Source organism: Vitis vinifera, chromosome 14 (assembly GCF_030704535.1).
Source record: "Vitis vinifera cultivar Pinot Noir 40024 chromosome 14, ASM3070453v1".
NCBI classification, from domain to species: domain Eukaryota; kingdom Viridiplantae; phylum Streptophyta; class Magnoliopsida; order Vitales; family Vitaceae; genus Vitis; species Vitis vinifera.
Window position 1 is genome coordinate 12288629 of NC_081818.1, and position 72089 is coordinate 12360717.

At 33.3% G+C, this 72089-nt stretch overlaps 3 protein-coding genes and 1 long non-coding RNA gene across 9 annotated transcripts; 3 read left to right on the forward strand and 1 right to left on the reverse strand.

Moving 5' to 3' along the window:
- The first annotated feature begins 21844 nt into the window (after positions 1–21844).
- LOC109123846 (probable disease resistance protein At1g51480) lies at positions 21845–22489 on the forward strand. Its single transcript, XM_019224837.1, has one exon. It carries the CDS (start codon positions 21845–21847, stop codon positions 22487–22489), a length of 645 nt encoding a protein of 214 aa, XP_019080382.1.
- A 60-nt stretch (positions 22490–22549) lies between these two features.
- Positions 22550–23962, forward strand: LOC104881513 (probable disease resistance protein At4g27220). Its single transcript, XM_010661945.1, has one exon. It carries the CDS (start codon positions 22550–22552, stop codon positions 23960–23962), a length of 1413 nt encoding a protein of 470 aa, XP_010660247.1.
- A 235-nt stretch (positions 23963–24197) lies between these two features.
- LOC100240893 (probable disease resistance protein At4g27220) lies at positions 24198–42964 on the forward strand. Of its 6 annotated transcripts, XM_010661888.3 has the most exons (10): positions 24198–24443; positions 25752–26228; positions 28939–29367; positions 30360–30608; positions 32912–35021; positions 35166–35341; positions 35970–36406; positions 42226–42285; positions 42374–42482; positions 42596–42964. In XM_010661888.3, exons 1-7 carry the CDS (start codon positions 24201–24203, stop codon positions 36378–36380), a joined length of 4095 nt encoding a protein of 1364 aa, XP_010660190.1. In that variant the 5' UTR covers positions 24198–24200; the 3' UTR covers positions 36381–36406; positions 42226–42285; positions 42374–42482; positions 42596–42964. The 6 variants fall into 6 exon arrangements, with proteins under 6 accessions (XP_010660190.1, XP_010660188.1, XP_010660189.1 ...); XM_010661886.3 differs by having other exon boundaries at positions 32912–35341; XM_010661887.3 differs by having other exon boundaries at positions 32912–35341; positions 42374–42455.
- Positions 42965–52383: 9419 nt separating this feature from the next.
- LOC100245987 (uncharacterized) lies at positions 52384–57125 on the reverse strand. Its single transcript, XR_787506.3, has 5 exons — positions 57034–57125; positions 56914–56945; positions 56718–56793; positions 55001–55045; positions 52384–52840 (listed from the first exon to the last, which is right to left on the reverse strand). It is a non-coding gene; the product is annotated as an uncharacterized LOC100245987 (long non-coding RNA).
- Between the last annotated feature and the right edge of the window lie 14964 nt (positions 57126–72089).

The window sequence follows — 72089 nt, forward strand, 5'->3', positions numbered from 1 at the left end:
ATGCTGTTCTTGGATGTTTATTTTTTCAATTTGAGGTATGAGTAGGAGATGGTCATATGCTGTTTATTAATGTTTGAGACATTTGCAAGTTGGTTGCCATTTTTTCCAACTACCGTTTCTTTGTTTATACTGGATAAATAATACAGATTTGGTCTAATTTTGTTGTGTGATGCTTAAAGATCATCTTTTTATTATTATCATTTTTTTTCTTAGAATTTATGGTCTCTCTCACCTGGCCTGTAAGCTCATTGATATTCCATGAGATGAATCTTCATTTAATGGCTTAATGATTTGTGTTTATAATCTGTTTCTTTTGTTGCTATATTAGTGTTGTTTTCCTTTATTTTTGGTGTCCATCCCGTAGTGTGCATCAGGTGGTTTACCACCATGCATTTCTTCTGGGTAGAATGCCTTGGTTATGAGTGTGTTCGGATGATTTTGGTGGAGATACTTTCTGTTAATGAAGAAATGAATTTTTGGAGAGTTGCAACCGTGTGTTCTCATGGTTGAATTGGACAGGGAAATTAGATGATTCAACCGGGATTTACTAGAGATCATGCGTGTAGTTTATTTTATTTTTTATTTTTTATGGCTGAAAATGGTGGCACATTGAGTAAATATTTAATGGAAGATGCAATTGTTTTCATGTGGAGATCTAAGAATACAACCACTTTCATGTGAAGCCACTTGTTGTGTTAATGGAGAAAAGAAATACAAGTGAAACTGGTCGTTATGTGGTTGAAATTCATGTCGCTTTGGTGTTTGAGTGGATATCATGCTAGTGGCTTCGATGTTTATTGATTCTTTAAAATAAATAATAAAAAAAATGAAAGTGTGAATGTTGTGTGGAAGAATATGTAGAGAATTTAATGAAGATTCATAAGACAATGACATGGTGGATGGAATTAAAAATAAAATGAATGGTGGAATTTATATGCAGCAGCCATGGAGATCATGCTAGTGGCTTTGATGTTTAATGCATTTTAAAAATGAAACAATGGGGATGTTGTGGCCGTGTATGGAGTGCTCCTCTCATGACTGATTTATAGAACATTGTGGCTATTAGTTTTGTGGCCATGAATGGAGTATTTTTATGAGAATCCATAAAAAAATCATGAATGTGTAGTGGCTTTGGTTATTAATTTTTTTATTGGTGAATTCATGAAGGATTCAAGGATGCGTAGTGACTTTGTATGTTAAATCTCCATGGCTGAATTTTTGTGGAGAATCATACATATAATGGTCATGTGTTAGTGCATAAATTCTGTGGAGAAACAAGTTGTAGACGTGCTGCACCATTTTGCCACATTGGTGTTGTGTTGATGCTTGAATTTTGGAGGAATTTCAGCCACTTTAGTGCATGTTTTCATGACTGTGAGGAGAAAAGCAATAAGCACATGATCACACCATCAGATTTTAAGACCACCAAGCTTCCACTATGAACACACACATCAGCCACACTCCCACTCTCATCACACACAACTCAGCATGCTTCACTCACATTCGGTACACACTACTTTGTTTCCTTAGGATTTTTTTTTTTGTTTTTGTTTTGGTTGTGTGATTTTATGTGATTATTTGTGTTTGTTAGTGATTTCAAAATTCTTATCAATCTACCTTTCTAAAAATTAATTCTCAAATTTTCAAATTCATCTTGGACATTGTTATGTTATGAAAATTCATGCAACCAATTTTATTCGGTATGCATGTTTAAAAAAGAAGTTTTAAAATGAATTTTGGTTTTGAATATACATGAATTAAATTTCATAACTCCAATCAATGGAGTCTTGATGGATAAATTCATGAAAATTAAAATGGGATTTAATAGATCCCTACATACAAAGTTTTTCTAAAGCAATGTTTTTCATTGAAATTATGGATAGTTCACTGAACTTCTGTATTTGTAAATTGGAATCTGATAACTAAAAGGCCTTTTAAAATTTTTCTAACTCTCCCATGGCATTCTAGACTCTTGAACTTCATTTCAAAACTTGCTTGGGTCAAATATGTTTTTCCAATTAAGAGATATAAATCAATCTTTCAGAAGGTTCAGTTTTCACTCTATTTTTGACACTTAGTTTTGTTTTTCAAAATTAAATTAATAAATGAACTCTTTAATTTCTTTGGACATTTTTTATATTAATATATACTTCTTAAAGTTAGTTTTTGATACATAAAACATTAATAAATAATTTTTTAAATAAGAGATATAATTTTTTTTCTTGCACCCATTGCACGAGTGCTTTTCTAGAGCTAAGATATTTTTTTTTATTCTTAAATATGTTATGAATGTACTATTGCCTATGATAATTTTTAATATAAAATAGACACATTAAGATACATGTATGAATTTTTGTATGATAATAGGACATCTATAAGTCAATTGTAAAAATAAATTGTTTAATACCTTAAAAAGATACCTTGTTCTAGACCTATTATCATCATTATGAAATCTGGTACTAAATGAGGGCTAGTTAATTAATTTGGTCACTTAGATGATAAATTAGACATACAAGAGATGTTCTCTGAAAATTTTCATGATAAAATTAACTTCTGGATATTTGTTTTTGATTTATTTTGTACAGTCTTCTGTTATGATCATTTGCTGACCTTTTTTCCTTTTTTTTTTTTTTTGTAGTATTCCATTTTTGAATAAATTTGTTATTAATTGGAATCACCTAATTTTATTTTGGTGAGATAACCTTTCTTGATATTTATTTGGAGTTTCTTTTGTGAACCAATATTCTACTCTTTTAATGATATTTCATTGTCTTTTGATTAGTTAGTCACTTTTGAACATACTTGTGAATTTTCCTTGACTTGAGACATGCTAAGTGTATATATATAGGTTTAGTTATTTTTTATTTTTTATTCTTTAATCTTATTATTATTATTTGTGAATTAACCTCATTTTTATAGAAGCACTGATGCTTGCTGCACAAGTACACTCTCTATCTTCCCATTTCAAAGTTCCATGAATATGTATGTAATTAAGAACTATATCCTTGTTTGATATTGACTTTGGGTGTCTTGATGTTCATTTGATTTCTTTTGATAAAATGCATGTTGAGTAATATAATACCTGAACTAACTTTGGTGTTTTGTGATAACATTTAAGTTATGGATCTAGGTATGCATATTATCCTTTATTTATCATAGTGGTTTGAATCCTTGTTTGGCATGTTAGAATTAGTATTGTAACAACTCGCTCCCAATCATATAGATATTGTCCGTTTTAGACTCAAAGGGGCCCTCATGGCTTTAAAATGCGTCTACAGGGCTATGAGGAGTCCATACTTATATGGCGCCAGGAACTATCTCTCCTATCAGATGTGAGATGTCACAAACACCCTCCCATGTAGACACAACGTTCTCATTGTGTCCCACAGGATTGTGGGGCTAAACAGACAAACACCCTTATGGGGCCAAACAACCCCAACACTGAGATCAGGGATCAGCTCTGATACCATTTGTAACAACTCGCTCCCAACCGTGTAGATATTGTCCGCTTTGGACCCAAAGGGACATTGAGTTTTTGAAATCACCTTAACCTATCTAGGTATTCATAATCAATTGATTAATTATCATATTTCCCTCAATTAGGCTATAGTAGAGACCTTATTAGGGCTTAAGGGGGTGCTACTTCTTTGGAGGTACCTTCCTGATAGGTACCATGATCCCCGGACCCAAACTAGGGTTTTTTGCAGGCAGCTTTTCAAAAAAAATCAAGAGTCCTTTTAGGGGTTTTATTCTTACTTGTTTTCCCATTTAAAAATAAATAAAAGTAATTGGTGACTCAAACTTTTTCTAAAAATCAGTTTTTCACTTTAATCAAAAGCGAGTCTCGCCAATCGAGTGGGAATCCATTGTGAAAAATGTGAGTCAACAGCAACAATACCATAACGCAGCAAAATCCAAGGCTCTCGAGTTGTGATTAGCAGAGACGACTACAAGCACAAAGTGAAAATGAGCTTGGGTACCCCAAAAGTTTCCTCATAAAAGAGAGAGGGGAGGTTTTGCCTAAGCATTTAATGCAGTGCGCCAATCAAGTTGGGTGCTTGCCTTCATGGCGCCACTTCCCAAGTGTTGCATTCTTCAGGCGACGCATGTTTGGCTTATGAACCCCTACGCATAGTCAGTGAAGAAGTTTTGCACCCAAAAGTCACCCCGTTAACACATTTCCCGGTTCTCTTGATCTCAAAAGGGGGGCATTGGAGATACCGGGCTTAAATGAAGGTCTGCTCATTAGAGGTACCTAGCTTAATTGGTGTCCAACCCATGGGTTCACCCACCCGTGGGTACGCTCACCCGTTTGAGTGGCCGACACCCCTCCGTAGAATCGAAGCCTTCACTGAAAGGGTAACTAGAATCACACAAACTGGGTTGGTCTCCTTGGACACGATGGTTCTCGAAGTAAAAATAGTAAGCTGCTAACCAAAGGAGAATGACACCACCTCACTCGGGTCAAATCTTCTCAATATAATAGAGCTTACCTTGGAAGAAAGCCATTAGGGCAGTGTGCCCAAAAAATCCAAGCATGGATCCCCTAGGAGCCCTCCTAGTCGATCTTGGAGAGTTGAACATGTCTGGGAGCACAATACTGACTTGCACACTGACATGTGGCATAGACACCATAAGCTAAGACAAGATTAGTACAAGGAACGAGGGGCTATGACAAGACTGGTGTGAGGACCAAAAGGGCGGTGACAAGACTGGTAAAAGAAACAAGAGGTTGTGACGAGATTGATACAAAAAGCAAGTCCTAAAGCAAAGCTCTAACCGGTCTTATTACCAACAAGTACCAGAGGGGTTAGCCAAGTGCCACCTAACACGAGTTTCATCTACCCAACCATGGATGCCACACAACCTTTGACGTCCACCCTCCTGACACACCACTCTCTTAGGAGAAAGTTGACATACTTAACTAGTCAGGTGATGGCTTGGAAGCCTTATAAAAAGAGAAGAAGAAGAGAGGAAAATGAGAGTTTTTTCTTGGTTTAAGACAGAGAGAGACTAAGGGACATATCATAAGAGAATGTGGCACTTGAGGCAATCTAGGGGCCCGAATAGTCATCGGATCCTCGCACCTCAAATAGTCATTGGATCCTCGGATTCGGAAAAGTTGTGCACTAAGACTAACCATAAACACCCGTTCCCACTAAAAAATCAAAGAGAGAAAAGAAAAGAACAAAAAGAAAAGAAAAACATAAATGTCAACCAAGCAATGAACTTTTTTTCTTTATTTTTTTCAGTTTGATTTTGAAGGCAGACAAATGTCAGGTATCCCAATGATGAGTTAATTTGCTGAACAACTAGCACTAAGTAGGGCATGTCGATGAATAGCCAATGCAGTAAGTGAGCCCTTGTGAGCATCTATTGGGATGTAGACACAATTGTCATTTCTCACATCAAGGAACTAAATCTCACCAACTTGAGATACACTCACAATCTGGAGAAAGACAGTCAAACAACCAAGCAAGACAAGGTAAGACTCGTGGGACTATCCAATAACCATTTGATTCAAGATGAAACTATTTTTCATAATCTCACACCCAAATGTTCGCTATAAGAATGATTTTTCAAGGGAAATGAGGACTATCAAATAACCGCATTTGATAGGCTGCAAAAAACCCAAATTTTCACCCAGAAAAAAGGCATGTAACCATCATGGTGCTCCATTTACATGATGAAATTTTAAATGACATAGGATCACATGTAGACATTAAAGCATGCATTAAATGACAATAAATGAAATGTTTACCTTTATTAATGCCATGGAAAGCCATTTTCATGCTCCACTGGTGTCCAAGAATATGCTTAGTCCGTGATGGTATGAAAATTCGGGTTCAATGAGTTATTCCCTTTCTACACCCAAGATTCAGTCCGTGAGTGCTCTCAAGACGAGTGTGCAGTGCATGCCTTTTTTTCAACCCAAGAAGAAGAAGCCTTACTTTGCACTTATATATATTCATATATACACACATTATTTGGACCACTTAACTTAATGGGCCAGTCAAGTGAATTAGGGTGAGCCCATAAAAAATCAAGCAACAATATGTGTCCAACCCCATTATAGACCAGAATGCAAAACTAAAATAATATTGATTTATGGCGTTATCACATTGATTATGTAAGTCCACACATAAAAAAATCCAATAATTCTCCTACTTGGACTACATAATCAAACATCACAATATATACATAATCATAAATCAATGTCCCATAGAATTTCATCAAAACAAATAATCAAAAGCAATTATACATGCTTCATTGCTTGATTCACAGGGAAATATACAATAATAGCAATCCTTCCAACCATAACATAATATTAAAATACCAAAAATGGCTTCTACTAACTTAATACAACCTAGGCTCCCAACAACCCCATTTGAGATACATGTTCATGAAACACAACTATGGGTAAGCCTTTTGTTAGTGGATCCGCCAACATACCTTTTGTTGACATGTGTTTAATATCAATAAGAGACTCTGCCACTTTCTCTTTAACAAAATAGAATTTTACATCAATATGCTTGGAGCGAGAAGTATTCCCAGTGTTCTTAGAGAAAGCAACAGCTGCGGAATTATAACAAAATAATTTCAGCGGTCTAGAAATGGAGTTAACAACTCCCAAAGCTAAAATAAAATTTTGCCTCCATATAGCATGACAACAAGCCTCATAACATGCCACATACTATGCCTCCATAGTTGATGATGTTGTAAGTGTCTGCTTGATACTTTTCCAAGATATAGCTCCCCCTGCCATCACAAAAGTATAACCCGTAGTGGATTTCTTATCATCTATGCAGCCAACAAAATCAGCATCACAAAACCCAACTACATCAAGTATGTTGGTGCACTGATATGTCAATATTAAGTCCTTAGTTCCTTGCAAATACCTAAGGATCTTCTTAGCAGCTTTCCAATGTTGATTCCTAGGATTGCTCAAGTACCTTCCCAACATGCCCACAACAAAAGCAATGTCAGGGCGTGTACATAAGGCTGCCAACCAAAGATGAATAAGGAATGGTTCTCATTTCCTCTCTCTCATCATCATTTTGAGGACATTGAGCCTTTGAAAACTTATCACCCTTCACAATTGGCACTCTAGTAGAACTACTATTGTGCATATTGAACCTCTCATCATCATTTTGAGGACATTGAGCCTTTGAAAACTTATCACCTTTCACAATTGGCCCTCTAGTAGAACTACAGTTGTGCATATTGAACCTCTTCAATATCTTCTTAACATAGGTTCTTTGAGATAATTTAAGCACCCCGTTAGCCCTATCACAAAGAATCTTTATGCTCAAAACATAAGAAGCCTCACCAAGATCCTTTATGTCAAAATGGGTTGACAACATGTGCTTTGTCTCAATCAACAAGTCAGAATCATTTGATGCGAGTAGTATATCATCAACATATAAAACAAGAAATATGTAACTACTCCCACTGACCCTCAAATATATGCATCTGTCAACTATATTCTCTTTAAAACCATTTTGGGTGATAATCCTATCAAACTTTAGATACCACTGTCGAAGCCTATTTAAGACCATAAATTGACTTATTGAGCTAGTAAACTAAATCTTCCTTTCCAACTTCTACAAAACCAGTAGGTTGCTTCATATACACGTCCTCATCTAGATCACCATTCAAGAAAGCTGTCTTGACATCCATCTGATGTAGCTCCAAATCAAAATGAGCTACTATGGCCATAATCACTCTAAAAGAGTTTTTGGTCGACACAGGTGAGAAGGTTTCTTTAAAATCAATTTCTTATCTCTGACTATAACCTTTAACCACAAGTCTAGCTTTATATCTCTCTATTTGCCAACTAGAATCACGTTTGGTCTTAAAGACCCACTTGCATCCAACTGGTTTACAACCATGTGGAAATTCGACCAAATTCCAAACACCATTCATATGCATAGAGTTCATTTCATCGTCCATGGTTTCTTTCCAAGAAGTGAATTGAGGACAATGAATTGCTTCTTGATAAGTGACTGGATCATAAACATCATAACCATCATACTCATGCTCTTTCAATAAATCATGTAATCATTTGAAATAGCCGGCCTACGAACCGTCTGTGATATTCTCAAAGGAATCCCATCAACAACAGTACCATCAACAGGAATGCTAGGTTCCACTTGATCACCATGCTCTCCTTGATTAGTGGCCGATTGTTGGACAATAGGAACATCCACATCTGGAACATGAGATGTAGGAAAAGGAATTATAACATGCTCTTGATTCGTCCCTAGCAGCGGAAGTGGCAATGGCACCATCTGATTCGGGGTTCGATCCCCGGCAACGGCGCCATTTGATTCGTGCCCAATTGGTGTCTCAACTGATTCGTGTCCAGCTGGTGCTCCTTGATTGAGGGAGTAATCAACAAAATTTATAACCTATTACACCATATACTAGGGTAGCAAAGACAAAGCTACTATAGCATAGTGGCTCTAGGATTGTTCACTGGGATGGGTTTTCACTTCACAATTGATATTAATTCAAAGTTGAATTGGTGCCTTTTCCTTTCAAGGTTAGCTTTAAAAGAAAACATAAAGATGTTTGAATGAAAAAGGTTTGGTTTTAAATTAACCAAAAATAGTAACTGATTTTACTTACAAAGAAAAGTGTTTCTTGAAGTTCAGATCACTAGGCTCAGGTTCCTCATACAAAAAGGAGAGTTCCGGTCACTTGTTTCTTTTCCTCGCATTAGAGAATTAACATATAGTTCCTTCTCCAACCGGTGTTGTACAGATGCTTCCCATTAATGGGTTCAAACATTAAATCCCTCTCACTGATGCACCTTGCAATGGCTCGTACCTCTCACCTAGCACTTGCCATTCAAGGTGATCTTTAACCTTGGATTACCCGTCAAAAGCTCGCAAGAGATAACTAATGGATGTCTCCTTGGAGTCCAAAAGCTTACCAAGTGTTGGCTATTCTAGAAAATCCTACCTTCAAACCACCTCCCAAAGGCTCGCAAGGGGTAAACTAGTGCATCTCCATGGACGGAGATCACTTGCCTTACCAAGTGTTGGCCTAGGTGATTTAAAGGCGTTTTAAGTTAACTAAAAAAATAAAAACCATTAACGGGTCACACTTTCTCTTCATTAAAAACTAAAACAACAAAACTTCCAATTTATGCATGTGGAAACTTACCCGGCTTTCCTCACTCCAAGAGACAAAAAGCTTAGCCTCTCATCCTCTGAGGAAAAATCCTCAAAGTTTGGTTGGCTAGAAATAAAAAGAAATGAAAAATGAAAGAGAAGGAAAAACAGAGCAAGGCTCTGTATATTCTATATATTGATCGATATATTACATGATTCTCTTACAGTGGATGCAAGGGAATATATATATAGAGACGTTTTTCCAACCTTCCTAACGAAGAAATCTTATGGTTGGTGGATTACAAGGAGAAGAATGGAAATTCGTACAAAAATATCTGAAGAAAAATATCCCAAAGTGTCGGTCACAAATATCGGGAAGCACTAAGGACCATTTCGCAGGTGAAAACGAGGTCTGCGAGATTTCGCAGACATCTAAAAAGGGCTGCGAAATTACTTCGCAGCAAAAGGTTTTTCTCGCAGGGCTGCGAAGTTGGCTTTCATCTTGTGGTGTTTGGCTTCCATCGCGGCGTGAAACTTCAAGGGAAATCCAAAGCACTGTGCAAAAAGGCTGCGAAATCATCTCGCAACAAAAGGGTGATTTCGCAACACTTTGCTGAATCCTTCCTTCAGCTTGGAGCAGTCATCTTCCAAAGGCTGTAACTTCCTCATTTCAGCTCCAAATCGTATACGGTTTGAATCATTGGATTCTTGACTTCCTGAGATTTGAAATGGTATATAGAATGTAGAAAATGGACTTCGGGAAGTACTCCAAAAGTGCGAAAGAAGACTGCAGCTGCTGTCTCTGTTTTCTTCACTCTGTTTTTCCTCTCTCCTTGCTTCTCTCCTTGCATACTTTGAACGACTTTGGCAAAGGGATATGGGGCTCCAAAGCTTGGTTTCTTCATGAATTTGAGCTTCCAAAAGCTTTTCCATGAACTATATACAGCTCTCCCTCATTCTTGGATTGCTTTGGTGATCAAAAAACTATCAAAACACCAAAACTTAACACAATTTGATTAGAATTGATTGCAAGGGTCCTTAACATGTTAATTGGGTTAAAATGCAATAAATACTACTCAAAAGTGTTTAAAAGAGTTAATTACAAGCTATCAAATAGCACTTTTTGAGTAGTAATCACCTCTTCTCCAAAAGGTATCTCACGAGGTATAAAATTGGGATCAACATTAACTTCATCTTCAAAGTATACAACCCTGTTTGACTGAATGATCCTGGTGGTATGAGATGGACAATAAAATCTGGAAACCCTTGATCCAATGCAATAACCAATGAAGAAACCACTAATGGTTTTAGGATCAAGCTTCTTTGACTATGGGTTATATGGCCTAACCTCAGCCTTACCTCCCCAAACATGAAAATGGTGAAGGCTCGGTTTCTTCCCTAACCATAACTCACAAGGTGTCTTAGGCATAGACTTACTAGGCACTTGATTCAAAATATATGTCGCAGTTCTTAAGGCTACACCCCACAGAAATTCTAGTAAGGAGGAATTAGACAACATGCACCTTACCATATCCAACAATGTGCGATTCCTCCTTTCTGCAACCCCATTCTGTTGAGGAGTGTCTGGCATTGTATATCTAGCATCAATGCTGCATTCCAACAGAAACTTAGCAAATGGTCTAGGATTCTATCCAATCTCATCATATCTCCCATAATACTCACCACCTCTATCAAACTTCACAACTTTAATGGGCTTTCCCAACTGCAACTCCACCTTAGCCTTAAAGGCCTTAAACACATTTAAGGAGTCAGATTTCTACTGGATTAGTTCAACATAACCATATCTAGAGAAATCATCAATAAAAGTGATAAAATATTTATAACCCCCTAAAGCAGGTGGTGTCAAAGGACCACATATATCTGTGTGGATTAAGTCTAAAGTACTTCCACACCTATCAATCTTCTCCTTTAAGCAAACAACATAAGTCTCGAAGTCTAAGAAATCAAGATTAGAAAGCACACCATCTCTAACCAATCTCTCTAATCTTTGCCTAGAAATATGACCTAGGCATTTGTGCCACAACATGGAAGAACTCAAATTCATTCTAGCACGCTTGCAACCAACTACAGAATTAACAAAAGATGAATCACACAAAGGACCATGACGTAAACTGAGACTATAAAGATTGCCAAACAAAACAACATTGCCAATTAGAACTGAGTTGCTAAATATATCCACTTTTCCTCCTCTAAAGTAGAAAGTGTAACCTTGTCTATCTAAAATAGATACATAAATCAGATTCCTCCTAAGTAAGGGTATGTAAGCAACATTGTGTAACAACAAAAAACTTTCTATGGTCAATCTTAGCTTTATCATGCCAAAAAATTCTACTTTCACTTTGCTTCCATCACCCATATACACACATTCTTCATGCTTTGATGACCTCCTTTTGTTTGTCATCTCCTGCAAAGAATTAGTGACATAAATAGTGGCACCAGTATCTAACCACCAAGAATTAGCATGAACATCAACAATATTAGTCTCGATCATGTTTGCATTCAAATTAACCACAACCACAATTTCACTTTTCTTCTTCTTCTCTAGCCAATTTTTAAACTTGAAGCAATCATCTTGCTTGTGGCTAATTTTATGGCAAAAGTTGCACTTCCCCTTGAATCTCTCATTCTTTGTAGCATTAGAAGAAGCAGAGGCATTAGAGATTCCTTGACTCGAATTCCCTTTCCTCTTGAATTGCTTAGAGCCTCCAAAATTCTTATGTGAAGGTTTTTTCTTCATATTGCTCACTTGGTCAGTAACAAGAGCAAGGGAGTGAGTCTCATTTTTCTTTAGTGAGACTTCATGTTGCACCTCAATGGACATGAACTCCTCCAAAGTCCATTCTTCCTTCAAGGCATTATAAGTCAACTTCACCGCATCAAAGGAAGCAGGAAGAGACTCAAGTATCAACCATTTCAAGAATTTCTCACTCAACTCCACTTTCATCTCATTTGCCTTGTTGAAGTAGTGCTTTAGCTTGATGATGTGATCTCTAACCCCACTTACTCCATCATACACAGTGGTCGTGAGAAGCTTCAAATAAGTTGTCATTTCTGCCTTATCAATCTTGGTATAATTGGCTTTTACATATTCTAAAAAGTCTTTTACCCTTTCCTTCTTTGGCACACATTCTTTAATATATTTATCCATAGTATACTTCACCACCATCAAACAACTCCTATTGAAGTGCTCCCATCTCTCATAAAAGGATCCTTTATCAGTAGAGCTCACATCAGTGGGCTTACTTGGCTCATCAACTCTTAAAGCCAAGTCCAAATTGTGCAGAGTCATATGCACATTAAAAGACTCATACCATTCCTCAAAGTTATTTCTAGTAAGAGGCTTGATGGCAGATAATTGCAGAGTAATTCCAGGATTGCTAGTAGCTGGAAAATAGCAAAATTAAACAAAATGCATGTTACTACAATATCATGCTATTTGCTAGTTTCTAGAATTTCTCAATTTAGCAATAGCTTGAAATCTTGAAATTCCACAGCAGCAAGGACAACTAATTAAATATCACAACCAAGATGCACTAATTTTATTAATGAAAGGCAAAAGAAAATTAGTACGGTTCATAATATATAATTAATTTCCTTCACCAATCTAAGCATCCTACCAAGTATTATAATCATCGATAGGACAATTACAATACCCATATGGACCTTAGTAATCACAATAATAAAGCAACCAAAAGTGGGAGATAAAATATCTCAACAAAGACAATTTGACACATATAGGATCACAATAAGCAACCACATTTATGTTCACTATTGTCATGATAAACTCAAATATTTAATTTGCACAACTTGACACACTTGGAATTGCGATAGGCAATCACACAAGTGTTCTTTATTGCCATAATAAATTTAAATATTTAAAAGAAAAGGTTATTTTTTGCTGTGAATTTTTTTATGGCAAAAAAATGGTCTTTTACCATGATTATTTCTATGAGAACAATATAGTCACAAATTTTATTTTACGATAAAAAATGACATGTTGCTACAAATTTATTTTATGATAAAAAGTGATCATATGTTGCTGCAAAATTGTTTTGTGGTAAAAAATAATATGTTATAAATTTTATTTTGTGGAAAAATTATTTATTTTGTTTTAAATTAAATGTAGTGGTTAAAAATAATTGTTCACGGATTTATAACAACAAACTTGCCATAAATAATTTTTTGTAGTAAAAAATTCTTTTACTATGAAATACTCTTTTTTAACCATAAATTAATTTATGGTAAAAACTCGTAATTGTTGTAGTGATTTAACTCATAGGGGTATGAGCTATGCATGAGTACGTACGAAAGCATGAAATACCTAGTGCAATTCCATATTGTTAACCACATGGTACACTAGTTTGGCTATGTTACATGTACAAAAAAAGTTATGTAGAAAATCCAAAATGGTTCGATAGTCAAGTATCCCATCCATGTGGGTGTAAGAAGTTCAATCTATCTCATTCTTGGATTTCGAATATATAAGAAACATGGTACAATCTCCTAGCTTTTCAGGATAAAACTATCTTCAATTTTGAAATCAACCTTTTGTAATATCAATTTTTTATTTGTTCTATTTTTACTACTTTAGTTGCCATAGGATTGGTGACTAATGAGTATTTGAGGATTATGATTTTTAGGCTTGTCTGTGCACCACGACCACACACTCAAAGAGTAGAAGGGGAGGTGGGAATTGGCTTTCGGCTTGGACTAGATCCTATGAAGGTAATGTTGGAATTTTTTATGTGTGGACTTACATAATCAATGTGATAATGCCATAAATCAATGTTATTTTATTTTTGCATTGTGGTCCATAATAGGGTTGGACACATATTGTTGCTTGATTTTTATGGGCTCACCCTAATTTACTTGACTGGCCCATTAAGTCAAGTGGTCCAAATAATGTGTATAATGTGTGATATATATATATATATATATAAGTGCAAAAGAATGTTTCTTCTTCTTGGGCTGAAAAAAAGGGCACACACTACACACTCGTCTTGAGAGCACACACAGACTGAATCTTGGGTGTAGAAAGGGAAGAGCTCATTAAACCCGGATTTTCATACCATCACGGACTAAGCATATTCTTGGATATCAGTGGAGCACGAAAATGGCTTTCCATGACATTAATCAAGGTAATCATTTCATTTATTATCATTTAATGCATGCTTTAATGTCTACATGTGATCCTATGTCATTTAAAATTTCATCAGTTGGTATCAGAGCTCATACATAGATGACATTTGAGTTGCATATTTGGGTTATTTTGGGTTTCCCGTTTTTTGGTTTGGAAGCCATTTTTTGGAGCTTTTTTTTTTTTTTTTCATTTGGTGTTGATTCTTGGTTTTCAAGCCTGATTGATGTTGGAGACTTGTAGAAAATATTGTTTGGAGCAAAACATTTTTTTATTTTATTTTATGGTTTTTGGAGCTCATTTGATGGGATTTCGAAAATTAGAGCTTATTTTGGTTCTTCCTTTTATGCATTTTTTGTGTAATATTTTGGGTTTAGATTGAAGGATTGATGTTTGAGGATGGAAACCTAAGTGTTTTCGTCGAAAAATGCACTTTTGGCCGAATTTTTTTTTTTCTCTAGATGAACCAGGTCGTGATCAGCCTAGTGGAGAAGATGAACTGTGCATGATGACATCATCATGACATCATAAAAAACTCTTTTTTTTTTGTTGTCTTGGTATTCTTGGAATTATTATGCATTTGTTAAATTTGATTTTATTGGGACAATTATTATTATTATTATTATTATTGTTCTTTATGGTATAATTTTTTATCTTATACCAATAATGTTGTTTACTAAAAAAAAAAAATTATTCTTATGCAACTAACATGTTTGACCTTTAATTCATTTCCCCTATTTCAACTGTTTAGAACCTCATATTTGTTTCAATTTTGATTCATCTCCCCATTTCAACTTTTTAGAATCTCATATTTTTTCCAGATCAAAATAAAGTTGAAGGTCTCTTTTTTATTAACAGTGAGTCCACATGGTAAGCATAGATTTATTTTTGGTAATTACGCTTGATATTACAATAATAATAAAATAATAATAATAATAATAATAATAATAATAATAATAATAATCAAAAGCATCATTACATGGGAAGAGTGGTTGCATTGACCACTGTGGGGCTTCTGACATCGTGTTTATCTGAGCATATGAGCCTCCAAAAAGACTCACCTCCCTCATCATCTCTCTTTGCCTCCAATGCCGCCTTCAACGTTTTCTCTTTTATTACTCTTTTCAAAATTAAAGCGTATTGGGTTCCACCTTCACCAATATTCCACATGGCACCTCCGTTTGCATTGTGGATGTAGCTGGTTCCAACATTCTTCAGGGTCCCACTCATTGTTACCTTGCCTGAGAGACAGGGACAGTAATGGAGGGGTAGTTTGAATCCATATAAATTTATTTATTTGGTACTATAATTTGTAACCCACCTTGCGGATTTCTGGAGTGATTGGATTAGGGGCCCCGGGACAAAAAAAGAAGGCATGATCGGTGCTGCTGCTGTACCCACTTCAGTTGCACCACTTATGTAAAGCCACAGGGTACCTGAAAGTGAAAAGACAAAAAACTAAGATAAAAATTCCTTAAATACTAAGATGGGTCATCTCAGAAAATGGATTTTACATGGTATCAGGACGCTAACGGCCCGGAATTAAGCATTTAGGGACAAGAAAGAACATTACTTGGTAGTGTGAATGTATAACAAAATGGAAAGACCATCAAATGCAGAGACATGTGATGTAAGAACGAAGTGTGTCTCAGGGAACAACGTATCTGTGGACAGACAGTCAGCAAGAATCATCACGATGCCACCTGCCTCAGCAACCACCCAGCTCTTTTCAACATTGTCATTGACTCCAACCAGGCAGTATACTATCTTCCTTTTGACCTTCTCTAGGTCCAGGGATCCAACAGAGCAAAGTTGTCTACAACACCGAGAGAAAGCAAATGTTACCAGTCATGCCTATAGAATGAGACCTAGTTGGTGTAGAAGCATCTCTTGCAGAAGCATTAGCAGCTCTAGCATCTACAGAATGTACCAGGGGATAAAACTTCTCAGCTGGTAAACCATTGGTGTAGAAGCTCCGGCCCTGATTAAAAACAAATCACAAGAGTTCAATACAGAAGAATAACAGACCATGAAAAACTTTAAATGAGAATCTTATATCTATTGCATTCAGAAAACTTATTTCCAAAAATATGATTTCCACTCCTGAATTCAAAGTCAAAAAACTTACCACACCTTAAGAATTTTTTAAAAGAGACTGATGGTATTTCTAGATAGAGAATAACCATTAACAAAACAAGAAGAAATTCAAAATTTATTTATTTATCTATTTTATATCTTTATTTAACAATTCAATTCAATTTTACACATCAATTATTGATATCTTCAGTTTGATATAATGCTCATTTGATAGTTGTGTTTCTAACAATAAATTGAATGGACTGTAGTTTTCTGTCGGTCACTAGTTACATTTCTATACAACAAAACAGAACAAGAAATATTTAAAAGAGGGATTCAAGTGGCTAGGCATATCAAGGGAAAGGCTGGCCTCATGCATTGGACGGTTTTGATTACTAGTTCAAGTCTTGGGCTCAAAATGAGGCAAGTCTGTCAGGTGATTGCCCATTTTCCATTGGAAGGTTAAAGAAGGGAGTTATGGCTCAATTCTACCACTACATACTTATCTTATCTCCATCTCCACAGCTCTCTGCTCTCTGCTCTCTGCTAGGTCTTTCTTTTGAGGGAAATTTCATGTTACCAATTCCCGACTATACCCAAACTACCCAACTTTGAACCTGAGCATTCCGGTGATATGACTAAAAAGACATAAATTTGAAACTTCCAGAGAAAACTTCACCTGCTCAAGCAGTTAAATTACAGGATTAGACTATTGTTAATTCTAACAGCATAGCCAAAGCTACAAAATCTTAGGAACACAAGGCTAATAAATCAAAACCACTAAAATGACATGAAAGAATAGGATTCATGACCTAAGTATAAGAAGACTAGAATATAAATTGCTAGACCAACCAATTAAATAAAAATCTTGAAGTGGATAATATTTTACTCAAAAGTTTTGAAAGAAACATGCGAGCTTAACCTAGGCAATGTTTGCAATAATATGTAATCAAAATCCTCAAATATAAAGAAAAACATGAGTCTTCAGTAACCTAAGGCAAGATACATCATGCACATTCTAATGAAAGTTAGAAGAAAATGGACAGGAATAAGATAATGGGTACCCATGTGTTTTTTTTTTTTTTTTTGTTTTTTTTGGGGTGGAGGGGGGTTGGCGTGGGGAATTAGAGCAATAATAAGATTATCACACAGTGCGTAAGCCAAATGGTCAGCATCGGACACAGTCCCCAGCGTGTGGAGCAGGTATAAATGATACCTTGTCACTAAATTTAAATTTATAAAACATACTAACTTCAGCACTAAAAACAGACCTGTATAATCACATCTGCAGTAAAAAATACAAAATTCTCATAAGATGAAATAAAAAAATAAATACACTGAATGATGGCTGTGCTGCACTACTAAGAAGTAAGGCGCCATGCTGTTTGACCTTGGCTCAGCTTATGTGGACGTGTTCTACCTCATCAGATAAGTTTAAAACAAGCATGGAGACTTTCAATTGAGATGAGTGAGTCACACGACCAGTTTAATTTGAACATTGGAGATTGAGAGGTTAACTTTTATTAAATACCTTTCTGATTTCACTACCGAAAAGATTGGTTGTCCCCAGGGATTGAAAAATCGGGAAATATCATCGATATTTCGGAGAAATATCGCCGATATTTTGGAGAAATATCGGATATCGGTCGTCCTCGAAACGATAATCGCCACCGATTATTGATCCTTGGGAATATCACCAAAAAATCGGTAAAATCGCCAATATATCGGTGAAACACCAACAAATCGCGAATGGAGACACATGCGGAGAATCCGGAGGACGAGTCCAAAAAATCGGCGATTTTATCAATATATCGCTGATTTTTTGGAAAAATCAGCGATATTTTGCCGATAAATTCGTGATTAATCGGCGATTTTTTTTCAACTTAAGGAATTTGATCCGACAACCATATTTGAATTTTTGAGGATCTGATGGCCCAGATTTCACCCGTGTATTTGTAAAAGCCTCCAATGGTCAGATTTGTGATCCAATGATGGAAAATCAATCTTCACTTTATCCAAGGGCTAGAAAGTGTTTCCAACGGTTATATGAAGATCTAATGGTGAAATTTGAATCAAATTTTGATTCAACGGTTAAAATTAATTTATAACGGCTATTTGACCATCCAACGGCTAGTTTGACCAAAAAATTCCTATAAATACCCACATTTCATTCCATTTCAAGTGGGTTTTACATTATTTTCAGTGGTCATAGTAAAACACCTGAAATTACCAAAACCCGTAATCAAATCAAATTTGCAAGTGGAGCGAACAAAACAGGCTTTTCCAAATGCAAATGGAAACGTGCATATCTAGAAAAGTTTCAAGAGTGGAAATGAAATGCAGGCAGAATGGTTGGAGCTGGATATATAACAAGGAGGTTAAAGGGTTGGTGGAAGTAATCAAAGAAAGGTAATTAATGGTTGATGTGATGTAGAGCTTAGAGAAAATAAGTGGTGGGTGGATGTTAGGAATTTAATATGATTTAGTGCGTTGTCGGCATGGTGGGTAGGTTTTAATGAAGACATTAATAGGTAACAGTACTGAATGCATTAAACACATCTGAAGGCCCGATGTTGCATAACTGGCGTGATGAGATATTTCCTTGAGTCCATAGCATGTGATGAGGGGACCTTGATCGTTACAGATGAGAGAGAGTTGACCTTCATATCCATGACCACTGCCTAAATTCGACCAAGCAAAAAAATAAAATAAAAATAAAATCAAAAGCCTAATATGAATGATAAATAGTAAAAAAGCTCAGATTTTAAATCAAACCCAAATCCAAAAACTCTAAGGCCATGTTTGGTATATGAAAAGTTGATTAAGTGTCATAATGAAAACAATCTTGAATTATACATGCACATGACCGAATTCTCCAAGCATCTCCAACTCCAACTTTAGCCATCACTTCACCAAAGCATTTGTCTATGCAACATATCATGATATTGTAATTTCCTTAGAAATTGCTAGAAAATGGGGTATGGAAAGGTAAAATATTTGTTCCAATACATATTACGCAAATAATGGTAACATCATTACCAATATAGTCTAATTATATTATTGAATTTCAAAAACTTCATGATAGACTTATTTTAAAGAGAACAAGTTACCTATAAAAATATTAAACAACATTAATATATATACTTTCCTTTCACCTAAAATCATGTATAGATTGAATAAGAATTTTAATACAAATTGTCCCCAATTAAGTTCTCTTGGGGTGTATACCATGACATGAAGCTACCTTCCAAATAGGAAGTTAGAGCCAATAAAGTTACATAGGAGAAAACAAAGAAGAGCTACTTAAGTTCCTCAATATCATCAATTACACACATCATTCTCTCTATATCCTTCGATTTTGGAGTTTGGCTAGTTTAACATTAAGTTCTTAGAGAACCAAGTTTGTTTTGTTAATATGGAATTCTTTTCATGATGCCTACATCATTAGATGTCAATTGGATTGTCTTGAACCTAAGAAACTCAAATCGGCAATAAGCAATGTTAGTTTCCCCAATAACCACGAACATAAAGAAAAATTCAAGTCATAGTAAGCCAAGTCCAATAACCTGACAAAACCTGATTCACTTAAAAGAACAACTTGATTGTCGGTGGCGATGGTGGTAGTGAAGAAATAGTTTATATACATTTAAATCATCTAAAATTTATTCTAAAAACAACTTATTTTTAAAGAAATTTTCAAAAAATTATTTTTTATCAAAAAGTTTATCAAAGATATGTTTTTTTTACTTAAAAAACTGTTTTCAAGAATAATTTTTATACAATACCTTAGTACTTAAATATAAATAAAAAATTGTTATGATAAAAGATTGTAGCAACAAGAGCTCTAATACAATAAATTCATTTAGTTACATGAAACAGTGATCTATTAGCATAAACAACTATGTTTCAATAATACAAACATCTTTTTAGCTATTTTCATTTTCCCATCAATTACCATTACAAGCACTTTAAAAATGTGATTTTTTAAACAACAAAACTGTTAATAATGTTTTTATGTAAAAAAACAATTTAATTATGTGCTTAAAAATAAATAGTAGGAACTTAGATGATGTTTTTTTTTTATTCAACTAAAATAATCTATTGATATCAATCAATATAAATAAATTAAATTTATTAATAACAAATTTACTTTACTTATATATCGATTGATATCAATAAATTATTTTTACCCAAGTAAAAAAAGTTAAATCTATTTTTTTTTATTAAGTCGAAAAACCAAACACTACCTCAATGAAATCAAATTCTAACCGGATAAATCTATCTTACATTCATTGTAGTAAATTCTAATAACTAATATTAATAAAGAATAGAGATTAGGCCACTTTGGCATTATATTAATTTTCGGTCATTTTTGTATTAATGAAATGTAGATGGGGCCCTGCTCCCTCTTTCTCGATTAATGCAATACACACGGGACGGCCTTGAAATCATATTTTCGATTAATGCAATTCACATGGGGCTTCGCTCTGAAAACTGAATTATATTAATTTTCAACTATTTTTCTACTGATGCAATTCACATGGGCCTTCTCCTTCTCGCTCTCTGAATTATGTTATTTTCTATTAGTGCAATGCATATGGGCTTGTCTCTCTACAAACTTATTTTACACGGTTACAGTAAATTCTAATAACTAGTATATATTAGTATTATATAGGGTTTTGTTGCTAGATATTAAGGCGTGTGACTCTGAGTCTAGACTGAGTTGTGGGAGTGAGATGCAGGTGAATAATGGCAGACAATGGAATCGGTTGTTGAGATTTGATTCTTGGAAAAGGCAGCCCCACCCTCATATTACAAGCCATGGAGACCTGTTTTCCACTTACTTCTGTTTTTATATACAGACAGTACGGTTTCCACTACTTTTCACAACAATTATAATAATCCATGCTCCATGCCAGGAATCCAAGGCTGAAAAATATTTGTTTTTGTTAAAAATGCCTAAATACACTCAAATCATTCATCAATTTTGGTGGTGTCTTCTCATTTCTCTCTGATTGGAACCCTGCTGCTGCTGCTCTCTCTCAAAAGTCATACCTACTACTCTAATCTCCTTTCAGTCTTCACATTCAGCCTTACATCAGGGATCTGCTGAATTTTTTTTTTGGCTTCCAAAACACCATCTTTCCTTGTTCTCTTTTAGTCGCACTGAATCAACTTACAAGCAATCCTTGAGCTTTCTCCATCTCTTCACTCTCTACACCTTTGCCATTTTATCATCCATTCCTAACTTCACTCATTTCCAATTTCACCACTGTTTTTTCCCTTTTCCTACTCACCATCCCTCTGCTTGGAACAAATACTCTTCTCCTTCCATTTCTTGCGTTCTCTTCTTTTAGTTTGTTCTTTATTGCTGCTTTCATTTGTTTCTGTCTTTTGCTTTCATTTGTTTCTGCCTTTTCTTGCTTCCCATTTGTTTTCCAAAAAAAAAAAAAAAAACCCAAAAAAAAAAAAAAAATCGAACTGAGACGAAATGGCAGAGAGCGTTATTACCATCCCTACTACCATTGCTGAAAAAATTGCAGGCTACTTGGTTGCTCCAATTGGACGCCGGCTTAGTTATCTGTTTTGCTACCGCAGCCACATGGATGATCTCAACAAGAAGGTTCAAGAGTTGGGGCGTGTGAGGGGCGACCTTCAGATTACTGTTGATGAAGCTATTAGAAGAGGGGATGAAATCAGACCTATTGTTGAAGACTGGTTGACTCGGGAGGACAAGAATACAGGGGAGGCAAAGACATTCATGGAAGATGAAAAGAAAAGAACCAAGAGCTGTTTCTATGGGTGGTGTCCTAATCTCAAGTCACGTTACCAGCTAGGCAGAGAAGCAGACAAGAAGGCGCAGGTTATTGTTGAAATCCAACAACAATGCAATTTCCCACATGGCGTATCATATCGTGTCCCTCCACGGAATGTAACCTTTAAAAATTATGAACCTTTTAAGTCAAGAGCCTCGACTGTGAATCAAGTTATGGATGCATTAAGAGATGATGAGATCGACAAGATTGGGGTATGGGGCATGGGCGGTGTGGGCAAAACCACGCTGGTCAAACAAGTGGCTCAACTAGCTGAAGAGGAGAAGCTGTTCACCGCGCAAGTCTACATAGATGTATCCTAGACTCGAGATTCGGAAAAACTTCAAGAAGGTATTGCTAAAATTCAACAAAAAATTGCAGACATGTTGGGCTTGGAATTTAAGGGGAAGGATGAATCCACGAGAGCAGTTGAACTGAAGCAGAGACTGCAGAAAGAGAAGATCCTTATCATCTTAGATGACATTTGGAAGTTAGTTTGTTTGGAGGAAGTTGGAATTCCTTCTAAAGATGACCAGAAAGGATGCAAAATAGTGTTGGCTTCTAGAAATGAGGACCTATTACGCAAAGACATGGGCGCAAGGGTATGTTTTCCACTTCAACATCTACCAAAAGAAGAAGCTTGGCGTTTATTTAAGAAGACAGCAGGTGATTCTGTGGAGGGGGATAAACTGCGACCCATAGCAATTGAGGTAGTTAACGAATGTGAGGGTCTACCAATTGCAATTGTAACAATTGCAAATGCATTAAAAGATGAAAGTGTGGCTGAATGGGAGAATGCTTTGGAAGAACTGAGGAGTGCTGCGCCAACAAACATCAGCGGAGTGGATGACAGGGTATACGGATGTCTGAAGTGGAGCTACAACCATTTGAAAGGTGATGAAGTCAAGTCATTGTTCTTACTTTGTGGTTGGTTGAGCTATGGCGATATTTCAATGCATCGATTGTTACAGTATGCTATGGGTTTGGGTTTGTTTGACCACAAGTCATTGGAGCAAGCAAGAAAGAAACTAGTTACATTGTTGAGAATCCTCAAGGCCTCAAGCTTGTTACTTGACGGTGAAGGTCATAGAGACGATTTTGAAGAAGAAGCCTCAAGGTTGCTTTTCATGGATGCTGATAACAGGTCTGTCAGGATGCATGATGTTGTTCGTGATGTTGCCAGAAATATTGCATCCAAGGATCCTCATCGATTTGTAGTCAGAGAAGATGTTGAAGAATGGTCAGAGACTGATGGATCCAAATACATCTCTTTAAATTGCAAAGATGTGCATGAGCTTCCTCACAGGTTGGTAGGTCCGAAACTTCAATTTTTTCTATTGCAGAACGGTCCTTCCTTGAAAATCCCACACAAATTTTTTGAAGGGGTGAACCTACTCAAAGTTTTAGACTTGTCTGAAATGCATTTCACAACACTACCTTCAACGCTTCATTCCCTTCCAAATCTTCGAGCATTACGTCTAGACAGGTGCAAGTTGGGAGACATAGCTCTAATTGGAGAGCTAAAGAAACTACAAGTTCTTAGCATGGTGGGTTCCGATATTCAACAATTGCCTAGTGAAATGGGGCAGTTGACGAATCTAAGGTTGTTGGATTTGAATGATTGTAAGCAGCTTGAAGTAATTCCACGAAATATCTTATCAAGCCTGTCTCGATTAGAATGTTTGTGCATGAAATGGAGCTTTACTCAATGGGCAGCTGAAGGAGTTAGTGATGGAGAAAGCAATGCTTGTTTATCGGAGCTGAATATTTGTAGGCACGTGGGAAACAAATTATAAAACATCAAAAACATTAAAGCTCGGACAGGTTGATAGAAGCTCACTTTTAAGGGATGGAATTGACAAGTTGTTGAAGAAAACTGAAGAACTAAAGTTGAGTGAATTGGAAGAAGTATGTCGTGGCCCAATTCCCATAAGGTCTTTGGATAACCTTAAAACTTTAGATGTGGAGGAATGTCATGGATTGAAGTTTCTCTTTTTACTTTCCACAACCAGAGGCCTTTCCCAATTAGAAGAAATGACAATAGAAGATTGCAATGCCATGCAGCAAATAATCGCATGTGAAGGGGAGTTCGAAATAAAAGAAGTTGATCATGTTGGGACCAACTTGCAGCTGCTCCCTAAATTACGATTTTTAAAACTTGAGAATCTACCGGAGCTCATGAACTTCGATTACTTCAGCTCTAATTTGGAAACAACATCACAAGGAATGTGTTCCCAAGGCAATCTTGATATCCACATGCCATTTTTCAGTTATCAGGTATGTTTAAGCTTAATTAATAGCTAATTTCCATAGTTTTTTATTTTTTTCATATCACTTTTTTTTTAAAAAATAAATGAAAAGAAAAAGTAGGTTAGGTCCACATGAACTTTTTAATTGCACCTTATAAGTTTGTTAAAAGGAGATAACATAAGGAGGAGAAGAGAATTTAGTAAATTATTTTACTTGAAGATACACTCAATATTTGGAAAAAGTTTAGTTTGAATATAAAAATCTTAAAATATTAGTAATGTTTTATAACTTTTATAAATAAATTGAAAAGGATTAATAAGGAAAGATAGGGAAATGAAGAGAAAAATGAATCTTCATTTTGTTTATTTATTTATTTTTGTTTTTTACAATTATTTATTATAACATAATAAGAAATATTCTATCTCTTTTTCTTAATAATTAACTTTATTTTTTAAAATCTAATTGAACTATATAATACATTTTTTTATAAAGATAAAAAGCTTTAGTGATTCTCTTTCATTAAAATATTGGTAAAAATAAACAAAAATAGAAAAAATTTAGATAAAACAAATAAAATGATAAATAATATATAAAGATACATATGATTGAATTAATGATATGATTAAATTAGTGTGGTTTGTCAATAATATAGATATGTATGATCAAATTAGTATGATTTGTAAATGATATTGCATCAGTAGTGATAAGTATGACTTTCAAGAAGAATGCTAAAATTAAAGAATTAGATATGAAGGAAGATGTGGGAAAGGTTAGGCCTTTGACCAACCCTCCTATTTGTTTTTATTTTTATTTTTATTTTTTTAACTTATTGAAAGAGCATCTTATTTTGATAAGTTTGTAAATGCTACTTCTTCTTCTTCTTCTTGTTTTTATTTTTATTTTTATTTTTTTAATTTATTGAAAGAGCATCTTATTTTGATAAGTTTGTAAATGCTTCTTCTTCTTCTTCTTCTTCTTCTTCTTCTTCTTTAAAAAAGTGTTTCAACCACAACACCAAATGCACTCATCATCCCCCACTATTTTTCACTATTTTGTCACACCAACATAGCATTTCTATGTTCTTTTAACAAAAAATATAGTAAAAAAATCATCATTAAATATCTAATATTATGTGAGAACTTGCTAGAACCAATAAATTTTCTATTGATAATTTGTCAAATTTTTTTGGGACAATTTCTCCTTGATTGTTTTAAAATTTTAAAATATGACAAAGTGAAGATGTGAATATTTGGAAGTTGAAGAATATTTAAGAAAGGTAATATGTTTGTGTTAATCATAACTTTCTAATTGATGATGTCATGTATTATATTACAGGTTTCATTCCCTAATTTGGAGAAGTTGGAATTCATTAATCTTCCCAAATTGAAGGAGATATGGCATCACCAACCTTCACTTGAGTCATTCTACAATTTGGAGATCCTTGAAGTGTTACATTGTTCATGTCTGCTTAATCTTATCCCATCTTATTTAATACAAAGGTTCAACAATTTGAAAAAGATAAACGTCCATAACTGCAAAGTCCTAGAATATACGTTTGATCTTCAAGGACTTGATGAAAATGTTGAAATCCTCCCAAAGTTAGAAACCTTGAAGTTACGAAGACTACCTAGGTTAAGGTATATTATATGCAATGAGGACAAGAATGATGGTATGAGGTGTCTTTTCTCTTCTCCAACGCTCATGGATTTTCAAAACCTCAAATGTCTATCCATCCAAGATTGTGCATACGAAAACAATGAAGAGGGACATGTTAATACTCCTATAGAAGATATAGTGCTCTTCGGCGAAAAGGTTAGTTTTCTCCCATATTTTTTTATTTTTATTTTTCCATATACTATTTTTGGAAATATTGACAAACATATTCCATAAAAATAATAATAATAATAATAATAATAATAATAATAATAATAATAATAATATGAGAAGATCATATCGATCTTTAATAATAAATTTATTAAATTATTTAGACATTTAATTTTAGATAATAAAAATGGTGAATAATAATTAAATTATATAGGAGTTGAAAAAAGAAAAGAAAAAATTAAAATTAAAATTTTAAAAATAATAAATATGAATAGAAATAATATAAAATAAAAAAATCATAAGTGTTATTTTAATTTAAAAGTAAAAAAAAAAAAAGGTGCTAATTGGAATAAATATTATGATGAATTGAAAACGGAATTAGAGGAATATTTTAATTAAAAAAGTAAATTTTAAAAAGGAATTAGTGAAATTTATTAATAAGAAATAATGAAAGAGTGTATGATATAATATAGAGTAATAAATGATTAGATATAAATAAAAGTAATTTAGTATGGGAATATATGTAACATAGATTACTAATAAATAAATAAATAAACTATTCAAATCATAATATTTTATTTGAATCTTAGAATATTTAAAATAAATAATATTTAGGAAAATTTGGGTAAGGTGTAAAATGGTAAAAATATTTTAAAAATTATGATTGGTTAAAATATTCTAAAAACTATGATTAATATTTTCCTTTTGAAAATAAAAATAATAAAGGATAAAAACTAATTGTCGTTCTTTTAAAATAACAACTAAAATATTCATATTTAACACTTTTATAAAAATTAATTTCAGGTTAATTTGTTGTTTTGGCTAAATAGACATAGCTTTGATATCAGGTTATAAGTGAACATATATATATATATATATTTGTTGAGAAAATCTGAAGCTCTTTTGGATTTAAAATAAGGGGTAAGGGTTTTGTAGGTATATTATAATTGAAGATCAAGATAAGAAGGAGGGTGAGGGAAAGGCCTTTATCCAACCCTCTTACCCAACCTGTTTTGTTTTTTATTTTTATTGTTTAGAAATTTATAATATTTTAAATTGTTTTTTTAAATAAATTTTTTTCTCTTGTGCAAGGATAAAATTACTTAGTTCTTTGACAATTTCTCTGTTTTTATTAATTTTACAATTTTTTTTTTCAAATTTTAAGATTTTTTTTTTTTATTCTTGAAAACATAAATTTGAAATTTTTTTATTTAATTCTAAATTTTATCCATAAGATATTTTCATTAAGGGTAATTTTGGTGTGTTAAAAAAAGGTTTTTTTTTTAATTTATTTAAAAAGCATCTAATTTGTTGTTCAACATGGTATCCACTTTGGTAGAAGGTCATAGGTTTGAGTCATCTCTCCACAATTTACATGTTTGTTTCCTCTTTTGTTTGTTGGATATAAATCCAAATTTTGTGTATCTCTCCCCATGTGGGCCTAAATTAAGCTTAAGCTTTTAGGAAAAAATTGATAGTTATATATTTTAAAAACTTTATAAGGAAATTGAAAATAATATTTTGGAGGGAAAATGATTAAAATAAAATTTAAAAATGGATATTCATTTTTTAATATTTTTTATTTATAATTATTTATTATAATGAAATGAGAAAAAGGAGAACTTTATTTTGTCTGATTTCTTCAACGACTAATTCTCTATATTTTTAATATAAAATTATAATTAAATTAAATCAATTTTAATCTATCATGAAAATAATTTTAATAAAAAATTGTGAATAGAAAGTGAATTATAAAGGAGCCGGAGAAAAATAATAAAGTGAAAATTTAATTTTAACAATAAATGTTAATATAAATAATATAAGAATAATAAAATAATGGTTGTTATTATTTTAATTTAGAAAGGAAAATTTTAGGTGTAATTGGAATAAATGTTGCAATGAATTGGATAGGAGAATTAATGAAAATTTTATTCAAATAATAACATTTTATTTAAATATTAGAATATTTAAAATGATTTACATTTGGAAAATTTGGGGTAAGATGTTAGATGATTAAAATATTTTAAAATTTATGACTAATTTTTTACTTTTGAAAATAAAAAAGAGTATAATATATTTTATTTTATATAAGAAGACTAATTAATTTTCATTTTAAAATAACGGTGAGAGTTAATAATTTTATTAACTTTATATTTACATTAATCATTAATAATAATTTTATTATTTAGTTTTTTTTAAAAAGAAAAAGGCTAGTGGATCATAGATAAAATATGAAGAAGTAGAGAAAAATAATAAAGTTAAAAGTGAAATTTTAATTTAAAAACATTAAATATTAATAAGAAAAACATTATAAAAAAAGGGTTAATCTTTAATAGGAATAAACATAGCAATGATTTTAAAAGCCAAATTATTGAAACTTTTAATAGAAAAAATAATTTTAAAAATAAAATTGTTCAAATGAGTATATGATTTAAAATGAAATAATAAGTGGTTGCATATGGAACGTATCAAAATGAATGATTGTTTGCCAAGCAAAGCTCTTGATCACCATTCATGAAACATTATTTGTTTTAATTTGATTTATCGAATTTTTTTGTAACATTATTATTTTTTTAAATATAATAGAAGTGAACATGTGAATATTTGAGAGTTATAAATTATGTTTAAGGAATATTTTTATATTTATCATAACTTTATAATTGTTGATGTTACATAATGCATTGTATCTCTGTTGTAGGTTTCATTCCCTAACTTAGAGGAGTTAAAACTTGTTGGTCTTCCCAAGTTGAAGATGATATGGCATCACCAACTTTCACTTGAATTCTTTTGCAAGTTACGAATATTAAGAGTGCATAATTGTCCACGTCTAGTCAATCTTGTTCCATCTCATTTGATACAAAGCTTCCAGAATTTGAAAGAGCTAAATGTGTATGATTGTAAAGCCCTAGAATCTGTGTTTGATTATCGAGGATTTAATGGAGATGGTGGAATCCTCTCAAAAATAGAAACATTGACGTTGGAGAAACTACCTAGACTAAGGCTCACTATATGCAATGAAGACAAGAATGACAACATGAGCTATCTTTTATCACCTTCCAAGTTCAAGGATTTTTACCAACTCAAAGAGCTATATATCATTGATTGTGGGATGCTTTTGGATGGAGAGGTTAGTTTTCTCCTATATTTTTTCTTTTTCCTTATGCTACTTGAAATATTTAGGGAGATATACTATAAAAATAATTTTGAAAAAAAGTATGAAAAGAGTACATTAATCTTTAATAATAATTTTATTAAATTAATTTAAAATTTAAATTTAAATAATAAAAATTGTGAATAATAAGTAAATTAAAAATGAGTTGAAAAAAGAAAATTTAAAGTGAAAAAATAATTTTAAAAAGGATAAATGTTAATAGAAATAATATACAAATAAGGAAAAAATGGTATTTATTATTTTAATTTAGAAAGAAAAAAAATTAGGTGCTAATTGAAAGAAATATTACAATGAATTGGAAAGGAGAATTAGTGAAAATTTAATTCAAATAATAATATTTTATTTAAATTTTATAATATTTAAGATCAATAACATTTGGAAAAATTGGGGTAAGATGTTAGATGATTAAAATATTTTAAAATTTATAACTAACTTCTTACTTTTGAAAATAAAAAAGAGTAAAACACATTTTATTTTATACAAGGTAATTAAAACATATTTGATTTCATATAATGAGACTAATTAATCTTGATTTTAAAAGAACCTTTAAAGTTATAATTTTATTATTTAGTTTGGAAAACTATAAAAAGAACCGGTAGTTCATAAATAAAATATAAAGGGGTCGAAATTAAGAATAAAGTTAAAATCAATTTTTTTTTAAAAAAAAATATTAAATATTAATATAAAAACATTAAAAAATAAGGAAATATTGTAAATTTTATTTTAATTTAAATAAAAAGGTTTAGTGTTATTAGAAATAAATATAGTAATGAATTTAAAAGTAAAATTATTGAAAATTTTAATAAGAAAAATAAATTTAAAAAAGAAATGATTAAAGTTTGTATATGATTTGAGAGTTAAAGAATTATATTAACAACATATTTTTATTGTTATCACACTTTTATAATTGATGATGTCATATATTATATATTGGGTTTCTGATGTAGGTTTCATGTCCTCCTAATTTGGAAGTGTTGGTTCTAAAAAGTCTTCCCAATTTGAAGGAGATAGATGTTGGGATCTTCGCACAGTTAAAAATCCTAATATTAAAGAAACTACCTAGGCTAAGATATACATTTGCTTCCCAGCTCAAGAATTTTCACGATCTCAAAGAGCTACACATCATTGATTGTGGGATGGAAGGCGGGAGAGATGTCAGTACTCCTAGTAATGATGTAGTTCTCTTCAATGAGAAGGTTAGTTTTCTCCCGTATTTTTTATTTTTCCTTATACTACTCTCTTGAAATATTAAACTACCAATCCTTTAAAATAACAATCAAATTACTTTATTATCCTTTTTTTAACATTTAAAAAAAATTAAAATACAATCCTACATATTATTTATTACATAGAAATTATATATACACATCATTTTTAGTTTGGACATCCTTTCTCCTTCACACTTGTTTTTTCTAAAAAAATTATGTATTATTTTATTGTTAACATTAAAAGAAACGTAATATTTTTCAAAAAACAAAGTTATGAACTTTTTCTTCGTATCAATTATGTAAGTCTTGCAATTTTATATTTTATTTTGTATGTTTTGATTAATTTTTTGATTTTTCATACTCTATTTATTTAATATTTTGTTTGAGACCCCATTTAAATATATTTCTTGAAAAATATTAATTTTATAATAGTTGTTTGATTTTTGGGGAAATTATTTAAAATGAAAATTACTTTTTATTTAAAAAATGGAAAAACTAAAAAAATATATATGTTATATTTTTTTTATTGTGCTCTAAAATTTAAAATTTGTTTTATTTTAAGTACATCTCCTACATTCTCACGTTAATAAGAATTTTTCAGGATAAAAAGATTTGATATTTTTTTATTTAAATTTATCATGCTCTACTATGTTTAATTCATCCTTCTTATATACATTTGTTAGATAAATATTTTATCAATAATATCAATAAATTAATTAATTATTGATAATTTATTTATTTATATGGTATTTTAATTTTACAAAATAATTTTTTTTCTTAAATGGTATTTTAATTTTTATAAAACAAAAAAAAAAATTGTCATCAAATAAGATATCATAAATATTTGTTTTAATTAAGAGTTTTTTTAGGTTAAATAAAATAAATTTTAATCCTTTTATGTTAAAAAAAAAAAAGAAAATAATAAAAAATTTTCAAATATTTTAATCCCAGTTGTGTCAAAATAATTTCGAATTTTTTTTTTCTGTTATAAATCAAGTTGGGAGATATTCACTTGGACATATTGGGAAATTTTAATATATGAAATGTGTGTGTGAAACAAAAGGAACCGTTTTCGACATGCCACCTCTTCCCAAAAGTACAAAACTATGTACCTTATTTCCATTTTCCACTGCTTTGCTCGCATTGCAGTTGGCCTCATGGCCTGACCTTGTTCTACTCATCCCTCTTTTCTATTATTTTTAACAAAAAATAATATATATATATATATATATATATATATATATAAGGGTATTATAAGGGTATTATGTGGGTCCCAATAAATTCTAGATGTTTAGGTGATATTTAATCCTTGATTTACCAAAGTTTCCCAAAATATTCTATCACAATTTTCCAATTCATGGATATAATCCATAAAAGATAAAACAATTCTTCAAAATCAGGTAACAAAATGTATTTTTCCTCTTAAAAAAATTAAAAATTCAATGCAATTGCTCCATTATATTATAAAAAGAATCAAGAAGAAATCACCAAAAGCTTGTTGAGATATTTTGGATGTATTTATAAAAATTAATAAATAGCAAAGTATATATAGAGTATAGTAGTGGAGAGCATGTAAATGTGGACAATATATTAAAAATTAATAAATGACAATATATATAGTATGTGGAAATAATACATGTATATCTTTTTTTTAATTTGGATGTTTTTTTTTTCTCTTTTACTCTTTTTCTTTGAAAAAAAATTATGTGTCATTTTGTTGTTGACATCTATTTTACAAAACTTTGAAAAAGAAAATTTTTGTAGTTTTTTATTTTTAAAAATAAAAAGAGTAAGACATAAAAATACAATCCTGAATATTATTTTTTATATGAAAATTGTGCATATACATATACATCCTTTTTAATTTAAATAGTTTTTCTCTTTCTCTTTTTCCTTTTTTTTTTTAAAAAAAAAATTGTACTATTTTTTTGTTAATATCAAAATAAACATAATATTTTTCAAAAACAAAAGTTAAAAGCTTTTTCTTTGTATGATGAAGTAAGTTTTGTAATTTTGTATTTTTTTAATTAGTCATACTTTATTTACTGTTAGTCAGAAGCCCATTTGAATTGTATTTCTTGAGAGATATTAATTTTATAAGAGTTGTTTGATTTGTTTTGGAAATTGTTTAGAACAAAAATTACTTTTTCTTTCACTAATGAAAAATTTATAATGTAACAGAAGTGAATATGCAATTATTTCAGGGTTGAATTGAATTATATTTAAGGAATTTGTTTATGCCTATCATCACAACTTTCCAATTGATGCCTTATATTGTGTTTTTGCTACAGGCTTCATTCCTTGAATCAAGAGCCTCCACTGTGAACAAAATTATGGATGCCTTAAGAGATGACAATATCAACTTGATAAGAATATGGGGCACGGCCGGTGTGGGCAAAACAACACTGCTGAAACAAGTGGCTCAACAAGCTAACCAACAACAGTTGTTCACCACACAAGCCTATATGGATGTATCCTGGACTCGAGACTCGGATAAACTTCAAGGAGTTGCTGAACTTCAACAAAAAATTGCAGAAAAGGTGTCGGGCGTGCCACTTTGGTTGCAGGATGGATCCGGAATAACGGATGAACTGAAGCGGAGACTGATGATGCTAGGGAAGATCCTTATTATCTTAGATGATATTTGGACGGAAGTTGATTTGGTGAAAGTAGGAATTCCTTTTGAAGGTGATGAGACGCAATGCAAAATAGTGTTGGCTTCGAGAGATGGAGACGTATTATGCAAAGACATGGGCGCACAAATATGTTTTCAGGTGGAACCTTTGCCACCAGAAGAAGCTTGGAGTTTTTTTAAGAAGACATCAGGTGATTCCGTGGAAGAGGATCTTGAACTGCGACCCATAGCCATTCAAGTGGTTGAAGAGTGTGAGGGTCTACCAATTGCAATTGTAACAATTGCAAAGGCATTAAAAGATGAGACCGTGGCTGTATGGAAGAATGCCTTGGAACAACTCAGGAGTTGTTCACCAACAAACATTAGAGCAGTGGATAAGAAGGTTTACTCATGTCTGGAGTGGAGCTACACCCATTTGAAGGGTGATGACGTTAAGTCGTTGTTCTTACTTTGTGGTATGATGAGCTATTGTGATATTTCATTGAATCGCTTGTTTCAATATTGTATGGGTTTGGATTTCTTTGACCACATGGAGCCATTGGAACAAGCAACAAATAAACTAGTTACATTGGTGGAAATCCTCAAAGCCTCAGGCTTGTTACTTGATAGTCATAAAGAGAGACACAATTTTGATGGAAAAAGAGCTTCAAGTTTGCTTTTCATGGATGCTGATAACAAGTTTGTGAGGATGCACGGTGTTGTTCGTGAAGTTGCCAGAGCAATTGCATCCAAGGATCCTCATCCATTTGTAGTTAGAGAAGATGTTGGATTGGGAGAATGGTCAGAGACTGACGAATCCAAAAGGTGCACTTTCATCTCTTTGAATTGCAGAGCTGTGCATGAGCTTCCTCAAGGGTTGGTATGTCCAGAACTTCAATTTTTTCTATTGCATAACAAGAATCCTTCCTTGAATATCCCAAACTCATTTTTTGAAGCAATGAAAAAACTCAAAGTTCTAGATTTGCACAAAATGTGTTTTACAACACTACCTTCATCCTTTGATTCCCTTGCAAATCTCCAAACATTGCGTCTAAATGGGTGCAAGTTGGTAGACATTGCTTTAATTGGAAAGCTAACGAAACTACAAGTTCTTAGCTTGGTGGGTTCTACAATCCAACAATTGCCTAATGAAATGGTGCAATTGACCAATCTAAGGCTGTTGAATTTGAATGATTGCAAGGAGCTCGAAGTAATTCCACCAAATATCTTATCAAGCCTGTCTCGATTAGAATGTTTGTACATGACTTCTAGTTTTACTCAATGGGCGGTTGAAGGTGAAAGCAATGCTTGTTTATCCGAGCTAAATCATTTGTCTTATTTGACAACTTTAGGTATAGATATACCAGATGCCAATTTGCTACCAAAAGGCATTTTATTTGAGAACTTGACAAGATATGCAATATTTGTAGGCAATTTCCAGAGGTACGAAAGATATTGTAGAACCAAAAGAGTGTTGAAGCTTAGGAAAGTCAATAGAAGCTTACATTTGGGGGATGGAATTAGCAAGTTGATGGAGAGAAGTGAAGAACTAGAGTTCATGGAATTAAGTGGTACTAAATATGTTCTTCACTCATCAGATAGGGAAATTTTTCTTGAACTGAAGCATCTTGAAGTTAGTAGTAGTCCTGAGATTCAATATATCGTTGATTCAAAGGATCAACAGTTTCTACAACATGGTGCCTTTCCTTCATTGGAGTCATTGGTTCTTAGGAGACTGCGTAACTTGGAAGAAGTATGGTGTGGCCCAATTCCAATAGGGTCTTTTGGTAATTTAAAAACTCTGCATGTGACTTTTTGTGGTGAATTGAAATTTCTCTTTTTTCTTTCCACGGCTAGAGGCTTTTCCCAGCTTGAAGAAATGACAATAGAAAATTGCTATCTCATGCAACAAATAATTGCATATGAAACAGAGTCAGAAATAAAAGAAGATGGACATGTTGGGACCAACTTGCAACTATTCCCAAAATTGCGATCCTTGAGACTCGAGAGGCTACCACAACTCATCAACTTCAGCTCTGAGTTAGAAACATCTTCCACATCTATGAGCACAAATGCAAGGTCGGAAAACTCATTTTTCAATCATAAGGTATGTTAAAACTTATTAACCAATTTCTTTGGTTTTATTTATTTTTTTACATGGCTTTACATCAATATAAGTCAAAGGAAAAAACTAAGGTGGTCCCGCATGCCCTTTCCAAACTCCACCATGTTAAACTTATTTGAGCATTTAAATTTAAATAATATAAAAATAATTAATAATATATAAAATATGAAGAAGTTGAAAACTAATAAGGTTAAAAGAAATTTTAATTTTAAACACATTAAATATTAATAGGAATGAGTATAAAAATAAGGAAAAACTATAAGTATTATTTTACTTCAAAAAAGAAAAAAATTCAAGTTAATAGGAATAAATATAGAATAAATTTAGGAGTGAAATCGTTGTAATCTTTTAAAAGAAAAAGGAAATTTTAAAAAGGCATTAACAAGAATTTATTAATGGGAGAAAATAAAAGAGTGCATGTGATTTAAAATAATAAATTATTTATATGAATAAAATTATTTTGTGGCATGAGAATCCCTTATCATTTCATTTTAAAAAAATATATAATTAAAGTAAACTTGTGAATAATCCTAAGTTAATGAATTATATTTAAGGAATATGTTTATGTTTATCACAAATTTCCAATTGATGATGTTATATTATATTATAGGTTTCATTCCCTAACTTAGAGGAGTTGATACTCAATGATCTATCCAAATTGAAGAATATATGGCATCATCAACTTCTATTTGGATCCTTTTGCAATCTACGGATCTTAAGGATGTACAAATGTCCATGTCTACTCAATCTTGTCCCATCTCATTTGATACACAACTTCCAAAATTTAAAAGAGATAGATGTGCAAGATTGTGAACTCCTAGAACATGTTCCTCAAGGAATTGATGGAAATGTTGAGATCCTCTCAAAGTTAGAAATCTTGAAGTTGGACGACCTGCCTAGGTTGAGATGGATTGAAGACGGGAATGATAGCATGAAATATATTTCCTCTCCTCTGACACTCATGAATATTCAAAACTTCAAAGAACTACATATCACTAATTGTAGAATGGAAGACTTATAGAAGATGTAGTACTCTTTTGTGAAAAGGTTAGTTTTCTCCCATACTTTTTATTTTTCTCTCTCATACTTTTTATTTCTTCTTATACTATTTTTTGGAATTATTGAAAAATATATTCTATAAAAAAAAAGTATGAAGATTATATTAATGTTTAATAATAAATTATTAAATTAAAAAATTTATTTAATTTTAAATATTTTTCATATAAAAGATTAATTATCATTCCTCCAAAATACAATCAAATCACCCTTATTTAAAAAAAATTATAGAATTTATTTTTAATAGATTAAAAAAATTGTGAATATTCTAGCTCTTTACATTCATAATAATTAACTCCCTTTATTTTCATCTAATTTAACTAAATAATACACCTTTTTTACAATGAAAAAACCTTTGGTAATTTAAATTAGTATAGTATGCGAATGATATAATATAAGTTTATGATAAGTATAACTTTCAATATGAATACTAAAAAAGGAACAATATTTTGTATGTTTACTATTAACATGTAATAATAAATTTTATTAATTAAAAATTATTTTCAAATAATATAAAAAAATAAATAATAAATAAAATATAAATGAATTGAAAAACAAGATTAAAGAAATTTTAATTCTAAAAAACATTAAATATTAATAGGATGAAGGTAGAATCCATCTTTTTATCTAGAAGCAAGAATGTTTTTTTTTTCTTTCTTTCTAATATATTCTACAAACACTATAGCTAAGTTTTACCTTATTAATATTGAAATGGAATTATTTTCTTTTGTTCTTATCATTTTCATTTTTTTAGGTTTACTAGTTTTGCTCTATATTTTCCTTTATTTATATTGAAATGGTATCATTCCTATTTGTTCTTATTATTTTCATTTTTTTAGGTACACTAGATTTAATATATGTTTTGCTCTAGTTGAGATGAAGTGTAAATGCAACATTTGTAAAAGAAATTGTTAATGATGTTTGCGAAATTGTCAATGATGTTTCCTTCAATTGTTTCCTTCATTTGAAAGAGTTTATTTTTTCAAACACATGCTAGATTTTCATATGCATTTTGTTCTAGTCATTGTCATATTCCTAATAAAATGTGTTTGCTAAGTGTGTGGTCTTGCATAATAATGAAAGTTCTAATTTATCAGTTTTCAACTTCTTGTATTGCCTATGTTAACATTTCATAAATTATGAAATAAATGTGATAAAAGAATCTTTTTCATTTGCTAAATTTATGTATATTCTGAGTAAATTTTTAATCATGTCTTAAATTATAAAATATTGCTTTCAAAGGTGAAATATGAAATTGTGAAAATTCATTAAATATGATCTAATAATAAATAAAGGATTCATAACATCATTTGATAGGGTGTTCAAAGTTTAGCTTGACATATAATTTTAGTCAAATATATTCAAGAATGCCTTGTGAAGACAATTGTTAAGAGTAAAAATCTCTTTATTTATTCGATGAGTCTAATTGACTAGAATATTTTTCTTGGATGATCGACCTCAAATAACATGATCCAAATGACTTTTTCACTTGTATGCTCATTGTTAAGAATCCATCCATTTTATGTTTGGATGGTTATTGATTGCTAGGAAAATCAAATTCACTTGCAAATTGCTTAATTATGATATCTAATCATGTAACCAAAGTGACAATATTCTAAAGCAACCTCCAAGTCTTTCGAGGGTTATGAAAGGTCTACTTGAAAAATAAATAGATAAATAGGACTAGCAACCTGTCAATTTGACCATCTAGTGATTTAGGCTTTAGATGACACCACATCGAATTTAGAATGATTTGGTAATAACGTTATGTTAGAGGGACGCCATATGTTGTCCTAAGTGTAATTCAGAATTTGCATGCATTAAGTGAAAAATTCACGAGTCTTCTTTCGTGTTTATTATTCTAAACTTCATGTTCTAAACAACATTATTATGAAACTTAAGCCATTTCACCAAAAAGAAAGAAAACTTGATATCCATGATCCAAGAATAACGGAATAACACATGATAAGTTGATACTTAAATACTTTAACCGTCTAATGTTTCTTATGAAAATATATCTTTTTATCTCTTTCCATTGTAGATACTACCAAAAGAATAAGATATGGTCACGTAGTTTTAGAAAGGGTTAACAAAATTCGCAGCTAAAAAGTATATATAACCTCACAGCTGTGGGATGAAATTGGGCGCCACTATAAATATCCTATTGCTGTGGGATGAAATTGGCCGCTACCATATATGGCCCCATGGACGCCACTAGGCCGCTACCATAAAACCCATATACAAACTGCAACATTTCTCCCCTGCTCACCCTCATTGCCAAACCCACTTCTCTCCTGCCTACCATTGATTGCCAAAGCCATTTCTTCTTTCATCATTGTCGGTACCAAACTCGTTCTTTTTCTCTCTCTCTTGCAATAGTTGGCTGATTCTTCAAGCATTGCGACGCGGCTGGTATTTTTTTCTTTCAACATTGTCATTTTATTTTATTTTTTATTTTTTCGATTTCACTCTTATTTTCTACCATAGGGTTTTCTGTAGGGTTTCGAATTGCTAGGGTTTCAATTTACCAGAGGATTTGGACGCTTTTCAAGTATGACTTATCCATTTTTTTGTCCACTGAGTACTGTAGAAATTTCGATTTAGACGTTTTCTAGCTGATTTTCGTTCCCTTCTTGTGGATTGAGATAAGCTCTTAAGTTTGATGATTTCTCAAAGATGCTGTTGGTGTAATTTGAAGCCCTAAACGTAGGTATGAAAATTCCACCTGAGAGTGCCCTAAAAGGCTTTACTGGGTTAGACAGGAAAGGTATGAAGATCATCCACCTACTTGGATATCATTGAAACATAACTTTTGGGGAAATCAAGCCTAACTTGAACTTGATTCAACCTTGCACCTATGCTTCTAGGAAAATTATTGATTTTGTGAATGGGCTGTGTTGACTTGGTCTACGGATGTTTGATGTTCCGTTTTTTTTTTTTCTCTGGAAAAAACTAGGCCATGATGTGTGTATTTGATGAATTAATTCAACATATTTGGTTGGTTGATTGGGTAAACCTTGTTCTGACCTAATTTAATAAAAATCCTAAATCTATTAGGTAATATTATTGCTGGATGTAACATATATGATAAGAGTTATTCTCCAGTATTTTCTAATTTGGATAAGGTATGAGACATGAAAACAATTTGATGGAAACCTTCTGAATCCCATTCTGTTGTGCTTGTTTCTTGTGTTATGTTGTTTACCCCTTTTTAATTTTTTTTTATTTCTTTGCCAAATAAGGTGAGAAAAAAGGACCTCAAGTTTGTAGCTCATTTTTACAAATTGTTTAAGGCACTGGCTTCTCACCTATGGATGTTGATGCCCTTTGCTCTGTTTCTTTTATCCTTTTGTTGTTGGTTTTATGGCTACTAGAATTTGTTGACATTGCTGTTACTAGATGCTACTTTGGGCATATTGTTTTAGCAAGTTACCAAGTTTGTTGGATTCTCCTTTATGTTCTCTAGTTTGGAAACTAAGACAAGTATCAAGAACGGGTATCAAACCCCTATTTCTTATCCCTTCTCAATTGAGACAAGTATCAATTTACTGGTGACCCTTTTCCATATGGATTTCTAATGCTAAAATTGACCTCTTCCATATGTAAAGTTTGATTGGTGTCTTAATCCCAAAAGTTCATCGAATAACTCAGACACTACTATTGAAGTATATCGTTTCAAATATATCCTTATGCCAGCTCACATTAAAAGAAGATAGGGTAGGGAGGAAGAACCCCAAATTTAATTGTGACACCAGCCTAGCCATTACCATATAAGATGAGCCAAAAAAGGCGTTCAAAATCACATGTGAGCTGTTAATTCATCATGCCACTCAAATCTGCTCATCATTTCTCACTTGTGACGTGAAAAATCTGTATTTATGTATGTAGCTTTAACAGGAAACCGTTTGCCTACACTACTATCCAAGCCAAATTTCAGAGAGACAAATTCTAGGAATACAAGTAGGGAACTTAATTTGCCTTCATCAAGCTCCCTTATATTTGGAAGGATAAAAATTATGTATGACGCTTGATAATTAATTATTTTAAAAATCACTTTATTAATTTTAGAATATGTCACTAAAAATACTATTACAAATTTACAAAGTACTTTTTCTAATTTATATTATATTAATTGATTCTTAAATTTTAATAGAAGTGTGATTGAAAAAGAAAATAGTAGCAACTGAAGTGGTTGGTAAAATATAAGCAAATACTAGACAATAAATTATTACTTTCAAATTATATTTTTGTATATTATTGCTGGACAGGAAAAATCTTATTGCTTCTTAGGTATGTCTTACCAAGGTAAATGAGAAAATCTAATCAAGTAGTTATCTCTTTTGCATGTGAAAGTGTTGGTCATGTAGTCATATGCATGGCTATAACATGTAGGACAAGAAGCCTTGAACACTTTAGAATAGTCTGTTGGCATGCAGGTTTTAGGAGTATGGAAATTGGCATGTTGTAGCCATCAACTAGGCTAACACCATAGAAATCTACTGGTTTGTCAAGGGTATACTCTGCTAGTGTTGCAACCGCTGTAGTAGATAGCAGGTGTAGAAGTCACCAATGATCCATACCGTAAGCCCATTTGCATGGTTTCAAAAGCACATATCAGACAGTACTAGATCAGGAGCACTGACAATTTATATTTTCTGGAAAGATGAATTCTGCTAATCCGCAGGAAATAATCTAGCAGAACTCTTCCATTTTTAATATTATCTAGTATTAAAGTAACCAACAAGCATACTTTAGTCCCCATTTAGTCTGGTTCTCAAAATTGCAGCATGCAACATGGTATGCCATTGCTAAAACTTCATTAGACTAGATTGACTTGTTCACTAGATGATCCTGGTTCAGTTCTGAGGTTTCTAATGGGCCACCAAAGAAGACTCCTCACCTGAAAAGGCATCTAGTACTTTGGATTTTGGTATGCTTGAAGATCACTTACTCCAGTCAAGTTTAGTCGGTAATAGACCCTGAGGAAGAATGGCCTGCAAACAATATGATGGAGCATCAATAGTTGAGGAAGAATGGCCTCTGTTTGGTAATTGTTAAGGCATTCAGCATGAAACAAACTAATAATCTTTATGGGTAAATGATTTTGTTTTGATATTGATGAATTGTAGCCTTGTCTTTACCTGATGTGAACTCCTATCCTCCATTGTTTTGAATATCTTAAGATAATATCAAGCTGAATAGAAAGATGGGAGCATAGTGGAGTGTCTAGGATCCATGCCCCTGGTGTTTTTGGAGTGAGCATTGGAGAAGAATTAGTTTCCTGGCCTACTGTCTAAACATTGAAGGTAGGATTCATTTGCTCAGGAATCTGCTACCTGCTCCCTTAAGATGAATTAAAAGGATGTATCTTTGAGGCGGGAAGCCTGGAAGGCAAGGCATACAATTGATATAAGCATAACAATAAACTTTTTGAAGATGTTTAAATTATGATATTGGAAATTAGTTTGGACCAAAATATTCATGGCTAGTCATTATAAATATAGGCATCTGAGATTGCCCTCATATTTTCCAAGTTTCTAAATTGATGGTCACCTGTGTGTAGCTGAATTTCTTTTTGTTAAAATGCCCTATGCCATTGGGTTTAAACCATAATTTTGCTAGGGTCTTTCTGCTGTTGCTTAGAGAAACCTAAACATTCTAGAACTTCAAAGTCCATTCTCTTTTCTTAATTGCTTGTCTCTCTCATTGAACTGTTCCCATTAATTTCCCATGGAAAGTACAGTTCTCCTTGTTACGTCTGTGATGCGGTATGGTTTGAATCTCTCTCTATTTGTTGATGCCCACTCTAGGTGAAAGAAACTGCAGAAAATGCTGATGAAGCTATGAGATAACTTCCAAATGCTAATTTGGTAAGGTCCCAGATTGTTTAAACCATATCTTTATAAAAGAAGTATATCTTGAATAGTAACAACATTTTTTTCTTTTTTCACGAACCAGAGGATTTGTGGATTTATCATTCAAAGGTTGTTCTCCCCAAGCCTCATAGGAAGGAAACTCCACATGGAGAGCTATATAGAAGGTGCATTGGCTAGATAAATATAACATGGTACTTATACCACATTTTTCTGCATTCCATGTTATTTTCCTGGATTTTTATTTTATTTTATTATTATACTCTAATTTAACACTATGCTTTCTTTATCTCATTCCTTTACTTAGGTACTCATTTGCAGATTCTAGATGCTGAAGAATAGATAGGCCTGAAGCATTTTAGGCCGGTAAAACCATTGGGATCTGGTGACACTGGCGGGTTTAGATGGTTTTTCTATTTGTTGCCCAACTTTTTGCCCCAATTTTGTTGGAATTATGTTCTATCCTATGGCTCCTATTTAGGAACCAAAGGATTTATTTCCCTTTTAGGCCTAATTTGACTCCATTCATTTCTGGGTGTTGAAAATTTTTCGTTTTTGAGAAGATTTGCTTCTGGGTATTTATTGTGTGTTGTTTATCTTGAAGAAACCGCATCTATCAGTTGCAATTTGCTTTTACAGGAGCAAGTTATAGGCATGTTTCCTCTTGATTCTTTCATTCTCTGTTCCCATATATTTGTGTTCTCGGTTCATGTTTCAGGATGAATCTATGTTGATATGGTACTCTATCAAAGAAGAGAAACAACTTAAACTAAGCAATGTTTCAAGAATTATTCTTGGACAGTGTACTATAAGTTTCTATAAATCATAACCTGAGGCAACTTTTAGACCATTCTTGAATTCAAACTTACATCTTGTTCTTATGTTTTCCATCTATTGTTGTAGTTCATCCAAATCTCTCCCCACTCATATCCACTCTTGAGTTGAGGCCTCTCAACCTTTCAATGTATGCCATTGATTTTGAGGATAGTTTCTTCTTAAAAGTTGCAGCTATAGTGAATTTTGGTGCTCCATAACTACTCTTCAGTGTTTACTAGCATTACTTATTGTCAGTTCCACAGTAGTATGACTAATATATTTATGTGTTTGTGAGAGTTTTTTCATATATACAAATGGAATCTTATGAAGTTATTCTAGAAGTAATTTTTTTTTGAATTTCTATTGGATTATGATTTGGATTTATTTATTTCTTTTTCTTGGTTGGTTGCACCTTTTGATTTGCAAGAAAAGAGGATGAAAATGAAAAGCTAAAGATATTCTTGTTAATTTAACCATTTGATTCTCTTTCAGGCAGAATATGAGGGAAATTTGAAGGGAATCCTTGGTTACACTAATGATGATGTGATATCAAGTGATTTTGTGGGAGACTTCATGTCACACCCCAAATTCTGGGCAACCCAAAATTTGGCCTATGACCCCAGGTCAAAGGTTTGACCCTAAGGGTTCCTCCTAATACACGTTCTGAAATTATTTTTATTTTTCTACGCATAATCACACTAAAGCTCCCTCCAATTAACAATTCAATTTATCAACATACTAACCACTACTCAAGAGCAATTATATATAATAATGATCATTAAAATCTAGAAATAAGAGTTCACAATTGAACAAATTAATCAAAATAAAGTCTCATTACAAAAATATAGTTTCAAAGTTTGCTAATACAAGTCCCAAAATAGCCAACATAACAAATACACTACAATTCGATAGGCTGCTCCAAGATCTCCTAGGGCATCTTAAAGTCCTCCTTACCTCACCTATGGATCCTCAGGAGTTACATCTACATCTAAAAAGATGTAAAAAGAAAGGGGTGAGCATTCCACATTGCTTAGTAGGATGTCTTACATAGGGTGTCTTACACCTAAGGGGTTAATTGGAATACTAAGTTCCAAGTGAATACAAAAGAAACATTCGACCAGCATTGGTCAACCCACATATTTTAATTTCTATAATTATAACAATTCCACAATTTTCAACAATTAAATAAAATGCATATAAATATGTGACACACACACTCATACAATGCATTGTCGTTCTCGGGCTTTCATTGAATGATACACGTTCGTACCCAAATACACTCCCCATTTGAAGTCTTATTTTTGGGTCTTTCACCCTTGGGATCTTTCTCTCTTCTTAATTTGTCACACATGAGCCTTTACTGTTCATTAGTATTTCATTTTTCTTCTTTTTTTCATTTCATGCACTTTTCTCAATTTTTATTTTTTCCTTCACACAACCATGATGCAAATGAAATGCACTGAGGTCAATTATATTATTCGCAAATATCACAATATCAAATAAAAATTTTCAACTAGTCTAAATATTATTGAAATTACAATCATACCACAATTTCATAATTTTTCAACAATCCCAATAATTCAAATAATCAAATATAATTATTTTCTCCATAATAAAATTATCAAAAACAATAAAATAAATTTCCAACAATTCAAATCTCAATTAAACATAATTTATAGCAAAATTCCATAATTTTCTAACAACACCAATACTCCAATAATCAAATATAATTATCTTTCCACAATAAAATTGTCAAAAATATTCCAATAAATTATCAAAAAATCCACATATTAATAAATTATAATTTATACGACAATTTCATTTATTCTCAACAATTCCATTAATTTTAACAACCCAAATGCAATCATTTATCGATCAAAAAAAAAAAAAAATTCGTCAGCACCAAATTTTCAAAAATATTCCCAAATCATCTAATCAAATTTCCTATATCACAAATATTACCTATTTATCTCCTAACAACAAAATTTATAATCTTTTTCAAGAAAAAAAATATTTAATTAAAGTTTTAGGGTTAAGTTTCCTTACCACAGTTCTACCAATTGGACCGTTGAAAACAAAATCAATCATCATAGAAACGTTCCTTGCATTGAGTAGAACTCTCCCGCAAAATTCCATGTGAAACATATCTCGTTTGACTGTCCAAATGGTCGGCTAAAGGCAACGGCACTGTGACTCTCCCTATCGCCACCAAGACCCCTGCCCTTTCTGCCACTTCTCTTTTCCTTTTCTCCTTCCCCTTTTTCATTTCTTATTCATTTTGCCTTTAAGCCTCTCAGCCACTAAATGACCCATGACCCAACACCATTCAAAGCCTTTGAATTATTGATTTCTTGTTTTGTATTTTTTTTTTCTTTTTCAATTCATTTCCCTTTCTTTTCTTAATTCATTTTTCATTTCACTTCATTTTCATTCATTTTTTTTTCTAACAACACACGAAATAAATTAACAAACACTATCCTAAAAAATTTTAACTTTTTCAAATTTATTATTAAGCAAATTAATTCAATTAAAATTAACTAGAACTAATTAAGTAAAAATTAAATTAATTTGCATAATAATAAATTTGAGAAAATTAAAATTTTTTGGGATGATGTTTGTTAATTTATTTTTGTGTGTTGTTAAAAAAAATGAATGAAAATGAAGTGAAATGAAAAATGAATTAAGAAAAGAAAGTGAAATGAATTGAAAAAGAAAAAAAAACAAAAGAAATCAAGAATTCAAAGGCTTTGAATGGTGTTGGGTCGTGAGCCATTCAGTGGCTGAGAGGCTTAAAGGCAAAATGAATAAGAAATGAAAAAGGGGAAGGAGAAAAGGAAAAAAGAAGTGGTAGAAAGGGGAGGGGTCTAGGCGGTGACAGGGAGAGTCATAGTGCCACTACCTTTGGCCAACCGTTTAGATAGCCAAACGAGCTACATTTCGCGTGGAATTTTGAGGGAGAATTCTACTCAATGCGAGAAACGTTTTGTAGACCCCCGGAAGCAGGGACCTTTTTTTTTTAATTTTAATTTTTATTTCCCGGGGCTCGACATGATGGGAGAGCTGTGTTTGGGGGCTCTGAAGCTGCAGGGGAGAAGGCAGAGCTTTTGGGGGCTACAGATGGGACGGGATACGGTTGGCTTGCGGAGGAAGACAAGAAGAGAAGAAAAACAGAGGGAGAAAAAAAAAAAAAAAAGGAGGATTCTTCGGGGGGAGAGGAGCTTGCCTGAGGAAGAAGGAATGCGCAAAGGAGTCACTGTGAAAGAGGCATCTCAGGTATTATTCCTATAAACTATTTACTCATTTTCGTGTTAATGCCATTTTTTTCTTTTTGTTAAGAAACTCTGTTTTGGTGTTGGAGCATGCTCGCACTCACGTTGCGTGTGATTGCTAACCCGTTCTCATGGGATTATTTTCCGAGTTTTCTTTCTTTCTTTCATGAGTTGTTGGCCGTCACGACTTGATTGCTATTTGCAAACCTTTTGGAAATTCATTTGATACCCATATCCTCGTTCCCATGCATACGCCTACTTAACCGCATTACCAAACCCATTTTTTCCTCTTACCTGTGCATGGCTTCGCATGGCCATCTTGTATACCCCTTGCCCATATTCTCGGACCCAGCTGGAAAAGTGTCACGGGAAATGATCTTTGAGGCCTGAGAACAGCCCAGAACCCTTGCCTTGCTGCCCTAGTTGACCACACACTTGTCAAGTGTGGATGCAATACCATGTTCATAGGGTTGTCGGCGAGGAAGGCTGCCACATGCGCATGCGCTATGAGAGGTGGCCATGACGATGATAACCAGAATTCTGGGTGTAGAAACACGACACGAAAGTTTGCTCCATTACCTACTTCCCCCCGCTCAGCTTCATACCCATTTCTCTCACATTCTTGAATTTCCATGCAAACGATGTTCCATGCACGCAGCTGCCCTTGCCACACTCCATTTCGTTTGGTCCTCAAGCTCATCATGCCAACATTCCACTTTCTCACACCTCACATCCAGCAGGATTTGCTAGCCACATCCTTGAATCCCTCATCCACCACCTTCGGTCTCTCCAACAACGACTCATTGGTGGACGCCTTCAACGGGGTCTCCGTCCTCTAGGAGCACGTCGTGACGCAGCGGCAGTCACTGACCTCCTCGCGGCAGCAACTCCGCCGTCTCGGCGCCGCCCTCAAAGCCGCCACCCCTTCCCTCTCCTCTACGTCGTTGCTGGTGGAGGCCTCGCCTGAGGGAGCTGCCCAGATGGATGGGGGTTGCCTTGGGCTGTGAAGGAGCTCGTGTTGGTGACGGGCTTGGTGCTGCCCATGATGGCTAGTGGGCTTGAAGACTTAGGTGTTTTTGTTAGTGGCTTTGGGCTTGTGATGAAGCCCAAGCCCAAGCAGGGAGATGAAGAAAATAATGAGGAAAAGAAGACCTCACTGATTTATTGGCCCATTCTAAAATTGGCCCATTGGCTTGCTCCCACTTTATACGAATCACTTTCTTTAAAGCACTAATTTCCTAATAAACTTTCTAACTTCCAATTTCAAAGCCTAATTTATAAAAATTCAACCTTCAAATAATATTTCAAAATTCCGATCTTTAAAATTCAATTCCAATTTCCGAAAATTCTCATACTCATTTTAATCTATTTAATTATTATTATTTTATGTATTTATTTTAAAATTCCATTTCAAACAATTCTTTAAAATTTCCGAATTTCAAATTTAATTTCTATTTCTGAAAATTCCAATATTCACCTCAATTTATTTAATTATTATTATTTTATTTATTTATTCTAAAATTCCATTTTAAACAATTCATTAAAATTTCCACTTTCAATTTTAATTTCTAATTCCAAAAATTCCAATATTCACATTAATCTATTTAATTATTTTATTTTATTTATTTATTCTAAAATTCCATTTTAAACAATTCTTTAAAAACTTTCGAATTCCGAATTTAATTTCTATTTCTGAAAATTCTAATATTCACTTTAATCTATTTAATTATTATTATTTTATGTATTTATTCTAAAATCCCATTTTAAACAATTCATTAAAATTTCCGACTTCCGATTTTAATTTCTAAATTCCAAAAATTCCAATATTCACATTAATTTATTTAATTATTATTATCTTATTTATTTATTCTAAAATTCCATTTTAAACAATTCATTAAAATTTCCGACTTCCAATTTTAATTTCTAAATTCCTAATCTCGAAAATTCACGTATTCCCATTAATTTATTTAATCATCAGTATTTTATTTATTTATTTTAAAACTCCAATTTAAATCAATTCTTTAAAACTTCTGATTTCCGAATTAAATTCCCAATCCCAAAAATTCCCATATTCCCATTAAATTATTTGATCATTAGTATTTCATTTGTTTATTTATTTCAAAACTATATTTTAATACAAATTCTTTAAAACCGCTGATTTTCGAATTAAATTCCCAATCCCAAAAATTCCCATATTCCCATTAAATTATTTGATCATTAGTATTTTATTTATTTATTTATTTCAAAACTTAATTTTAAACCAAATTCTTTAAAACCACTGATTTTCGAATTAAATTCATAATCCCAAAAATTCTCATATTCCCACTAAATTATTTGATCATTAGTATTTTATTTATTCATTTATTTCAAAACTCTATTTTAAATCAAATTCTTTAAAACCGCTGATTTCCGAATTAAATTCCTAAATCCGAAAATCCCCATATTCCCATTAATTTATTTAATCATTAGTATTTTATTTATTTATTTATTTCAAAACTCCATTTTAAATCAAATTCTTCAAAACTTCTGATTTCCGAATTAAATTCCTAATCCCGAAAATTCTTATATTCTCATTAATTTATTTAATCATTAGTATTTTGTCTCCATTTTAAATCAATTCTTTAAAACTTCAGATTTACAAATTAAATTCCTAATCCTGAAAATTCTCATATTCACATTAATTTAATCACTAATAGTTTGTTTATTTATCTTAAAATTCTATTTTAAACAATTCTTTAAAATTTCTGACTTCTAAATCTAATTTCTAATTTCAAAAATTCCAGCATTCCCATTCATTTATTTAATCATTATTTTCGTCCTTATTATCATTATTCCATTTATTTATTTCAAAATTTCATTCTTAAACATTTTTTTTGAATCCCAATTTCCGAACTTAATTTCTGATTTCTAAAATTCTAAATCCAATTTTCTCTCTAACAGTTTTAATTCTCTTCGGGTTTCAAATAATCTTTGATTTCTCTTGATTTTATATAAGCATGAATGCTATTTTCATAATTTCAGAATAATGGAATTTGTGAGACTAATTCGTGCAAAATAGAATGGGCTTTGGTGGGGGCCCCACATATGAGATTTCATGATTGATTGACTGATTGATCGATTCATTTGCCATGTGTGATCGATTTATTTTGTTCCTTGATATACATATAATCATTTTGCGTTTATTCACTAACCTCATTCCATGATAGCGCGTTGCTGTTTGCTGCCCAGGTACGCATTCACTCATTCTGATCATTCACTATACATATTCTGATTCTCATATATGCATGATTGATGTGAGTATCCATTGACTTTCTTATTCGATTGTCACACCAGTTTCACTTTATTAGTAGAGACCCGACTTTAGGGACTTAGAGGGGTGCTACGGTCTCTACCGTACCTTCCCGATAAGTAATCTGACCCGGTTTTTCGCAGACCGCCTTTTTCAAAATAAGGAGTCACACTTAGGGTTTTTCTTTCTTATTTTGTTTACCCTTTAAAAATAAAACAAAAATAAGTGGCGACTCCAAGTCATTTTTTCTTAATCAAATAAAATCATTTTTCTAACAAAAATCGAGTTCGCCATCGAGTGGGAAACGCATTGAGCCGAAATGCGGGGTCCACACGTTTCTACGCTGGTTGATTTTGTTTTCAACGATTTGATTGGTAGATCTGTGGTAGGGAAACTTAACCCTAAAACTTTAATTAAATGTTTTTTTCTTGAAAAAAATTATAGATTTTGTTGTTAGGGGTTAAATAGGTAATATTTGTGATATAGGAAATTTTATTGGATGATTTGGGAATATTTTTGGAAATTTGGTGATGACGAGAATTTTTTTTTTGGTTGATAAATGATTACATTTGAGTTGTTAAAATTAATGAGATTGTTGAGAATAAATGAAATTATGGTATAAATTATAATTTATTGATATGTGGATTTGTTGAGAATTTATTGGAATATTTTTGGTAATTTTATTGTGAAAAAATAATTATATTTGATTATTGAAATTATTGGAGTTATTGGAAAATTATGGAATTTTGTTATAAATTATGTTTAATTGAAATTTGAATTATTGAAAATTTATTTGGTTGTTTTTGGTAATTTTATTGTGGAGAAAATAATTATATTTGATTATTGGAATTATTGAGATTGTTGGAAAATTATGAAATTGTGGTATGATTGTAATTTCAATGATATTTGGACTAGTTGAAAATTTGTATTTGATATTGTGATATTTGTGAATGAGATAATTGACCCTATTGCATTTTATTTGCATTATGGTTGTGTGAAGGAAAAAATAAAAATTGAGAAAAGTGCATGACATGGAAAATGAAGAAAAATGAAATAGTAATGAAAAGTAAAGGTCCATATGAGGCGAATTAAGAAGGGAGAGAGATCCCTAGGGTGAAAGACCCAAAAATTTACCCTGAAAAGACTCCGAATGGGGAGTGTATTTGGGTATGAACGCGTATCATTCGGTGAAAGCCCAAGAACGACAGTGCATTGTATGACTCTGTGTCATATATCCATATGCATTTTATTTAATAGTTGAAAATTGTGGAATTGTTATAATTATACAAATTAAAATATGTGGGTTGACCAATGCTGATGAAATGTTTCTTTTGTGTTCACTTGGAACTTAGTAATTCCAATTAACCTCTTGAGTGTAAGGCACCCTACTGAGCAATGTGGAATGTTCACCCATTTCTTTTTACATCTTTTTAGATGCAGATGTGACTCTTGATGATTCACAGGTGGGGCAAGGAGGACTTCAGGATGCCCCAAGAGATCTTGGAGCAGCCTAGTGGATTGTAGTGTATTTGTTATGTTGGTTATTTTGGGACTTGTATTAGTAAACTTTGAAACTATATTTTTGTAATGAGACTTTATTTTGATTAATTTGCTCAACTGTGAACCCTTATTTATAGACTTTAATGATTATTATTATATCTGGTTGCTCTTGAGTAGTGGTTAGTATGTTGATAAATTGGATTGTTAATTGGAGGGAGTTCTAGTGTGATTATTCGTAGACAAAAAAAAAAAAATTCAAAGCGTTTTGGTTGACTACTAGTGTGGATTAGGAGGAATCCTGGGTTAAACCTTTGACCCGGGGTCATGAGCCAAATTTTGGGTCGCCCAGAGTTTTGTGACACTGCAGGTGAGGCAAATCTTAAATCAATGCTTTGTCTATTCTGCAAGTGAATTGTACAATGAACTGCCCTTTGGCAGGTTGAGTATTTTTTATGCCAAGGCTAGAATTTCTAATGACAACTTTATCAAGTTGGTCTCTTGGTATATAATGAATGGGGTTACAAGTAATTTTCACAGAATGTTCATAATTTAAGCCAGTTGTTATAAATGATGAATATATAGTTAAATGAACTACTTCCAATGTGCTGCTCAACTTCATTTTTTGATGATTCAAATATGTAAATGTAAATCGATCACACTTGCATCATTGTTCAGGTTGCATTTTCTGAATACCTATAAAAATTAAAAAATAATGTAGCTTTTCTATTTATGTCTTAAAGTTGGTTAAGAAGAAGATAGAATAGCAGTCCAGTGGTAATAGTTGGAGCAAAAGATGATTGACTATAGAAGACATTGATTCGAGTTTGGTGTTCATGTACACACCTGTAACAGAGAGGGTTCTTAAAGGAGAAGCGCAATATAAACATACAGATTTTGTAAAAGCAGGTGTGAGGTAGATGAAATTTGTGCTACATATTCCTAATAGATCTGTGGAGTCATGATTTTACAGACATGCTAGCATGCTATTGTAACTGTTTCTAAACCTTATCTGGTTTTAGAAAATGCATGAGATATCTTTTTGGAAGTGTTCTCTTTGTCAATGGACCATAATCTCCATTAGTGTTACTGTGTTTCGACTTTTTATTGAAGAAGTGTACAACAAGTTGACTGTAGCAATTAGTTCAGTGCTAGCATTTTCTTCCCAGCATTACTGGATCTAATAAGAACTTTTATCGGAATGTGCAAAATCATTAGGCTATATACAATAAGCAGCATTTGAAGTTCTATATATGGTTATCTGATGATTGTTTCAAACCAGAACACCAGATTAATCCAGTACTGGTACTCCATTTTCAATCGAAAAATAGGGATTTCCACCAGAATTGAATTAATTACTTTGTATTGTGTTTCTTTTATCTCTATCTGCTACTTTTGTATCTGTCATTGATCAATCCATGTGTGATATTCTACATCCTCTTATCTAATGGAATCAGAATGAAATCTGTGTACTGAAAAAATAATTCCTTTCCTTTTTTATTTTTTGGCAGTGGTGCCAAAGATGTTGCTTAACTGGTTGTCCACTTAGGGTGTTTAGCCTGAACACCGGGAGGTTCAACCCAGATGTAGCATCCGCATTGAATGCATGTTTCCAGACGCTACTGAAGTTCAGGGCTTGGTGAGTGTCGTTGTGTGAGGAAAGTGAGACCTCATCTTCTAGCTGGCAAAATTCAATTTGTAAATGTTAGTCTCATTGATGTTGTTCTCAACTACAGTATGTAGTTTTTGCAATATGATGTGGTTGCATTTATTCTTACTTTTGGCTAGCGCTATTGGCCCCCACCATAGACCCCTTTTCTCTTATAGTGAGAATTGAATAAAAAGTTCATTAGTTATTGTTAAATAAAAAATTTAAAATAAGATTAAGACTAATATAAAAACAAAATATAAAATTCCCACCTGAAAATATAAAATAATATTTGAAAATTCATCACTCTATTAATTCTTATCTTTTGTTTATCTAATCCTTCTTCAACTTCTATTTCCCTATTTAATTTTTTTTAATTACAAACAAATTAAAATTTTGTAGGATTGTAATTTAAATATTCAACTCGAATAATTTATATTACTATAAAGTAAAACTTTTTAAATTGGTTAACATGGAAAGGAAATTAATAAAAACATTACTATTAAACAAATTAAATTAAAAAAAAAGAAGTTAAGCCTTAAAAATTATGAGAAATAAAATTTAGATTATGAATTCATAAACAAAAAATAAAAACCAAAAGTTAAGCAAAGAAATGAAGTTAGGATAATAGATTATGAAAAAAAAAATGAAGATAGTAAAAAGATGAGTATAGAGAAATGTTATATTTAAGCTAGAGACTATAAAATAAACTTATTTTCCCATTTTTATTTATTTTTTGAATAAAAATGAGCTTCTACTAAGAATAATGAAGTTTTTACCTTTAATTATATGTCACATTTGTTTAATTTTCTTAATAAATCAATTAGAAATAGAAAGAGATCGATGCATAAGAAATTGATAAATTAATAATGAGAAATAAATATTTTATTTTTACATTTTTAATTTTTATTGTATTTTAATCATTTTTTATTTTATTTACTCAATTTAATAATGAAAATAGATTTTAAAAAATGAGAAATTTTATTAAAAAATTAGTATAATCCAAAATGTCAAAAATCAGATTGGAAAATCATTTTTAGGCCTCAAAATTGCTCAAAATAGACTCAGAAAACAAGCCTCTAACATATACAAGGATGGCCATCAAAGCATACATGCAATACCCACACTTAAGACATTTTAATTAATTCAAATTGAATTTGTTGATGGTCCCATCACACGTAGCCCGATATTTTCTTTACCTCCATCTTCATGCACTCTTTTGTTCAATCCCCAAATGCAATCTTTTTTACTTATATCTCGTAGTTTTCTGCTTGTAGGAGAAGGGAAAAGTGTTTAGCCCAAGGGTGGGAGGGTGGACTCTCATGTCATAAACCCATCTCACGAGTTTGGTTTATTAGAAATAAAAGAACATACATCCCTAGACCACAAAGTTCATGCGGTTCAAACATCCACAATCAACTTCTATTTCACATCTCACACCTAAAACTGGCACACATTCACTAGTCTATGTTGTATGCCTATGCCTATGCCAATACAAAGGTAACATAGGATTTCATTTCAGAAACAAATAATAAAATAGGTACACTAATATCTTCCTAACTATACATGGGGTTTCCGAGAGACATGGTTATCGATTTCACATTCCTATAAAGATCAAAATTCAGCAAAAAGTTGAATAGAGGACTATCAAGCAATCTCAACACTATTCCTGTATCCCGATCCAAAATCACAAGTCTTTAAACTCATAATAATATAGAACAACATACCCCATGACACATTTATGACTGATGATACCACTTAAATAAGTCTAAATTTGTTGAGGTTGATTAGAAGAGTAACCAAGGTGCTACCATATAGCCATGGTTAGCTATTTGGCTTACTCTGAACACATTGGACCCTGATATTCATAGTTTTGTTCCCTATTTGATGCACACCATTCAAACCTTCATTCTCAATGCCAATGCATATTAAATCTTTCCTATCTCAATTTCTTTTATTCATTCCTTACTAGATCCAAGCTATTCCGAAGAGTACCAAAAACACTTGTGAGACATGCAATACTAGAGGAAGTTTTAGATATAATTAGGAAATAACACAAAGGATTTAAGATCATAACATCATACATCCTACCATAAAGGACAACCTCCTTCCCTTTATTCTTTCAATTCTTGAGTCTTATCTAAGGTTCTCTCATGCATGAAAAAACAAATGTCTTCAACTATATGTGCTTACCATGAGTGTCAATAGAGCTAGTTAAGCCTTGTAGTCCAATAACTCCTACACATAGATAAAAGAACACACAACTTTAGGGATAGATGAATAAGATAAAAAAATCTAAGATATGTAAAAATCTAAGAAAGAATCCATATGCATCTTTTGATGATCCCAAATAATATCATAGACAAAATTTATCTTACAACTGCATTTAAAGAACAAATAATAGTGCAATCATTCCGTTTAATCCCCATAATGATTTGGAAAAGAAATTCCCTACTATGGTGGAAAAAAAAAGAATAAAAAAACAAAATATTTGAAAGTACTCATACTTGAAATAATTGTAGCATGTCAAATTTTTTAAATGCTACCATAACAAAAATTGCATAAGAAACATAGTGATTTATTTTATTTCATTTCAAATTACATAAAACTAAACCCAAGTGCATGATTTGATTTTTATGTACTAGCCAAAACACCTCCTCTATCTCTCACTACAAAGGAAAAAAAAAAAAAATTGCTTATACCATAAGCTACTCTACCACCAGCATTTCCAGTGCCTTTGTTGAGCTCATATCCCCAAGAAAAAATATAGAAAAGAAACTGTTATTGCATGGTAAGAAAGCAAAGAGATGCTCAAAGCTAAAATAAAAATAAAAATAAGAAAAATAGGAACACATATGTCCATACTCTAACAAATTCAAGCCATTCCCACTTGGGCTATATCAGGAGTTACTTTTCCTAACAATAAAATTAAACATACTAAACCAGCCAAGTATTCTCTTCTAACCGAGTGGTAGTGGTGATTGGTAAGCATATACCAAGGAACCAATCAACCCTGATACCATGGCCTGAAAAACTTAATAAAGCTCCAGAAACTACATATGTGGCTTTTGGAGATCATAGTAGAAGCCCAAAAGGGAGTCAGAATAACTTTAAACCATAACTCTTAGAACCTGCCTTTGCAATCACTCACATCATATATAATTGTGATATCGACACCACCTACTATTCTGTGAAGAAGCTTTCAGTTCTAATAAAATAAAGGCCCATTTTACCCCTAATCTGAAGATGAACTTGGTTAAAAATTTGAAGTGAGGATGAAATGGATATTTAAGTTCTCACACAGATGTCAACCATGAAATGGAGAAACTGAAAATTTTTCAGTTTGCTTTTTTAGGCAGGCTAGGTGTTGAATCTCAGCTATATTTCATAAATCTCACAACAGGTTTCTATTATTTAACTTAGAATCACCCAATCTAGTGTAGTATATTAGTACATCCTTGTAAAAATGAGGTAACTTCTCCCTATTGACTCATGTTAAGGCATGGTTGTAAAACAAAATTGATTCTATGTTCAAAGCATTTCGCCATCAAACAGTCATCCATACTACAAAATAAGATTTGCATTCCTGAATTGAGTCCACCCAAATTTTTTTCTCTAAAATTCATCCTGCACAACTTGTATTAGATTAATAAAAATAGTCATCCTGCATAGCACCCATCACAAAAATGAAATAATATTGTGCACAAAATGATGGAATAAATATACATATGTTTGTCCAATCTCTGTAAGATGGAACTTGTTCCAGCAAAATATAAATTAACATTTGTCATAAGCTAGGACTGGAGTGTTCATTCTTATCCATTATTAATCCACAGTGCATAGAATAGCAATAGCACAAAATGGAAACACCTGAAAAATGAGCTTCATAGATAGAAGTTTTATAGCTTACCCTTTCCAAGATCATCAGGATCAATGTGGACAACAACAACCCTTTCAACAATGGAGTTTGATCCAGTGAAAGGAATCTTTAAGGAAAGAAAAATTCAATTTTTAGATAACAAGAACTAAATTTCAACCTAGATGGTCTTCAGGTATGAGAAAAAGAATAAAAAGAAAAACAAGAAGTAGAGGTAAAAATAACCTACCTGCTTGTCAACAATTTTGAAATTAATAGTACCTAAAAAATGGCAATGTTAGGGCCAATAATAATGCTTCTAATGGTATTCTATCAATAGTTAATTACGACAAAAGTACATAGTACATACCATCCTCACCAACAATGACATTTCCTAAATCACCAACATGACTATTCTTGTCTTCAAGAGCACCATGATCTTTTCTAGAAGGATTGAAATAAGGTCCTATAAATAATAAATAAATAAATGATCAAATACTTAAGCTAAAAAGAATTATGGAGAAAATCTAAGAAAGTAAGTCTGACCTAATGACAAAGGATGTAAAAAATGAAGTAACCAATAATTAAACAATACTAGTTGACATGCAACCATTTGTCATGTCCCCAAGGGCATGCACATGGAAGCCATGAAGTCCAAGCTTAAGGCAAGAAAGACTCCCAATCACTATAGTTGTCCTAGCTATATCACACTATCATCCAAAGGTGAATTTTTTGCTGCAACTTCATGTGTTTGTCAAGATATTTGATTGAAGATAATTCTTAAAGAGCTTTGTTTCAAGCAACCAGAACCCACTCCAATTTATTTTGATAGCAGCTCAACAATTAAACTCTCCAAGAATCTTGTTCTACATTAAAGAAGCAAACACATAAATGTGAAGTATCACTTTTTATGGGGCCTCACTAAGGATGGAATGATTGATCTTATTTACTACAAAAGTGAAGATCAAGTCGCTGACATGTGTACCAAGTCCCTCAAATCGCTCACATTTCAGAAGTTAAGAAAATTGCTTGTTGTTTGCACATTGGATAATCGAATTTATGTGCGGGTGCTTTGAGGCTTACTCTTATTAAACTAACTATTCTGACAAAAAACATTAGTGTAAGGGAGGGATTGTTGAATAAAAATGCAAAGAGTCAAAGTAAAATATGGAGTCCTTAGTGGTATGTTTCATTTGCCCTGGCCTCTAAGAAATGGTTAATGAGGAGCTAGTCCTTAGTAGCTCCACGTAAGTAGTGGTAGTAGGGTGTTATTTTCTAATGTTTAGCAGGTTGTTTCCTTATTTTTAGCCTAAGAGTCATTTGTAACTTTGCCTATATACTCTTCATGTGAATAAAAAGGGCTTCCTACATTCCACCTTACCATTTCTAACACTCTATTGCGAAATAATCAAATAAATAGGAAAATGATAAGTCCAAATCTGGATAATTGAATACCTATAATGAAATCTAAGCCATTGAACGAGGGTACAAACAAATTGGACCAAGGTACAAGGGTAACATGCCAAAATGTGGTATTTTATCATTATTTTGCCTGATTTATTGTGGATATTTCACTGCCACATCGGCATTTATTTTCTTCAAAATTTTAAGGCCTTTGGAGTCTATGCTGTCCATACTCAACCCATGGTTTGCTTGTGATGATGGCTTGGGGCATTGTTTATTGAATGCACCATACTTTTTTCTTAAAATTTTGATGTGGGATTGCTCCTTTTAAACCAATAAAAAAGTTCATTGAAGCTCACCCACAAGGCTATAGGTCATACCTTGGTGCTTAAGCATGGGATGAGATTCCACTAAAAGAAAGGCCTTTTTTTTGTTAGATCTGCACATTTAACTATATATGATATTATTAATTACAAATAAGTTAATTTTAATTTTTTTTATATAATAGTTAGATATATAATAGATGTGAATTTATATTATGGGTGATAAGGCATTGCTTCATGTTGATAGTGAATTTGTAACAATTTATCAATTAATATGGAGTTAAGTACTCTTTCTAACTGAATTTTTGGTATTAGCATTTACAAAATAAATTTCTTCTTCTGAAATTTTGGTTTTAATATTTCTATTTAAATCTATTGGGAAATTTGTTTTGTAAATATTTCTTGAGCAGTCTTGAGTACACTTGGGAGGTTTTCTCACTACAAAATGTTCGATAATTGCATCAGTCCAGTTGATATTTTGTAAGGAAAATCCATAAAGTTTCAAAATAGGGAGAAGTATAAAAAAAAGTCAAAAATACCTTTCACAATGGCTATTTTTTTTTTTCCTTTTTTCACAAAATAGACTTTCTTATAAAATAGGAAATGCAATTACAATTTTTCCTTTTATTGTTAAGCCTGTTCAGCCAATAATAAACCTGTGACACAGATTTTCCTAACCGAAGTTTTTAAAAATTCACTATAAAGGGGCCTTTTTATTAGACATTACCTATTTGTATTAGCCCTTAACTGCATTTGGAAAGGAAAAGGAATTGTGAAAATTTGAATTCTATTGTTAATCAGTCCTTGGTCTCCAATAGTTTAGTTGTTTGTGATTTTATTGTCTTCAAGAGACCAGTTGGAGGGGTTCTAGTTTAGTTGTTTGTGATTTTATTGTCTTCAAGAGACCAGTTGGAGGGGTTCTTGGAGGGGGTTGAAATTGAACCACTCTACTTTAGATGCAATGTATAAAGAAGTTTGTAATTCCTAGTAGATTTATAAATACTTTTTGTTTTGACTTGGAAATGAGATATTCTTTTGTTGGTAGATTTATAGAGAGGTTTTGACTCGAGATTAATGTAAATGACAAGATTTAATAATATATTAGTTTGAATTCTCCAGCTTTAATGGACATGCCCTATCAAACTTGAAGCTATGGTAGAAGCTCTCTTTAGTATATACAAGGTATATGAAAGTTTACTGGTTTTCTGTGCTATTCTTGTCTCAGATTTTTGTTATAAATCTTATTATTCCTTCAGAACTATTCTTTAGTTCCATTATTTTCATTATGCTCAACTATTTACTTAAGTCATTGTCATCTTTTTACACTTGTTTTTCTCACTTAAGTCATTGTCTTCTCTGTACGCTTGTTTTTATCACCTCATTAGTCATTGTTGTTCCTTTGCTTGATCCTTCAATGCGTGCAACAACTTTAGCACCATCGGACATATTAACATCTTTTGATCTTTTATTTTTTAAATTTATTTTATTACTATATTTTATTCTAATGTTCAAACACCGTCAAACATGTTCCTTTTCTTGGGCCAAAGTTGCTTCTCTGTATATTTTTATATATGGTTATGCATCCCATGTTTTGGGTTGATTTCTTGGGAGAACCAGGCCAGTTATTGGAAGAGGATGCACAAGTATAGGCTGTAAGCATTTTCCCTCTCTCTCTCTCTAGTGACTTATCATTCTAGAACACACTTCTCTGTCGTCGCATCATGGGACATATCAATTTATTATGACTTATGAATTGGCCTGTCATGGTGGCATTACCTTTGTAGCAAACCAAGTGTGCAATACTTACATCATTCTACAATGAACACCATCAAAACTCAAGTGATATTTATCACCATTTGGAGATGTTATGCATTTAGGTGAGAAGTAGGTCTGTGCACAGAATTTCCTAGGTATTTTGATGATGCTAAGCCTAAAATATATCTTCTTGTTTCTCCTATTCTTGACTGGACTCATCATGAAAACTTGAAACACTAAAAAATAAACTACAAAATTCAACATTTTGCCCAATGGACAAAGTTAGATGATTTATAAGAGTGATCGATCTTCACATCCTTGAAGGTCATTTATATGTGATGATAAAAGAGTAAGATTATGAGAGCTGAGAGGTGCATAGTTTGTCTATTAGAAGTGGTCAAATAGAAAGAAGACTTTCACACTAAATTTGAACATCTGTGGAAGCTAAGGAAATTGTTGATCATGCCTTCAAATTCAATATATGGCTCAAACTTTGCTTGTTTGCTTAATAGGATATATTTTATGTTAGTGTGGATTTCAAAATCCACTGCATAAGATTAAAAGAAAAAAAAATTGAATGATTGAAATCCTTATCAATTTTAAAGACACATATGGCATGGCAAGAAAGAATGTTAAGCATAACATAGACATATATATAAAATCGAAAATAAATTCAAATACATGCTCATATACATACATCAAACAACAAAAATCAAATCAATCCAAAGAACATAAAATATATACGAAAGAAACAAAGGATGAAAGTACATTCCTTATTAGTATATAAGCAAGCACTCCCCCAAAAGAAATTGTTAGTTTAACAAGGTAATAAATCAAGGAGTTACATATATACAAGGCATCATGGGGAACAAAGAATGAATTAGAAGAAAAGAAACAAATTCTAAGTGATGAGGCATGCATAAAAGATTGACTAAATTATGATATATATTCAGCAAAACAAGACAGCATATAAGAGTCTTCTAAATAAATCTAAAACAAATACTAAACATGCTCATTTCATCATGATAAAAATTAGGTATGACCTTTAATAAGTATACATCAAATTCCAAAAGGCCAAATCAATTATTCCCAAACCAATTGATGCCAAAAAATTACACAAGTTAATCAATACACAGTGAGTTTAGCTAAAATTGAGGAATAACTGCAAGGAGTCTAGTTTCTAGCCTAATTGGACAAATTCACAAATCATATGTCAAATAATACCAACATTCAAAACAATCAAATTGGTTCAAAACAGGGTCAGTGCACAGGTCATGCAAAAATGAATTTTTTTAGCCTACTTAGGGTTGCCCAAAATTCGAGCCAAAATTCATACACAATATTGAAAATGTTTATTTCAAAGGGAAAATGACACTAAGGCGTGATCACACATCTAACATATTTAAAATCAATTTAGCATTCAGAATGTCCAAAATAGAGCTTGTGTACAAGGTAACTAAAGACAAAATTATATCTTATGTTAGGAAAAAATATAATCATGTATTAAACAAGTCATCTTCTAATTTAAATTCACAGATCAATCTCAAGGATATAGAATAAAGCATTGAAATAAGCTATTACTTAAAAAATAAGATTTCAAAACTTGAAAATGAACATGTTAAGAGTTACCACTTCCCAATTTTATTTGAATGAAAATTTCCATGTCCAAATTTCATTCCCATGAAAGGTCACAAATTCATTTTGAAAACAAATTTGAAATGCATACCAATTCAAAAAAAAAAAAAAAAGGTAGCATTGATGTTTTTGAAAACTCATTTTGAACCTATGGAAGTAAGAGGATATTAGAAATGAGAACGACCATTTTTGAGAACCTTAAAATCATTTTTGAAAGTCTTGAAAACATATTTTACAAACACACAACCAAACAAGGGAATCCAAATAAATAAAGAACACCTATTCAAGCTAAATATCTGCATTTGTGTGTGTGAAATGTGAAGATCAACATGCAGTTGTACCTACCTTTGCTAGTAACCTAAACATGCATCAAAGATCAATTTAAAGACCCTAAACATGTTACTAAATCATCAAGCAATCAATGATAACAAAAAATTCACAATTAATATCAAATTTATTCACAAGTGGGTTACTTCGCAAGTGATTAGAACAGAAGACTCTACAAGTCGAATTTGAAAAAAATATCTAGAAGTCAAATTTTATCATGAAAAATTTCAAAGAATATCTCCTATATGTCTAATTTATCATCCAAGTGGCCAAACTAATTAATTAAATCTCATTTAGTACCAGATTTCACAAGAAGCATAATAGGTCTAGAATAGAGTAATTTTCCATAGCATGTGAGAATTAATTTTTTAATTAACTTAGAATTGTCCTAAAACCCTAAAAAAAAATTCATAAAACTCATTAATATTCTAATTTATATGAAAAATAATCACAGGGTAAGATCACATGCATAACATATTTAAAATTAAATTAACATCTTGAAGCTCTAGAAGAAGACCTATGCAGTAGGTGCAAGAAGAAAAAAATCATATCTCTCATTTTAATAATTATTTATTAATATTTAATATGTCAAAAATTGAATTAAAGAAGTCTATATTAAGTAAAAAATATCTAAATATTGATGGTGAGGCCCTGGCTGACCCTTCGAAAAAAATCCCCTTGAGCTTATTGAATGGGCTGATCTACCCAGAACCACAAATCCCTAAGAGGGGATATGCAACCACTAAGCCTTGAGAGGAGGACGGCCTGAGCAAGCAACCAATCCTGCATAAGCTCGGACCAAAAGGTATTGTCTAGGAGACACCAATCGGCCATGGACCAAACGAATGGATTCTCGTGCGAGGCCATCGAGAAAGCACTACTCGAAACCACCACATGTCTTCTTGATGACATGTTGTCAACACCTTTGGCTCCCCAAATCATGCAACAAAGGCATCCCCCAAGATTCACAGTGCCCAAATTCACCATTTATGATGGCACCACAGACCTTTTCGACCACCTCATGCACTATTGCCAGGTAATGGCCCTAGACATAGGAGATTATGTGCTTCAATGCAAAGTATTCCCGGTGATTACTACTCAAAGAGTGCTATTTTATAGCTTGTAATTAACTCTTTTAAACACTTTTGAGTAGTAGTTATTACCTTTTAACTCAATTAGCATATTAAGTACTTTTGCAATCATTTCTAATCAAATTGTGTTAAGTTTTGGTGTTTTTTATAGTATTTTGATCACCAAAGCAATCCAAGATTGAGGAGAGTTCTATAGAATCCTTGGCAAAGCAATTGGAAACTCATTTACATGAAGAATCCAAGCTTTGGATCTTTATAATCCTTTGCCAAAGGCAAATCATGAATGCAAGGAGGGAAAGCAAAGAGAGAAATCTAACATGAAGAATTCAAGAGGATAGCAACTGTTGGACACATTTAGAGCACTTCCTAGAGTCCATTTCATGCATACTATATGTATTTTTGAAGCTCGGGAAGTCAAGAATCCAACGCTTTAAATAGTGTGTAAATCGGAGTTGAAATGAAAAAGTTATAGCCATTAGAAGCCAATCACACCAAGCTAAAGGCCAATTTCGCAGCTGCGAAATCACAAGGTGCTTGCTGCGAAATCAGCCTTTGGCTGCGAAATGGAGACCTTCAGCTTGCGAAATTTCTCAGCCCATCTTGCATGCCTGCGAAATCCACCTGAGTGCTTCAAGATATTTGCGATCGATTCTTTTAGATTTTTTTCTTCAGATATTTGTTGTTTAAATCCCCATTTTCTCCTTGTAATCCACAAATCATAGGATTCCTTAGTTAATAAGTAAGAACAAAGGGTGAATAACCTCATATATATAGTTTGTAATTTTCTTTACACAGACATCTCGGGAGCTTGTTCTCAGAGACAACTTTTTGTTTAGTTTTGAAGGAAGTAATATACAGAGCTTTGCTTTGCCTTACCTACTCACTTTGATTGTATTTTTTTTACTAGCCAAACAAGCTCCGAGGATGTTTCCTCAGAGAATGAGTGGCTAGGCTTTTTGTCTCTTGGAGCTAAGGTAGCTAGGTAAGGTGTCGAATGCAAGAATTGGAAGTTTTGTTGTTTCAGCCTTTAATGAAGAGAAAGTGTGACCCGTTAATGGTTTCTATGTTTTTAGTTAACTTAAAACGCCTTTAAATCACCTGGGCCAACACTTGGTAAGGCAAGTGATCTCCGTCCATTGAGATGCACTAGTTTATCTCTTGCGAGCCTTTGGGAGGTGATTTGAAGGTAGGATTTTCTAGAATAGCCAACACTTAGTAAGATTTTGGACTCCAAGGAGACATCCATTAGTTATCTCTTGCAAACTTGTGAATGGAAATCCAAGGTTAATGATCACCTTGAGTGGTAACTGCTAGGTGAGAAGCACGAGCCATTGCAAAATGAATCAGTGAGAGGGATTTAGTGTTTCAATCCATAAAAAGGAAGCATCTGTACCACACCGGTTAGAGAAATAACTATATGTTAATTCTCCAATGTAAGGAAAAAGATTCAAGTGACCGGAACTCTATTTTTGTATTAGGAGTCTGACCTTAGTGATCCTAAAACTCCAAGAAACACTTTTCTTTATAAGTAATTTCCGTTACATTATTTTTAGTTAGCTTAAAACCAATCCTTTTTAAACCAAAGTTTATGTTTTCTTTTGAAGTTAACCTTGAAACGAAAAAGCATCAATTCAACTTTGAATTATTATTAGTTGTAAGTTGAAAACCCTTCCCAGTGAACGATCTTAGAGCCACTATGCTATACTAGCTGAGTCTATCCTAGCACATGGTGTAATAGGTTATAAATTTTGTTGATTACTCCTGTCTGAGGACCAAAATCAAGGTACACCAGTTGGGCACGGAATCACCCGGCTAGCCTACACGTGCCAACCCTCACTTAGTTCCATCGATTCCTGGCCAATTCAATCAATGACTTCCGAGAGCTGTCAGAGGTGTTCGTGGCACACCATTTATGCTCTGCCAGACAGAAGCATGGCCTCAATAGCCTGAGCAACTTGAAAATGATGGAGTTAGAATCCCTATGGGATCCTATGTGAAGATTAGGGCAAGCCTTGATCCAAATGGAGCCCTGCAACATTGATGCGATCATGCAAGCCTTCAAACGGAGTATCATCCCGAGGACCCCATTCTTCGAATCTATATCAAAGAAGCCACCAAAGACAATTGACAACTTTTTCTAGAGAGCCAACAAGTACACCATGTTAGAGGACAATCTTAGAGCGGCATCCCAACAGATAGTTGGGACTTCTTAGACGATTGTTCCCCAACCAAGCGATCATACTCGACCCACCGAAGGACTTTATTAGTAAGGGGGCAGAAGAAAGCAATTGCAAGAGACACTTAAAGCCCAACATAGGGAAAACAGGTCTCACTCCAATTCATGAAGCTCACTCTCAGTTATGACCAACCATTGCCGATAATTCAGAATCTAGATGGCTTCTGCTAGTTGAACCCTATGTGAGGGGATGCAAGTCAAAGGAATCCAAATTGTTTTTACAAACACCATAAGGACAAGGGCCATGCTACCAAGGAGTGTCGCCACCTCCATTACTTACTCGAACGGATGGTGCGAGCTAGACAACTTAGCCAATATCTCTACAACCGAACATAACCTTCCCCAACTCGCCAAGTTGCTCTATCTTTGGAACCGACACCAAAGTTGGACAAGTAATCCATGTCATACACGGGAGATCGATCGATAGATAATGAAAAAGCAAACAACATGCCAAGATGTTGATAAAAGATGTAGAACGAGTAGCCCAAGTTTGCAATGTGGGAAGCACATTTGTTGTCGGAAGCTTGGTCATGGTGGATGGAACCATTGTATTTTTTGAAGTAGACTTACTTTGAGTCACTTAGCCACATGAAAAAGCCCTCATCTTAATGTTGAATATTGATCGACCAAGGGAGTTTTGTGGACCTCCTACATATATCTACTTACAAACAGATGAACCTTTCAATTAATGTGTTGGAAAGTCCAGGGAGAGTGCTGACAGGTTTTAACGGTTCAACCACAATTTCCCTCAACAAGATCGTACTTCCTCTCTCCACAGAACCCATCATTGTGATTGTGAAATTTTCGGTCGTAGAGGACCCTTCTCCATACAATGCAATCCTCGGTAGAGCCTGGATCCAGGACATGAAAGCCATACCATCGATGTACCACTAAAAAGTGAGCTGCCTGATGGTGCAAGATCAAATAAACATTTACGAAGATCAGATGACATCATGACGATGCTATCAAGTGACAATGCTATCAAGTGACAATGCTTCCAGCTCCCGTTATAGGTGAGAGAAAAGGGGGCTCTGAGGGAAAGAAATAACAACTATTAAAGGACTCCCGCCTAGAATTGGACAAGTGGGAGTTCTCGGCTGCTGAGCCGTTAACGACCATCAATCATTTTGATGACAACTTCTATCGAAAAGTGTTTTTGGTGGAGATGCTGTCGAAAAAGGAAAAGAAAAAGTTCATTAAGATACTAAGGCAAAACATGGATGTCTTCGTATGGAAACACTTCGATGTAAAGGGGATTCACCCCTCAGTAGCTTGCCACCACTTGAACGTGAAATAAGAATGGCACCCGATTAGACAAAAATTACGAAAATTCCATGAAGAATGACATAAGATCATCACTGAAGAGGTAGACCAATTGCTTGAATCTAGATTCATCCAGGAGGTACAGTACCCGGAATGTTTGGCTAACATTGTTGTGGTCCTGAAGAAAAGCAGAAAATGGCATGTGTGTGTCGACTTCACTGATCTTATCGAAGCTTGCCCAAAAGACAGTATTTCTCTCCCTCGGATAAACCAAATAGCTGATGCCATGGTAGGCCATGAGCTTCTCTCCTTTTTGGACGCCTTTTTCGGGTACAATCAAATAGCAATGTACCCGCTAGATGCGGAGAAGATGACCTTCATTCCTAGCTAAGGCCTATTATGTTATGACATAATGTCATTTGGCCTCAAGAATGCAGGGGCAACTTATTAGCAATTGGTGACGGAGACATTTTGACCCTTTTTGGGAAGAAACATAGAAGTTTACATCGATGACATGTCGATCAAGAGTAAGCTGAGGTAGAACAACCTTGAGGACCTTGTAGAAGCTTTCGCCCTACTTCGTAGATTTGGCATGATGCTGAATCCGGAAAAGTGTGCATTCAGAGTGCAAAAGGGTAAATTTCCTAGCTACCTAGTGATGAAATGTGAGATAGAAGCTAGCCTAGAGCAAATCAAAGCCCTACACGAAATGGTACTGACCACAACGGTCAAATAGGTCTAATGGCTAATGGGAAAATTAGCGGCCCTCGGTCAGTTCATCTCATGGTCTTCTGACAAGCTGTAACCTTTCTTCGAGGTTCTTAGGAAAAGAAAGAAGTTTGAGTGGGATGAGCAGGGTGACTGGGTCTTCGCTACTATCAAAATCTATCTAGCTTCCTTTCCTATCCTCAACCAACCACATGAAGGTGAAAGATTGTACATATACTTAGCGGCCATAAGTGTGGCGGTGAGTTATGCCCTAGTTCAAACTGATGAACAAGGTGCCCAACAGCCGATATACTTCATAATCAAAACTCTCCTAGACTCAGAGACCCGATACTCTAGCTCGAGAAGGTGGCTCTAGTACTACACACTATGGCTAAGAAGCTCAAGCCATATTTCCAAGAGCATGCCATCGTCGTCCTTATGGAATGGTCTATGCGTGTTGTCTTACACAAGTCGAAACTCTTCGGTCGGCTGGTCAAGTGGGCCATCGAGTTAGGCGAGTTCGAGATTGAGTATAGGCTGCAATAAAGCCTCAAAGGCCAAGTATTAGCAAACTTCATTAGAAACAACAAGAATGGTGAGACATGGATTATATATGTAGACGATTCTTAAAAAAAGAAAGAAGTCGAAGTTGGAGTCATCCTCATGTCCCCTACTGGAGACGAGCTAGAGTAATCCATCAAATTAGGTTTCCTAACATTTAACAACGAGGTTGAATAAGAAGCAATGCTCATAGGCCTAAGAATGGTCCACCAACTACAGGTAAGGAACGTCGATGTTCATAGTGACTTCTAGCTCGTCATCAACCAAGTAGAAGGACACTACGAAGCACGCGATGAAAAATGGCCAGATACCTAAATGCCGTAAAGAGGAAGGCTTACTGGTTTGATTTTGTAAGCTTCACATTGGTTCCCAAAGATAAAAATGATCAAGTTGATGCCCTCACTAACCTAGGTTCCTCTTCCCTAAGTAAGCAGAGTTGGGTGCTTCCGATCGAATTTTTAGAAAAATCCTCTTTTATAGAGACGAAGAAACTGATGAATAGACTCGACACCCCTACTAGTTCCTAGATGAACCTGTATGTCAAATACCTAAAAGATGGTGCGCTCTCAAAAGATGAAAAAGAAGCCTATAGGCTCCGAGTAAAGGCCACACACTTATGCCTAATCAATGATCACTTATATAGGTGCTCTTACGGGGACCCATATCTTAAGTGTGTACAAAATGATAAAGTTGAATACTTGCTTGCCGAAGTCCATGAAGGACAGTGCAGTAACCATAGCGGGAGACGATCCTTAGCTCATAAGATACTGTCCTAAGGATACTATTGGCCAACAATCCACAAAGATGCTACCACGCATGTTCAAAAATGCAACAAGTGTCAACACTACGCACCCAAATGTGACCTCCTAGCCGAACAACTTACACCCATTATAAGCCCCTGGCTATTCGTGCAATGAGGACTTGACATTGTTGAACTGCTATCTATGGCACCCGCTCTGAAACGTTTCCTCTTGGCAACTGATTACTACTCAAAAAGTGTTATTTCATAGCTTGTAATTAACTCTTTTAAAAAATTTTGAGTAGTAGCTATTACCTTTTAACTCAATTGGCATGTTAAGGACCCTTGCAATCGTTTCTAATCAAATTGTGTTAAGTTTTGGTGTTTTTGATAGCTTTTTTATCACCAAAGCAATCTAAGATGAGGGAGAGCTTTATATAATCCATGGCAAAGAAAATGGAAGCTAATTTACAAGAAGAATCCAAGATTTGCAGCTTTGTAATCCTTTTCCAAAAGCAAATCATGAATGCAAGGAGGGAAAGCAAAGAGAGAAATCTAACATGAAGAATTCAAGAGGACAGCAACTGTTGGACACATTTCGAGTACTTCCTGGATTCCATTTCATGCATACTATATGTCGTTTTGAATCTTGGGAAGTCAGGAGTCCAACGCTTTAAACGGTGCATGAATTGGAGTTGAAATGAAGAAGTTATGGTCGTTTGAAGACAACTGCACAAAGCTGAGCGGAAATTTCGCAATTGAGCCCCTATTTCGCAGGTGGTTTCGCAGCTGCGAAACCACCCCTTGGCACACAAGTGCCATTTCGCAGCCCTCCACCCTCATTTCGCAGCTGTGAAATGGGTTACAAAAACGCTTCTCCTCTGCGAAATCGACCCCTAGCTACGAATCACGTTGCGAAATCACCTCCAAGCTATGAATCAAGTTGCAAATCATCTTCAAGTTGCGGAATCACCTCCAAGTTGTGAAATCATAAATTCAACTTGAAAAATCAAAGTTCAAACTTGGAAAATGGACAATTCAACGTGCGAAATCCACCTGTGCAATCTCAAATATTTGCTACCGACTAAGTTAGATTTTTTCTCAAGATATTTTGTGTAAATTTCTATTTTCTCCTTGTAATCAGTCAAAGATATTATTGGGATATTTCTTAGAAAATATCTTCTCTATATATATCTTTGAACCAATGTAATGGAAAAAATCTTGTAATATATGTAATCCGATGAGAGGAAGAAATATATTTTACAGAGCACTTGCTCTGTTTTTCCTTCATATTTTTTTCTCTCGTTATTTTTATTTCTAGCCAAACAAACTCTGAGGATGTTTCCTCAGAGGATGAGTGGCTAGGCTCTTTGTCTCTTGGAGTGAAGAAAGCCGGGTAAGTTTCCACATGCATAAATTGGAAGTTTTGTTGTTTCAGTTTTTAATGAAAAGAAAGTGTGACTCGTTAATGGTTTTTATCTTTTTAGTTAACTTAAAACGCCTTGAAATCACCTGGGCCAACACTTGGTAAGGCAAGTGGTCTCCATCCATTGAGATACACTAGTTTATCTTTTGCGAGCCTTTGGGAGGTGGTTTAAAGGTAGGATTTTCAAGAATAGCCAACACTTGGTAAGCTTTTGGACTCCAAGGAGACATCCATTAGTTATCTCTTGCGAGCTTTTGATGGGTAATCCAAGGTTAAAGATCACCTTGAATGGCAAATGCTGGGTGAGAGGTATGAGCCATTGCAAGATGCATCAGTGAGAGGGATTTAGCGTTTGAACCCATTAAGGGGAAGTATCTGTACCACACCGGTTCGGGAAATAACTATATGTTAAATCCCTAATGCGAGGAAAAGAAACAAGTGACCAGAACTCTCTTTTTGTATTAGGAACCTGAGTCTAGTGATATGAAACTCTAAGAAACACTTTTCTTTGTAATTAAAATTATTTACTATTTTTGTTAGCTTAAAACCAACCTTTTCAAACATCTTTATGTTTTCTTTTAAAGCTAACCTTAAAATGAAAAAGCACCAATTCATCTTTAAATTGATATCAATTGTGAAGTGAAAAACCCATCCCAGTGAATGATCTTAGAGCCACTATGCCATGCTAGCTGAGGTTATCCTAGTACATGGTGTAATAGGTTATAAATTTTGTTGATTACTCCCTTCTAAGGACCAAAATCAAGGGATACCAGCTGGACACAAATCAAATGGCACCGTTGTTGGGGACCATTGAGAGAACATGAATCAGCTGATACACCAATTGGGAACGAATCAGTAGCCATAGACTATTTCTCAAAATGGGTTGATGTTGAGGCTTATGACACCATCAAAGACATTAACGTACGAAACTTCGTGTGGCAAACAATTGTTTGCCGATTCAGCATCCTTAGAGCACTAGTATTTGAAACTGGCATCCAGTTTAACAATCACATTTTTCTCTAGTTTTGCATCAACCTCAATATTAGGAAATTCTACTCTACACCATGCTTTCTACAAAGAAACCACCAAGTTGAAGCTATTAACAAAACCATACTAGACTGTCTAAAAAAACGGTTGAAGAAAGTCGAAAGAAAGTGGGTTGAGGAGCTCCCGGGTGTCTTATAGGCTTACTAGTCAACTCAAAGGAGGCCAATTGAAGAATCTTCATTTTCTCTTGCCTTTAGAATGGAGGTCATCATACCAACTGAAATTGGTCTACCCATAGAATGTATAATTTTAGTAAACGTAAATGCCCATTTAGCTTTAATCAAGCTTTCTTTGGACTTAGTTGACAAAAGATGGGATGGGACGGCCATACGGATGGTTGCTTACCACCAATGGGTCATGACATAATACAACAAAAGGGTTCGGTGTTGAAGATTTCATATTGGGAATCTCATCTTTCGACGTGTTTTTGAAAATATGAAAGAGCTAGGATATGGCAAACTTGACTCTAACTGGAAAGGCCCCTATTGGGTAACACGCGTTGGGTCGAGGTTGAGGCTTATGACACCATCAAGGACATTGACGTACGAAACTTCGTGTGGCAAACAATTGTTTGCCGATTTAGCATCCCTAGAGCACTTGTATCTGAAACTGGCGTCCAGTTTGACAATCGTATTTTTCTCTAGTTTTGCATCGACCTCAATATCAAGAACTTCTACTCTACACCATGCTTTCCACAAAGAAACCACTAAGTTGAAGCTATTAACAAAACCATACTAGACTGTCTGAAAAAAACGGTTGGAGAAAGTCGAAGGAAAGTGGGTCGAGGAGCTCCCGGGTGTCTTATAGGTCTACTAGACAACTCAAAGGAAGCCAAATAAAGAATCTCCATTTTCTCTTGCCTTTAGAATGGGGGTCATCATACCAATCGAACTTGGTCTACCCACAGAACG

Excerpts from the sequence above, each read along its gene's own strand:
- LOC104881513 (XM_010661945.1), top strand. The coding sequence starts at position 22,550 with ATGTTGGGCTTGGAATTTAAGGGGAAGGATGAATCCACGAGAGCAGTT.
- LOC109123846 (XM_019224837.1), top strand. The coding sequence starts at position 21,845 with ATGGCAGAGAGCGTTATTACCATCCCTACTACCATTGCTGAAAAAATT.
- LOC100240893 (XM_010661886.3), top strand. The coding sequence starts at position 24,201 with ATGACAATAGAAGATTGCAATGCCATGCAGCAAATAATCGCATGTGAA. Across the intron at positions 26,229-28,938 it reads TAGTGCTCTTCGGCGAAAAG|GTTTCATTCCCTAACTTAGA; the intron begins GTTAGTTTTCTC and ends TCTCTGTTGTAG. Across the intron at positions 29,368-30,359 it reads GGATGCTTTTGGATGGAGAG|GTTTCATGTCCTCCTAATTT; the intron begins GTTAGTTTTCTC and ends TTTCTGATGTAG.